Below are 51517 nucleotides of genomic sequence, written 5' to 3' on the forward strand. Positions count from 1 at the left end.
TCTCTCTCTCCCTCTAGTCTCTTGGCTAGGATTGGAGGGTGCACTTCCAAGATGGTTTGCTCACATAGCTGTTGTTGGCAAGAGTTCCCAGATTCTTATCACATGGGTCTCTTTATAGTGTGTCGAGAGAGAGAAAGACAGAGCGAGAGAGAGACAGAGAGAGAGAGAGAGATCTTTTATAGTCCAGCCTCAGAAGTGTTATACCATCACTTCTGCTGTTTTTTCCCCCCACCTTCTAACATTTTTCTCCTTTTACATATAACAAAGTAGAAGAAATAATATAGGATTCAAACTGCAAAAGTAATTAATCAGTAGAATGTATACACACAAAAAAAATCCCCATAAGAAGACAGGCTTATTTACAATGAAGAAACACATGTACATTTGAGATAGTTCTCATATAAAACATTTAAAAAATAAAACATATCCCACAATGGGCACCACTGTTTACAGCAATATTAAAGGGGAGAAAACAACACTCATTTAATACCACAAGGTACAGCATCAGTGGAATAAACTCACAAAACTATATTACAGCTTGTTAATCCATTTAAGAATTGTTCCAAATATATCATATATTTGACCCTCAGAGGTCTATTGCTACAGATTTCAACTACTGTAAATTTCTAGCTACTGAGAGGTAGAGAATGATTATTATCATGATTATAATGATTATTAGAAACACACACACACACACACACACACACACACACACACACACAACTCACCAAGGAGTTACAAAATCTATGGAGACGAGAGGCCAACTATCATCACCTCATGTCTGCTCTCACCAACAGCCTTGCATTTTTCAGACAACTATCTAAAAAAATTGTCAGACACCAGTGTGATCACTATCTCCTATGCCAAACCTATTGGGACTGAAACAAGCAGTATTACCGTAAATAAGAACATTGAGGCTTACCTTTCAAGGCTTATTCTGGTCGAAGAAATTAATTAGAAATGATTATTTTCTATTGAAATGAATTTTGGCTAACATAAAAGACTAGTCCTTTACTAGCTGGTCTTAGAGTAAAGGTCATACACATGAGTCTTAACCTACTCTCTGTCATAGCTAAAGTCAGCTGAAAATCCAAAATTAAAAGTGTACCAAAAATCCTAAGTACAATCTTTTGGAAGTCTGCTGTGAAAAAGCCTTTAAGGATGTACTAACTTGAAGTCTAAGTGCAAGGGCATAAGAGCTCTAACGCTGTTAGATCTTCCTCGTTTGGGAGAAAGGATCAATGTTCCCTACAAAACGCTAAGTTTTGCATAAAGGTGAAACCTACATATACTAGGGTATAGAATTAATTTAATTTTGTTCCATCAGGTTCTTTTTTCCACGGTAAAAAAACAGAATGAGGAACGAAAGAATGAATCTTTTTTTTTTTTTTTGAGACAGAGTCTCACTCTGTCACCCAGGCTGGAGTGCAGTGACACGATCTGGGCTCACCGCAAGCTCTGCCTCCCGGGTTCACGCCATTCTCCTGCCTCAGCCTCCTGAGTAGCTGGGACTACAGGCGCCCGCCACCACGCCCAGCTAATTTTTTTTTGTATTTTTAGTAGAGACAGGGTTTCACCGTGTTAGCCAGGATGGTCTTGATCTCCTAATCTGTGATCCGCCCACCTCGGCCTCCCAAAGTGCTGGGATTACAGGTGTGAACCACTGCGCCCGGCCGAGGAATGAATCTTAATTGGTCTCTTCATCAGAAGAGGTAAACTTGGTCTCTGTATTCATGAAGCTAGACAGTTTTTTAAGCAGGCAGTGGAAGCAGACAGTAGAACAAGATTCCTGTAGCCACAGACCACTACCTGGTATCAAACTAAAGCAAGGACCAACTTAAGCAATGATCCAAAGTCACTTTAACTGTACTAAAGGATAGAATTCACCACTGTATTATTTTAAAGGAAGTTGTTTAATGTAAGAATTCCATTAACCTTGGGTGAGAAAAATCAAAACAAGTCGTACTGTCTAATGAGTTATCCATGTAAGACCACCAATGAAAATGCTTTTAACTATGTTTGACTCGAAGACACTTACTTGGTAAGTGTGAATTTCTTTCTTTTTTTTTTTCTTTTATCCCATTGGATTTAGACTATTGAATAATTAAGGGCAGAGTGAGGGAGAACAAAGAGCTACTTCTTTAACATTTTAGTATCTAGATAGTATAGCAGAAACTGTTCCTAGGGACAATGTATATGTCATTAATCACATTGAATAAAGCAGATGAATTATTCATTTTTCTTTTCTTTTTGTTCGAGAAGCTTGTTTATCTCCCTTTGGCCTTTCCAGTGTGGTTTGAAATGATTCCGTGTTGGTTTAGTTGAGGAAGCAACAGTAAGAAAGTCAGTATCAGGTAGTTGAGAAGCAGGTTGTGGACTTGCTGTCCCATCCAAACAACTGCAGTGAGATAAATGATCATAGCCATGAAACACATTTCAGGCTTTTCTTCCTTCAGTGTGAAGATTTGTTTCCACCAGTCCATAGCTCTGCATTGAGTTTTTAGTAGATTGCTGCAAATTTCATGGAATCTTTGCTGTTGATCGCTGGTGCATTTATTGGAGTCAAAAATGTTAGGTGCTAGAATGGGAACAAGGTAGTCAGCCAAGCACCAAAACATAACAAAAGAGGAAACAGCAGACAGAACAGATGGATCTAGATAGTAGATAACTGAAGCACCAAAGAAACCAAGTCCATGATGGCAGGTGAAAACCAAGCTCTTTCCCATAAGACTTTATCCACCATCAACATCACTCTTCCCCATTCTTGCAGCTAATTGTTCTAAACTTGCAGTCTCTGCAGCCAGCAAATTGGTGCTGTGGTTACCTCCCTCTGCCATCATCCCTGAGGTGCTGTCTCAGCAAGCACAAACCACCCTCCAACTAAGTCTTCCTCCTGAGATCCACAGGGCGATTCTGGCCACTTCGGCTGTATTCTGTTGGTCACACAGACCCACCCTTATACAGTGTAGAATGGGATTGCACAGTGATGTGAATACCAGAGATGATGGAGATCATTGAGGTCATCTTGTTGACTGGCTTCCATTTACCAACTCCTGTCAGCCATTGGTTGAACGATATTAATTTTATTAATTACCAGGGATATTAATTTTCTAGTATTCAGGGTTTACTATGTACATGGGCAAAGAAAGCTCCAGTTGCCAGAAAGATCCCCTCAGGCACAGAGGCACTGACAGTTGAAAGTTGGGCCGTGTGCTAACACATGGAAAATGCAAACGGGTTATGCAGAGGAGGGTATTGATAGTGTCAGTCAACCCTTCCACTGCTTTGATACACTCTTACCCAACATTATATTTGCTTTGTACTGTCATTGATTCCTCAAGGTGGTGGCTGATTACAGTTTCTTAAAAAAAAAAAAGAAAAAAAAAGACCTAAAACAGGGGAGTTAGTCAGATAGTAGAGTCGCTGCTGCAGTTGGTCCCAAGACCATCACTGTTATCTCTTGTCTCCCTATTCTATCACTCATTCTAGGCTCCCTCATTCAGCATTCCTGCTGGTCTCAGTTTCTTGCTCTTTGGTGACTCAGACCTTCATCCCTGAAGGGCCCAAGCCCCTGGTTACTGTACCCTTTTCAGACCTTGGTTGATGCAATTACCTCTTCACTGCTATCACCAAGCATGGAAACACCAAGACATGTTCCAATAAATCTCTGAGTTCCATTCGTACTTCTCTCTATCCCCATTACATAGTAGCAACTCTATATCCTCATGATTATAGTCAATTACCTCTGCCACTATAGTTTTGCCAAATTTGGGGAGTTTTCAGGCATTATTTCTTTGAATACTTTTTCAGTCCCACTTCTTTCCTCTTATTCTAAAACTCCAATGATATGAACTTAGATCTCTTGTTACTATCCCATAGGTCTCTGAAACTCTGCTCATTTTTCTTTCAGTCTATTTTCTCCCTGTTTTTCAAACTGAGTAAATTCTATTGATCAGTTTAAAGTTTACAGATTCTGTTCTCTGGCATCTCCCCTTTATATTAAATCTATCCAGAGAGCTTTTTAATTTCAGTTATTGTATTTTTCAGTTCTCTGGACGCAACTGCTGCCTCAAATTCCTGGGCTTAAGAAATCCGCCTTCCTCAGCCTCCCGAGTAGTTGGAACTACAGGCACTCACCACCACACCCAGCTGATTTTCAATTTTTTGTAGAGATGAGATGTCACTATATTGCCCGGGCTGGTCTCAAACTCCTGGGCTCAAGTGATCCTCCTACCTCAGCCTCCCAAAGTGATGGGATTATAGGCATGAGCCACCACACCTGGCCTCACTCATTGAAGCATTTTTGTGAGAGCTGTTTTAAAGTCCTTTTCTAATAATTTGAGCATCTGATTCGTCTTGGTGTTGATATCAGTTGATTATCTTTTCTCATTTATGTTCTGATTTCCTAATTCTTGGAATGAAAAGTAATTTTTGATTGTAGCCTGGACATTATGGGTTTTTTATTAGGAAACTCTGGATCCTATTTAATCTTCTTTTTAGCAGTAGTTCTCCTGTTGATATGTAGGGTAAAGTTTGGTGGATATATATGTTCAGTTTCCTGCTGGGTGCCACTGGCACCACCCCAGCAAAAAGGGGACCGTTAAGTCACATTGCCTTATTGCCTGTGAATGGAGATGATCAGCTTTCTGCTGGGCCAGCTGGAAGGGGGGAAAGGAGAGGGCCAACTAGACTTACCTCCTGCCTGGTTGGTGTGGCAGGAGTGGAGGCTTAGCTCACCAGTGGGCCTTGTTGACAAGGGGATGGGAACAGGAACTCCGATTAGCCCTGCTTTCCATTGCTTTGTTCAGTTACATGGCCACTGGATGGGTGTGGAGGTTCAGTTCCTCACTGGGCATTGCTGACATTGGGGTGGGGGAAGCTGAGTGTTTACTGTCTCACCTCACAGCACCTCATTCTACCTCATTGTTGCCAGGTAGAGATGGAGGCTCAGCTCATTGTTGGACCTCACTGACAGTATCTTGCTAGGAGACTGGAGCACTACCTGCTGCTGCCATCTGGGGAGTGGAAGATCAGCTCCCTGTTTGGCCTGCTGACACTACCAAGGGGGAAACCAGAGTGCACAGTGGCTTCTATTGGGAAGGAAGGTGGGGTGGAAGAGCAACTTCCCTGCTCACTGACTGAGACCTGAGGGTGTGGTTTATTTGTTGGTGTTTAGCTGGAGCAGGAAGATTTCTGCCTGTTTCCTTGTCCTTTGGCTAGAAGGAATGGGCTTTCCTTGGAGCTTTTTGTTATCTATGCATATTGGTGGCTCCAGGTTGGAGGTTTCTGTAATATCCTGTTCAGAATTTTTTTTGATAAATATTAGGGTGGTATGTTATTTTTCCTTTTTAAAAAATTCTAATGTAGTTATTGATATGATTGGTTTAAATCTACCATTTTGTGATTTGTTTTCTATTTTCCCCATTTCTTCTGTGTTCATTTTCTTTCCTTTTTGGTCTCGATTGAGTTTTTTTGTTTGTTTGTTTCTGGGTTTTATTTTAGTATTTTAATTTTATTTCATCTTCACTATAATCTTATTAGTTATATTACTTTATGTTAGCTGTTGCTCTAGAATTTAGATTATACATCTTTAATACAGTATAACTTCAAATGATATTATATCATTTCCTGTATGATATAAGAAACTTTCAAACTTCTGTTTTTCTCCTCCCAGGCTTTTTGTTATTACTTTAATATACTTTACTTCTACATGTTATAAATTTCACAATATATTTTTGCTTTACATAGTCAAAATATTTAAAAAGAGATTTAAAAACTCATTATAAAACACTTTGATATTTTTGCCTTACTTATAAAGATTGCCTTACCCAGACAATCTGTAAAGTGCGGAGAATATAGATTTATAGATATTACTTTGAACATCTGCCCAAGCATTAGAAGAGGCAAATTAGGAAGTGTTTAGCAAGATACTTCCGGAAGCTAAGTTCGTTCTAGGCTGTATATCAGGCATCCTGGGTACCCACTGACTGGTACCAATTTACTCAGTGTTCATGGGTGAGGTTTCACTTGTTATGGACCTTGAATCCCTGGTGTGTATGCAGTGGTTATTACAGTGGCTGTACAAACTGATGTCATGCTAATTGCCAAAGGTTTGGAACTCTTCCATATTTGAAGGCTTCTGGATTTGTTGTCCACTTATTAAATGGCTAAATGAATGAGACTAATAACAGGAAAGGCATTGGAATGGAAAACTTTTAATAATACCTCCGAGTACTCATTGATGGCAAGTTCAATTATGTCATGTGATGATCACTTCAAAATTCTGTGTCAGATAGATAAAAATTCCAAAGCTTTTGAGCCTAAAGTTTACCCTGTGCAGAATTTTGAGTTTCATGATTTTATATCCTAGGCTTCTATAATAGGGTATCAGAGGAGAATGGAATCATTAGGGGAGATACAGAGTAGATGGTAAGTGTGTGATATATATTGAGAAAATTTATTTTAAACAAATAAGATAGACAGTTTTTATGTATAAACAAATGTTACTGATTATACGTTGAAGAATATTGCTTTGGACTTTAGAAGACAGCTTAAGCTTAATAGAGCTCCTGGGTTGACTGATTTGATTTTATGATGCTGAGTTTTGCTATCCTCTTCCTGCTTCACCTTTATAACGTGATCATGATTATTGTTTCTTATTTAAGGCGGGTGCTGAGGTGAGGAGAGAGGAGATAATAGGCTCTTTAAGAAAAGCTTATCTCCTGAGAGTGATAAATGTACAGTGCTCTTCCTACATATTCCTAAACTTCACCACAGTCCCATCTTGGTGATCATTGCAAAGAAGGTAATTATATTAGTCAGAGTTCTCCAGAGAAGCAGAACCAAAGGTTTTACACACACACACACACACACACACACACGCATGCACACACACACGCATGCACACACACATAAATTAGTCCTTTGGTATACATAGGAGGATTGGTTTCCAGGACGCCCCTACCAATAGCCAAATATGCAGTCATCCCTGCAAAACTGGCATATACTAAGTTGACCCTCCATATACATGGGTTTTGCATCCTGTGAGTGCTGCATTTTCAATCTGCGTTTGGTTGAAAAAAAATCTGCGTACAAGTGGACTCAGTTCAAATCCGTGTTGTTCAAGAGTTAACTGTGTGTATATACATTATATATATAAAATGAGAGAGAGAGAGAGAGAGAGTCAGAGAGAGAGCTTGATTTATTATGAGACTGTGGATTGTGGGTTTGGAAAGTTTAAAGTATTCACAGCAGGCCTGCAGGCTGGAAATTCCAGCAGGAGTTACTGTTGCAGTCTTGAATCTAGAGACAGTCTGGGAATAGAATTCTTTCTTCTTCTTAGGACCTCAGTCATTTTTCTTCAGGCCGTCTACTGATTAGATGAAGCCTCGCCACATTATGGAGGGCAATTTGCTTTACTTGAAGTCTACTGATTTAAATATTAATCACATCTAAAAAATACCTTCAAAGCAACAGCTAGGTCATTGTTGACCAAATAACTGGGTACCATGGCCTAGCCAAGATGACACATAAAATTAACTATTACAGTAATTATAGGGATAAAATTATTACCTGCATTCCATAATGAAAATAAAGTTAAGAGACTTGCCCAAGTATATGCAGAGTAATATATGAATTGGCTAAAGGAGCAAAAAGAAGCAGAATCCAAATTTATATATATATATATATATATAGACTCAGGAAGTATGCTTTCATTTGACAATATTTATTAGTTCTGATGCACAAAAATAGACTAAGACAAATGGCTTTGATTTGACACAGACCCCTTAAAAATTTTTATATTTTCTTACTGGGCACCGTGGCTGGATCCTATAATCCTGGCTATTCAGGAGGCTGAGTGGGGAGGATAGCTTGACACCAAGAATTCGTGACCAACAACATAATGAGATCTTGTCTCTAAAAAAATTCAAAAACCCAAAAAACTAGCCAGGTATGGTGGCACATGCTTGTAGTCCCAGCCACTGGGAATGCTGAAGCGGGAGGATTGCTTGAGTCCAGGAGTTTGAAGCTACAGGGAACTATGATTGCACCACTGTATTACAGCCTGGGTGATAGAGCAAGACTCTGTCCCTAAAAAAAGTTTAAAAAATTTTCTTAATACAAAACTTAAAGCTTAATGTTAGTATCAAGTTATATCCCCCAAAAGTGTGCTTTCTATTAATATGAACTAAAAATGAATACTTTTTTCTATTAAAAAATTTGTTGAATGAATGAATGACCTTCGAGTAACAGATTTTTGGATGTCTTAAAATGCAGTTCTAATGATGTCCATGGTAGTTACTGATTAAAGTGGTAATGGCAAGTAGACTGAGTTCTGTCTTAGTTGGCCTGACAGAAGTCAAAGTATTGTAAAGGAAAAATGCAAAATTTGCAGAAAAGAAAAAGGATTTAAAAAATCCAGGGACCATTATTAAAAAGGTGAAACTGCTGGGCGTGATGGCTCATGCCTGTAAACTCAGCACTTTGGGAGGCTGAGGCAAGAGAATCACTTGAGCCTAGGAATTTGAGACCAACCAGAGCAACATAGTGAAGCCCCTGTCTCTACAAAAAACCAACCAACCAACCAACCAACCAAAAACAAAAAACAAGAAACACAACAACAACACCAAAAAAAAAAGCAATGAACAAAAAAACAAAAAATTAGCTGGACATGGTTGGCGTGTACCTGTAGTCCCAGCTACTTGGGAGGTTGAGATGGGAGAATCGCATAAGCCCACGAAGTTGAGGCTGCAATGAGCTGTGATCACACCCCGGCACTCCAGCCTAGGTGACAGAGTGAGACTCTCTCTCTCTCTCTCTCTCTCTCACACACACACACACACACACAATTTAAAAAGGCGAAACTGTTCAAACAGAAAGCCAGTTACTAATATCCAAATCAGAGTGTATTTTATTTCATGTTTTTTAGGATTTTGCTTTTTCTGTTTCATTTCTAGAAACAATTATGAGAAAAGTGAATGAAATAACATTATAGTAACATTATAACAATTAGCTAAAGCATCCCTGCACAACTGGAGAAAACTGGTAAGTTTTACCACTACCTGCGTTGCTTGTCATTCTTTTTGTGGGTCTGCACGTGTATGCTCAAATGTACATTATGTACATGGTATTGAGCAAGACTGTCTCAGCCACTTGTCTGATATGTCACTTAAGTGTGTATGTTTAGAAGTTTAATAGAATGCCTTTTAATTTATGAGAGTTGTTTTAACCTCTTTTCTGTCTAAGGAATCAGAATACTTTTTTAACATGTTGCTGTCTATGAAGGCACCCACATACACAGACAAAACACACATATGCACACCCTCCAGGATTCCTCAAGATGTCTGGGGTTATGACTTGTCACCTTTAGATTTTGCCACAGCACTGATTTCTTTTTCCTAGTTATCGAACACTCCATAGGTTATGGAGTCTTGAGGTTGTAAGGGATCAAGACCATCACTTCTGTTTGCTTTTTGGATTTGAATACCTAGAACAGTGCCTGGAATATAGCAGACACTCACACATGATTATAGGATGAATGTTGAATGCTGAAAAGATGAAGTCTTTTTTACTGGCAGATGGCCATCCAGTCTTTGTTTGTAAGAGCAAGGAAGTCCTTATGCAGCAAACCTGTGCTCTGAAAGTCAGCGTACAGATTAGTTTTGGGCTGTTCTGGAGCAGATTTGGAGGACTACAGTTGAGCCATGGTAGCTCTGCTCCTCTGGGATTTCCTACCCAGGGTCAGTCTTTGGGACATAACTCACCATGACTACATCATTGTAATGTATGGAGTTGTGATGTTAAATGCTTTCTTTCTTTCTTTCTTTCTTTTCTTTTTTCTTTCCTTTCTTTCTTTCTTTTTCTTTCTTTCTTTCTTTTTCTGTCTTTCTTTCTTTCTTTCTTTCTTTCTTTCTTTCTTTCTTTCTTTCTTTCTTCTTTCTTTCTTTCTTTCTTTCTCTTTCTTTCTTTCTTCCTTCCTTCCTTCCTTCCTTCCTTCCTTTTTTTGACGGAGTTTTGCTCTTGTTGCCCAGGCTGGAGTGCAATGGTGGCACGATCTTGGCTCACTGCAACCCCTACATCCCGGGTTCAAGCGATTCTCCTCCCTCAGCCTCCCGAAAAGCTGGGATTATAGGCATGCGCCACCACACCCAGCTAATTTTGTACTTTTAGTAGAGACGGGGTTTCTCCATGTTGGCCAGGCTGGTCTCAAACTCCCGACCTCAGGTGATCCGCCCCCTCGGCCTCCCAAAGTGCTGGGATTACAGGCATAAGCCACTGCACCCAGCCTCTAAATGCTTTCTATGTATGCAGAAGCAAGGACATCATTTTGTTCTTACCCTAAACAACCTTCAGCTCTAAAACTTTCACAGCAGTTTTTTTTTCTCAGAGATTTCTTTCCCAGTTTTAGTTGGTAACTGAGTAGATGGTCTCCTCATATATGGGGAAGAATCAAATCTTTAAAAAATAAACTAAATTTAATATGCTGCAAAAGATTTAGGAGTTAATCCAACTCAGCTCTCTGCAGCCAACTATTGAGTAATAGAAAGGCCTAGGGACAAGAGAATTGGCGCAGAATTCCAATCTTGCCATGCAAAAGCTGGGAAAGCCACAAAACACCTCTGAAGCTTACCTGCATCCCATTTTATTAGGGAGATGAACCTGTCAAAGGTTACAGCGTGTTCCTATGAACTTCTGCCTTGTCTCTTCTTGAGGGTTTAAGCCCTGGCATTCAATCAATATAGGCAGTTCTCTTATATCAGATCTACCTAAGCAAGACCTTGGAAGCTCTGGATTTTACAAATCCATTTGAGGCTAACACGATAATGGTCTACTGTGATGGAAAATCATGTTCCTCTTGGCAAAAGGAGCCTTATCTAAGTAACACTTCTGTAAGTGTGTCCTTGCCAAGGATTGAGCCTTTAGTGCTGAAACAGAGATCAGGTAGAAACAGAGAGAAGAGGCAGAGAAAGATAGGGTTGGAGGTATCATTGATGAAAAGTAAAGATGAGTAGGCTGAAATTGGGGTTAGGGAGTAGAGGTCACTGATCTCTGGAAAGTCACGATACTCTTCAGAGGTGTGATTTCAAAAAGGGGAAAGTTGTTGCTGTCTACATTGTGGAGCTGCTGTGGGAACTCTAGAGCTCTTGGAAGAAAGGTAAAAAAAGGTAGACAAAGAGCAGAAAGAGATAGATTTCACTGACCTTCAGTTTTTTTTAAATGAAGAATTCTAATATACACAGTACACAATACACAATACTGATGTCTAGTGGGGATTCTGGTGCTTTTTGTTCAATTGCCCCTTTGTAGATAAGATTTCTGCTGATTGCCTTAAAATGGGTAATTATTTTGATGTACAGATCAACTTCCCTCCAAATTTTTGGATTTTTCATAATTCTTACTTGTAGTGTTACTTTAAAAATATCTTTAAAAATTTTATTTTATTTATTTTATTTTTAGACGGGGTCTTGATCTGTTGCCCAGGCTGGCATGCAGTGGTGTGATCATAGCTCACTGCAGCCTCAAACTCGTGGGCTTAAATGTTTCTCCTGCCTCAGTCTCTTGAGTAGCTGGGACTATAGACATGTCCCACCACACTCAGCTAATTTTAAAATTTTTGTAGAGATGCAGTGTCACTATGTTGCCTAGGCTGGTCATGAACTCCTGGCCTCAAGCCATCCTCTTACCTCAGCCTTCCAAAGTGCTGGGAGGCTGAGGCAGGAAGATTGCTTTGTCCTACTTTTAAAACATTAAAAAAATTAATTTGATAAGTATTCAGTGAGTTCTTCCTTTATGCCAGTTACATTGCTCTGTGGATAGAAAAATGAATGAGATATTTCCCTTCCTTCAGGGAGTGCATAGTTGGATCTCATTGCTACTTAAAGCCCACTTTATGTTTTTTTCTTTTAGTTCTTTGGTTAAGAACATAGGCTCTGAAAAATTCAAATTCCATTTTAGCCAGTTGCTGAGTGACCATGAGTGAATTATTTAATCTTGCAAATATTTTGGGAAGCAATTTGATAATAATATATTTTGAGGTATAATCTTTAAGCTAGTAAACTCATTTCTAGTAATCTATTCCTAACAGAATAACATGTTAGAGAAGTTATAATCATTCAAAAATATGTATTGAGCAACTACTATGTTCTATATACTTTCCTAGATAATTTGGGTGATTCATTGAGCGAAACAGATCTCTGTCCTTTTGGAATTTATATTCTAGCAGCAGGAGAAAGAAAATAATAAACAATAGACTAAATAGGTGAATTATATAGTATGTTAGAAAGTGATCAGTGCTTTCAAAAAATAAAAAAGGTAGATCAGGATAAAGGCGATCAGGAGTGCTAGAATTCTGGGTGAGTTTTAGTTTTATCTATGTTTATCAGCATAAACCTTGTTGAGAAGGTGATGTTTGAGCAAAGACATCAAGGGGGTGAGGGAGTTAATTATACCAATGGTCCCCAACCTTTTTGGCACCAGGGACCAGTTTCACGGAAGACAAATTTTTCCGTGGACTTGGGGTGGGGGGGATTGGTTTCAGGATAAAACTGTTTCACCTACACCATCAGGCATTAGATTCTCCCAAGGAGTGCACAGTCTCGATCCCTCACATGTGCAGTTCACAGTAGGGTTTGCGATTGAGAATCTAATGCCAAGGCTGATCTCACAGGAGGGTTTGCGATTGAGAATCTAATGCCAAGGTTGATCTCACAGGAGGTTTGCGATTGAGAATCTAATGCTAAGGCTGATCTCACAGGAGGCAGAGCTCAGGCGGTGATGCTGAAGTGCTCACCTCCTGCTGTGCAGCCTGGTACCCATCTGTGGCCCAGGTGTTGGGGACTCCAGAATTATGGGATATCTGGGGGAAGAGATTCCAAACAGAAGAAGCAGCCAGTGCAATGGCCCCAGAGTGGGACTGTGTTTTGAGTATTTGAGGAATACCAAGGAGGACAACGTGATTGGAGCTGAAAGGAAGAGTCGTAGGAGACAACGTCAGAGAGGAAATGGGAAGTTGTGTCATTGAGGGCTTTGCAGGCCAATGTAAAGACTTCACTTACAATGTGTGAACAGGGAGTCATTGAAAGTCTTTGAATTAGTGAAATAATTTAATCTGATCTTTTTTTTTTTTTTTTTAGAGATGGCATCTCGCTGTGCTGCCTAGGCAGACCTTGAACTCCTGGACTTAAGCGATAGATCCTCCACCTCACCCTCTTGAGTATTTGGGACTACAGGCACTTGTCACTGCACCCAGCTTGACCTATATTTTAATAGGATTTCTCACTGTAATGTTGAGAACAGATTGTACCATTATTTTTAATAGTGAGAAATTAGAAACATCATAAATGGCCACAAAGGATGGACTGGGTACACACATTCGAATACATATATGTGATGAAATGTCACTTGGTTATACACTTATGATATAATACTGAGTGAAAAATAGAATATAAAATTATATGTTTATAATACAATTGGAACAAATTATAACAGCAGTAGGATAAGAACAAGCTGTGGGTATTCTTCTCACTTGCTTTTCCCTATGCATGCTTTTAATACTTTGTTTTAAAACAAAGTAACCCATGCTTATTATACAAACTTGAACAGTTATGAACTATAATGTAAAAATTAATAAAATCCTATCATTTCCTTCAGTTCCATACTTCCAGAGGTAACTAATGTTAAAATTGATGTGTGTTCTTCAACATCTATCTTGTGTCCTTCTAGGAATAAATATATACAAACATATCATGAATATGTATATATGTTTGAATATATATAAATATTAATATGTTGAAGCATATGCACATACATATATGCATACACACACAAATCTTTTTCGATTTCTTTCTTCCTTTGTTCATTCATTCCTTTGTCCCTCCCTTCCTCACTCCCTTCTTTCCTTCAAGGTTCATAGTATACTCATAATAGGTTCTTTTGCTTAACAATATGTTATTGACATTCCATGAATTAGTATATTGTAATCTTGGCTGCACACTGGAATCTCCAAGGAGCATTAATAGTGCTGATGGGTCCACTTCTCAGAAATTCTGAATTGATTGTTTGACATGAGGCCTGGGTATCAAAATTTATAAAACTTCCTTAAGTGGTTCTAATGTGCAGCCACATTGAGAACCACTGCCTTAGGTTATACATATAGATCCAACTCATTATTATTATTATTCTTAATAGTTCATAGTATTCCATATTGTGGCTGTACTAAAATGTGTTTATCTAGTCCTCTATTGAGAAACATTCAGTTTGTTTCCAGTATGTTACTCTACCAAAAAGTCTTTAAACATGTATCTTTAGTTCTTTAGTTACTGGTTTCTTTATTTCTACAAAATACAGTCCTATAAGTAAAGTTCCTGGGTTCAGAGGTATGAGTGTTTAAAATTTTAATTGGCACTGCTAGATTATTTTCCAAAAAATCTCAATAATACCTACTTCTAGTAGCAGTGTTGAGTACTCCTTTCCTTATATCTTTGTTAATCTGATGAATGACAAAAAGTATTTGATTTTCTTTGTAATCTATTACTAATTGAGCATATTTTTATTCATACTTATTTGTCATTTGCACTTCTTTTTCTGTGACTTAAGTATATTCTTTGCTCATTTTTAATTGAGTCGTTTGTCTTTTCTTATTAAGTTTTAAGAGATCTTGGATAACAGGAGTATTCCTTTTTGGTTATCTATGTTACAATATTTTCTTCAAGTCTACTGTTTTTTTTTGATAATTTATATGGCACTATATATTTTGTTATTATTATTATTTTTTTCAGACGGAGTCTTGCTCCGTCGCCCAGGCTGGAGTGCAGTGGCGAGATCTTGGCTCACTGCAGCCTCCCCTCCCTGGTTCAGTTCAAGCAATTCTCCTGCCTCAGCCCCCTAAGTAGCTGGGATTACAGGCATGCACCATCACACCTGGCTAATTTTTGTATTTTTAGTAGAGATGGGGGTTCATCATATTGGTCAGGCTGGTCTTGAACTCCTGACCTCGTGATCCACCTGCCTTGGCCTCCCAAAGTGCTAGGATTACAGGCATGAGCCACCACGCCTGGCTGGCATTATATATTTTAGATTATTGAGAAAGTTTAACATGCTTTATCTCATTTTTATTCATTATGTTTAATATTTTTTCATGTTGGTAGGCCTTTGTCACTATTGTTCCTAATGTAAGCCCCATGACATTGTTCCTGATGTAAGCCCTGTGAACTGTTGTTCCTAATGTAAACCGCTAATGTAAGCCTCACGTTATTTTAAATAATACTATAGTTAATATATCCTTGCATTTAGCTTTTTTCATAGTTTGAATGCTTACAAGTGAAATAATTGGATCAAGAATATAAATTATTTTTGTGGTTTGTGACAATTATTTCCCAACTGTTATAGTTTTTGGCCAGCCATCAGTATAAAAAGTTAGGGTAATATAACTTTAGTATTTATACAATAATGTCATATTACAGAATTTAAAGAAGTAAGTTTCTTAAGTATTTTCTTAGCTCCATTGTGAAGGAAGCCTTGAGTTCTTTTTCAGGCTGCCTAAGAAGTTAGTTTCAGTTCAAGTAAAAATTTGTTTTTGCATACCCATTGTGTACAAGGCACCTACTAAGTGCTGCAAAGGATAAGTCCTGTGTGGTTACTACTCTTAAAAAATTTTAGGCCGGGCGCGGTGGCTCACGCCTGTAATCCCAGCACTTTGGGAGGCCGAGGCCGGCGGATCACGAGGTCAGGAGATCAAGACCATCCTGGCCAACATGGTGAAATCCCGTCTCTAATAAAAATACAAAAAAATTAGCTCGGTATGGTGGCGGGAGCCTGTAGTCCCAGCTACTCGGGAGGCTGAGGTAGGAGAATGGTGTGAACCCAGGAGGCGAGACCGCACCACTGCACTCCAGCCTGGGAGAGAGAGCAAGACGCCATTTCGAAAAAAAAAATTTTTTTGATTTAGTGGAGAGCAAAAATGAACATCTTATTTTACTTTATTTTACAGGTCAAGGACCATAAAAGAAGCCTGAAAGGGAATAGATAGGCTTTGATTGGGTCAGGAAAGTATTCTTAAAGGTAGTGTTCTTTGAAATAGTCAAAGACAAAGTGAAGGATGAATAAAATTTTTTTCTTCAACCTTTAAGTTCATGGATACATGTGCAGGATGTGCAGTTTTGTTACATAGGAAAACATGTGGCATGGTGGTTTACAGCACAGATCATCAGATATTAAGCAAAGAGCTCCACAGGTGTAGCGTGGGTCCATGTGTTCTCATTATTCAGCTCCCACTTATAAATGGGAACATGTGATGTTTGGTTTTCTGTTCCTGCATTAGTTTGCTGAAGATAATGGCTTCCAAGTCTATCCATGTCCCCGCAAAGGACATGATCTTGTTCCTTTTTATGGCTGCATAATATTCCATGGTGTTATGTACCACATTTTCTTTATTCATTCTATTGTTGATGGGCATTTAGGCTGATTCCATGACTTTGCTATTGTAAACAGTGCTGCAATGAACATACATGTATGTGTATCTTTATAAGTGAATGATTTATTTTCCTTTGGGTATATACCCAGTAATGGGATTGCTGGGTCAAGTGGTATTTCTAGTTCTGGATCTTTGAGGAATTGCCACACTGTCTTCCACAATGGTTGAACTAATTTACAGTCCCATCAACAGTGTAAAAGTGTTCCTTTTCCTCCACAACCTCACCAACATCTGTTCTGTTGTTTTTTGACTTTTTCATAATAGCCAATGGTATCTCATTGTGGTTTTGATTTGCGTTTCTCTAATGATCAGTGATTTTGAGCTTTTTTTTCATGTTTGTTGGCCACATGAATGTCTTCTTTTGAGAAGTGTCTGTTCATGTCCTTTGCCCATTTTTAATGGAGTTGTTTGTATATTAATAGTCAACAATGAGGTGAGGAGAGTACACTTGAATAGCGTGTATGTTTTCTGAGCAGAGGGAAAAGAAAAAGTAAAGACAAAGATTTTGGAAAGTAAGTAGGTGGAGGTAGGATGCCTGGAGGACAGTGACTTGCTTGGCTGGAGAGAAGAATTAATAGGGAAAATAAAAGGACACTCAACATTGAAAAAATGAAAATGTGCTGCAGGCATTGAATGTATATGTTGCAGGCTTTGAATGTATATGTAATTTGATAGGAAGAGTCAAATTATTTAGTTGGGAGTTGTATTGGAATATTATCTTAATGTTATCAGTGCTTTAGTTTGAAGTGAAAAGAGCCAAATAACTAATGTGTAAGGGTTTTGGGCATTTATTTATTCTTGTAAAGGCTCACTGACCTCATCTGCAAAGCAGAAACAATTGATTCCTGTGCCATGGGGTGGTTGTGTTTAAATAGAAGTGCCTGGCATGGCTCCTGGTAAGTAGTGGGTATATTGTAACAACTATTGTTAAATTGATTTCATAAGCTATATGCTCTGATGATAAATAAGCAATTCAGATAAGAATACAAAGTCATTTCATTTAGTTCTATTCATATAATAATAAAACTAAATTAGCTTTCATTTTTCTCCCCCTAAGCTCATTGAATGGACAGTCTAAACCAAACAAGAGTGACTGAATTTGTCTTCTTGGGACTCACTGATAAATGGGTGCTGGAGATGCTGTTTTTCATGGCATTCTCAGCCATTTATGTGCTAACGCTTTCGGGGAACATTCTCATCATCATTGCCACAGTCTTTACTCCACGTCTCCATACCCCCATGTATTTCTTCCTGAGCAATCTTTCCTTTATTGACATCTGCCACTCATCTGTCACTGTGCCGAAGATGTTGGAGGGTTTGCTTTTAGAGAGAAAGACCATTTCCTTTGACAACTGCATCACACAGCTCTTCTTCCTACATCTCTTTGCTTGTGCTGAGATCTTTCTGCTGATCATTATGGCGTATGATCGTTACATGGCTATCTGCACTCCACTCCACTACCCCAATGTGATGAACATGAGAGTCTGTATACAGCTTGTCTTTGCTCTCTGGTTGGGCGGTACTGTTCACTCACTAGGGCAGACCTTCTTGACTATTCGTCTACCTTACTGTGGCCCCAACATTATTGACAGCTACTTCTGTGATGTGCCTGTTGTTATCAAGCTGGCCTGCACAGATACATACCTTACAGGAATACTGATTGTGACCAATAGTGGAACCATCTCCCTCTCCTGTTTCTTGGCTGTGGTCACCTCCTATACGGTCATCTTGGTTTCTCTTCGAAAACACTCAGCTGAAGGGCGCCAGAAAGCCCTGTCTACCTGCTCGGCCCACTTCATGGTTGTTGCCCTCTTCTTTGGGCCATGTATCTTCATCTATACTCGGCCAGACACCAGCTTCTCCATTGACAAGGTGGTGTCTGTCTTCTACACAGTGGTCACCCCTTTGCTGAATCCCTTCATTCACACCTTGAGGAATGACGAGGTAAAAAGTGCCATGAAGCAGCTCAGGCAGAGACAAGTTTTTTTCATGAAATCATATACATAATGGTCATTGGGATTGCAGACATAATTTCAGCCACATCCTTAATGAAAAAGCAAAAGTAAAGAGTCAAAATCAACTTATATAACTTCATAAATTAGGTAAAATGGCATGGAGCAGGTCAGATTTCTGCTCATTAAAGATAAGAACTTATTCTGTTCATTAAAGATAAGAACTTATTAACTATTATTTAAATAAAGGAAAAGATCATAGTGGAAGTTATAAGGAAAAATAACCTGGGAAAGTTTAAAGACAGCTTTTGATTTCATCAGTAAAATAATACAATTTGGGGAACTCAGTTCAGTCTCAGTTTCAGGAGCAGGTAGAGTGAGAATTGACTCTCTTGATTTATACTGTTCTGTGGGCTATTGCCTCTGGGAAGCTATACATCACTCCTGTGATTTATACATTATAGTAGTTTCAATCTTGCTTTCCAATATATTTTCAAGTGTATAAATAAGCCTTTACTTATTTCTATTGAATTAAACTTTTGTTGCTTTTGAATGTAATTCTCTCATGTCTAGATCTATTTTGTACTTTTTTTTGAGACAGGAATTTTTTTGTACTATTCCTGCAACTTCCTGTAAGTCTGAAATTAATGTCAAAATAAAAAGTTAAAACAAAACAAAACTATACACCCACGAGAATAGTAAAAATTAAAAAGGTAGAAAATACCAAGTGTTTTTTTTTTTCTTTTTTCTAATTACTCTGTTGCCCAGGCTGGAGTGCAGTGGTGCCATCTCAGCTCACTGCAACCTCCACCTCCAGGTTTAAGTGATTCTCCTGCCTCAGCCTGCTAAATAGCTGGGACTATAGGTGCATGCCATCATGCCTGGCTAATTTTTGTATTTTTAGTAGAGATGAGGTTTTACCACATTGGCCAGGCTGGTCTCAAAACTCCTGAGTTCAAGCCACCTGCCCCTCTCAGCTAATCATTAACTACTATCACTCATTGGGCTGAAGTATATCAGTTTATTGTGGAATGGGCAAGTCCATATAAAGAGGGATCCATGACAAATTTCTTAGGTAATGATGATGATATTCTGTGACTGAAATGAGTAGGATTAGCTGTAAATGAAGATCCTATAGATGGTCAGAGAGCTACCATACAATATCAACTTTAATGGAGCTAATGGAATGAAATGAAATATGGTTAATAATAAAAATATTAAGTATAAATATGTTTCTTTGCTTATTCTGAAAAAAATTTATAATTGATTGGGGTCTTTGTCACTATTTTCCACATGGTCTGTCAACTTACAGAAATAATACTTGAGTATTCTGGAGAACTGGAGAGCAGACAACATAGCCATCCACACATTACAGACATATACAATACAGAGTGAGTGACCCACTAACTCTAACTAAAGGGTAGCACATGATTACCTTTTAGTAATCAAAAGGACAAAGAATCAGAAGCAGTCTATTCATTAAACTGAGAGGTGCTCATGAAAATATCTAAATATCATTACTTCAAGTTGACAAACAAAGGTAGAATATGGTCAGCTCCCTATAATTCTCATATAAAACTTGAGTCATAGTAAGAGTTTTAGATATCTATGATGAAATGAAGCCCAGATATCACTACTATGTACATGTTAAAAACTTAGAAAAATGAACTAATTATGCCTCTAGTTTCTGGACTTTTATGTGCATAGGTATTTATACTCATTAGTATCTTTTATGCAGAAATAAATTCCCACTTTCTTATTTGTTTATTTGTATTATGGCACTATTCATTACTTTACCATATAGAACATGGTTGTAACCTGAAAAATTCAATTGTTGAATACAAAGTTGCTGAGCAGATTTCTATATTAATAAATAATGATTCCTCTCTCCTGTTAAAGTAAGTAAACCACAGAGCCAAGCATCAAGATCTTTTATTTTTGTTCTTTAAGACTCTCTATTTATTTAGTGAGTAATTAAACACATTTTTATCTTGTCTCTGAATCTGAAAAGCTTTTTTCTATAAAATGGAGAGAAAATGTTTTATTTTTACCTCCCCAGAGAGTTGTAAAAATTAGTGTGACTAAAAACGGGTAGTGTCAGAAATTTTGCTTATGAAAAAAATAAGCAAACATCACATCATTGTTCCGTTATAGTTTTACCAGCTACAATCTTAATGACTACCTTGAAGCATTGTCTTGTTGACAGACAATATGACAATTTTGCAAGTGTTCCTCTGTATGGCTGATTCCTGCACAAGCAGTTCTATTTGGGCTCATTGGAAAGACATTTAGATATTTCTCCTTATTGTCTGCCATTGCCTATAATAAAAGGGCATTTATTTTACATAAATTTTATAATTCTTAAATTCAGCTCAATTATTCCACCAAGTTCAAATAAATATCATTTTATACCTTCCAGGGAGTTATCTTTGGGAAAGAAACTATTAATTATCAGATTTGTCTGTTGGAAGTTAACTTATGATACCCAGAAAGCCCTACAGAATGCCTTTAAAATCATGCCTCTGTATAACTGAAATGGCTTCTGTCACTTGAATATCCTTCCTAACACATTTCCTAGCAAATAAAAATTTTCCTCCTAAAAATCATGATGTAGACCTTGTGGCTCAGAGGTTTAGTGATCATACGCTCACTGAGGGCCTAGGAAATCGCAGCTGCATTTAAGCGTGCCTTTCTTAGTGATGGAGTGAGAACACACTGATGATTTACAATGTGTCATGCTCTTTTATAAATATGAATATGAGATGCCATTATCTGGGATATCCTCTTCATATCCCAGTTGACTCACCACATTCCATTCTGCTACACTATGTGCCACCACAATGAGATTTAAGATGTTGGTTTATAGATCATGGTTTATCCAACTTGGTGTTTTCTACCAAGCTGTTTTCTAAGTATTTATTACTAAATACTTAACAGCCATCCATTGCTCTAAGAACAATATTGGATGCCATTGCTTAGTTGAGTGAATTCTCTACGTAATAACTAAAATAATTTTATTAAAACATAAATTATTCATGCCACACCTGTGCTTAAATCATTCTGGTGGCTTCTTATTGTACTGGAAAAGATTCTAAACTTCTTGAGAGAATATGGAAAGATTCTTTTTAGCTCTCTGATATCACTCTTTTGCCACTTTCTGCCTTATAGTCTAAGCTGTAATCACACTGATCATTTACTTCCTTGAACAAGCCAAGGTCTTTCCCAGCATAGATCTTTGCACCAGCCATTTCCCCTGCCTAGAATATCCATCACCTTTCTTTTCTTATGGCTGGCTCCTTTTAATCTTAAATGTAACTTCCTCAGAGAGGCCATCCTTGACCACTTAATCTAAAGCAAGTCTCTTCCATACTCTCTAACAGCACCCTGCTGTTTTATAGCATTTATCACAATCTGTAGTTAAAATTTATTTGTTCATATTTTTGTTTTCTATTTTCACTAGACCCTAAACTCCATGAAGGAAGGACTGTATGTATGTCTTATTTATGGCTCTAAACCTAGTATCTGGTACGTAATAAGTGCTCAGTAATATTTGTCAAATGAATGAATAGTAAGATATCCCCATTTCATTGCTCTGATGGCAGATTTTGCCTGGATACTTGAGAGTGTCAGTAACTTCTCCTGTTCAAAGTCTTCTTTCTCTGTCACAAAAGTCATGTGGAAGCTCACTTCGTCTGCTTCACTAGTGTTTGCTAAGCTGTTTATACAAGCATCTGAGTGAATGATGCAGGCAAGGGCTGCCCAGAAATCTGAAGGTTTGTTTAGACCTTGGTTATCACTCCAACCGAAAAGCAGAAAGAAGCAGCATATGTCATGAAAACAGCTTGAGTTTGTGTTGATACACTTGGGTTCACATGCTGCCTTCATTGTTTTCTAGCTGAGTGACTTTGGGCACGTTATTCACTATCCTAGAGCTTTAATTTCTTCATGTACAAACAAGCATAATTATATCTACCTTTCAAAGTTGTGCGAATTAAGTAAATGAACAGTGCCTAGGATAATTTCCAGCACAGAGAAGATATTAATAACCACAACGATTGCTATGACTGTCAGATATTGGACCAAGGATAATTTTATAAGTCACATAGTCTGATAAATATGGTATGTAACTTATTCTTTGCAAGGCATTTCTTTAATTTGGAGCACCACGTATCCTAAGGATGTAGACATTTTCATTTTTCTTCTTTCCTCTCTTTTCTCCCCACTAACTTGTTCAAGGCACTCTTCATTTCTTCATTCCTAAGGGTATAGATAATGGGGTTCAGCAGGGGGGTGACTGCAGTGAAAAACACAGATACTACCTTGTCCTCTGGGAGGCTGGTGGATGGGCGGGAATAGATGAAGATGCAGTGTCCCAGGAACAGTGTAACTACAGTGAGATGGGCTGCGCAGGTGGACAGGGCCTTCCACTTGCCCTTGGAGATCTGCTGCCTCAGACTCACCAGGATGACTGCGTAGGACACCACCAGGACCACAAAACAGACCACGGAGATCAGTCCACTGTTGGAGACAATGAGGATCTCAATAACATGGGTGTAAGTGCAGGCCAGCTTGATCACCTGAGGTACATCACAGAAGAAGTTGTCAATCTCATCAGGACCACAGTAGGGCAGTTTGATGGTAGGGGAGGTGAGGGCTATGGAGTGGATGGTCCCTCCTGTCCAGAGGGCCACAGCCAGCAGCACACATACCTTCCAGTTCATCACTATCATGTACTGCAGAGGTTTACAAATGGCCACATACCGATCATAGGCCATGACGGTGAGGAGGAAGATCTCTGTGCAGGCAAAGAGGTGCAGGCAGAACATCTGGGTCACACAGGCATCAAAAGAGATGAGCTTTTCCTCTGACCAGGTGTCTCTCAGCATCTTGAGGACAGTGACAGTAGAGTGGCAGACATCAATAAAGGACAGGTTGCTGAGGAAGAAATACATGGGAGTATGGAGCCGGTGGTCATAGATAATAGTTATGACAATGAGAACGTTCCCAATGAGTGTCAGGACATAAAAAATGAGGAACATGGAAAACATAGCTATCTGTGCCTTCTGATTTACAGATAAACCTCTAAGCCGAAAATATGTCACTAAAGAAGTTTGATTGAGTAGAACGGCCTCTTCCATTCTCTTTGTTAGACAACCTGTAAAGAATTAGAAAAAAAAAAGTCTAATATAACGCTTAGTATCTGCATCAATTATTTGGTCATTTAATTTCTTGTGCGTTTATGCCTTTTCTCTCCATCTAGAATTTATGGTAAAATATCTTGCATTTCTTTTAAAAATCCCCATTAACATCTTACGTGATGATACACCCGTAGTAGGTACTTAACATACACATTTGGAATAATAAAATAGAGAATCTTCATTCATTAAGAGATATAAAACAATCTTGAAGAGGGAGAGGAGAGACGGAAAGAGCAAACAAGTTATTTCTCCTTTAATGTAGTAAGATACCAACGCTTAGATTTAGGTTATGGATTTTTACAGGAGAAGAAGTTAAGATTCTCTTTAACTCAAATACATAATTTGTTCAAGGCTACACAAATCTGGTCCCTGAACATAGGTTTTTTTTTTTTAATAGTCCTGTAGACTGCACTTTTCATCAACCCAAACCACTTGCTCAGCTGTTGGCTTTGCCATGGGCTCTGAGACTGTAATTTCCACGATATAACTTCCAGAGGGCAGAAGCTTTGTACCAAGCTACTGGACAATTGGCAATGTGGCTGTGATGTTCTTGAACAATTATTTAGAGAAGGCAGGATAAAACCCTGGAAGCCTTGGAAAATGTGGAAGTTGACCTCTCCTCCACCCCTCAGCTGAGGGCAGACTTATTCTTAAAGTGGGAGTCAAGATCCAAGCCTAATAGCATTACCATCTTGATTAGATTACTCTAGCTCTTTTCAAAGTCACGTTCTGTTGTCTGACTTACTGGCCCACAAGTGAAACGAAAATAGTTATTTTCTTTTAAATTAGCCTATGACTCAAGAACCACAATTTTTTAAAATAACGAGTATATGCATTATAGTCACAGGATTTTAGTCCTTAAAGGGACTTGAGAGTTGACATAATCTATTTTTCTTTTCATTTTACAAATAGAGAAAATGAGGCACAGAGAGGCAAATCAACTGGTCCAAGGTTACATGGAACTGGAGTCACAGCTGGGTCTAGAGCTCAGGTCTCCCGACTCTTGGTTCGGGCTTTCTCCACTCTACCACCACTCTCATCTGAATTTTTGTGGTAGTTGGTAGAATCAGGGAGTGAAGCAGAATGTGTCTTAGTGGCCTCTCTCTTCCTGTCCTTGGTGTCCTGAGTCAGATTGTGGGGCAGGTTTAGGGGGACTATGAGGTATCTCTCTTTTCTAGCTTTCCTCCTCCACGCTGCTGCCCTGACACACACAGCCTTCTGGGGTGGCCCACCCAAGGAAGCTGTCGCTCTTGGTTGCTTGGGCCCCATGATCCTTGCTACTTCCTTCCTATTATGAGTGACTACTGGAGATTTATATCATCCCTCAAGATCAGGCTGTCTGGCAGACTAATGAGTCAACCCCACACTGCTTGTGAAAATAGGCTAGAGAAGGCTCTTTATCTCCTCTTAGCTCTCTCTTTCTCCTCAAATATGTCCTATACCTTATCATGCCGGCCTTCTGAGATAGCAGCCCTTTTTGTTGTCCGTGTCAGAGGAATGACTAATAGTAGTGTCAAACCAAGGAACTGGAAAAGCAGTTCTGTGGCAAAGAAGATATTTTTGGGGCCAGAGAAGTCTTTCAGTTAACACTTAAAAATTAAACTCACTGTGTCCAGTGTTTGGATTAATATTTACAGCAGCATCTAAAGATAACCATAGATTAATTTTACTGTTTAGAAATTTTTCTTTAAGTATTCATTTGAAGCTTTTGCTCCAAGAAGTGATTTTAAGTGTTACTGATTTACACTTGTTTTCATGGTTGCAAAATTCAAAGCTGAAGAGCTGACCAAGAATGGGGCTAGGATTTTATTCAGTATGGGAAATTTCACCTGCACAGACTGAAAAGGGTGTGCAGATCAAGAACTAGGTCTGAAATGAAGACTTCTGTTCTCTCCTCATAGAATATGAATATACATTTTAAACTAAACCTTTTCCATAATTATCACTTTTTTCTATTTCTGTGGAGCCACAGGAAAAAAATGTTTTGAAAAATGGAGCTGTGTTCAACTGCAGTAGAAACAATATGGTGCACAAGAAGCACCATATTGCTTCTTGTTTATTGCATACATTTCAGGGAAATGGGGAAAGATGATTAAGAACAAAAATAAAATCCAACTAAAATATCTAAAAAAGTCACCTGGGTTGTTTCTGATGCTCTTAGTACCTCCAAAAGTAACAGAAGTGTCAGTCCTGCACTTTCAATATCAAGACTTTTATCTTCCAGTAGAAATAACAACTTATTTGAAGTTGGACAAGTCAGATAACCCCATTTACCTTGCTTTTTCCAATAAGAAAGGTGAGAGCCCTTGAAGTTCCCTCCTTAGGTCTTGTTCACAGTTTTGGTGATGTCACAGTAGATGTATTTGGTGATATTTTCTGGTAAAAGGTACTATTTCCCGCTGTCTGTAAAAATCACACCTTTGTAGCTATATTATTATCATATTTTTCAATATGTCAAAATATGTAACCCTGCAGCAAGATTTTCAAGGATTGGTTTCCAATTAACAGAAAATGTAGTACAGAAATAATATATATTTTTTCACTTTTCCAGATTGTAGTGGTGAGTAGAAGAGATTAAAAGCCACAATCAAGCCCGGGCAACATGGCGAAACCCTGTCTCTACAAAAAATACAAAAAATTAGCTGGACATGTTGGCTTACACCTGTGGTTCCAGCTGCTCAGGAGGCTGAGGCAGGAGGATTTCTTGAATCCAGGAGGTCAAGGCTGCAGTGAGCCATGATTTTCCCACTGCACTCCATCCTGAGCAACACAGCGACCCGGTCCAAAAAAAAAAAAAAAAAAAAAAAGTCAGCCACTTTTGCAAGCCCTTCAGGTTTATTAGGACACTTCCGACACAAAACTTGATCTAATTATTCAGAAAACCAGTGTGGCAGAAGCATCCTATTTCCTTTACAGCACACTGTTTAGGTGCAAGTTTTGTATTGCCAGTTTCAGGTGGATTATTCCACCTTCAAGTACTGAAGGGGAATCTGTAGAGAAAGAAGCACCAGCAGCTGTAGTGTTGGTGTTGTTCTACCTGCATTATATAGGCTTTATGTCCTTAGGAACTTTTAAGCAATGACATCAGCTTGCCCTACTCACTAGTTAAGAAAAGTGAATTCTGTGGGGAATGAAGTTACAGACTTTGCAATAATAATGAAGAGAATTTAATGAGAAAAACAGTACTTAAATATCTAAATCTTTAGGATGTATTTATATATGGTTAAATTAACTACTATTTAGTGATTGCCTACTATGTGCTAAGTATTAGGTAATAGGCTTTCATGTTTTCTTATTTAACTCATATAAAAATACAGAGATGAGAGAAGGATAATGAAGTTTTTTTTTTTTTTAGATGGAGTCTTGCTCTGTCACCCAGGCTGGAGTACAGTGGCACAATCTCTGCTCACTGCAGGCTCCGCCCCCAGGGTTTACGCCCTTCTCCTGCCTCAGCCTCCTGTTTAGCTGGGACTACAGGCGCCCACCATCTTGCCCGGCTGATTTTTTGTATTTTTAGTAGAAACGGGGTTTCACCGTGTTAGCCAGGATGGTATTGATCTCCTGACCTCGTGATGCGCCTGCCTCAGCCTCCCAAAGTGCTGGGATTACAGGTGTGAGCCACCGCACCCGGCCGAAGTCAAAATTTTAGTCAGCTCTCTGACAGAGAGATTAAGTGCTTTGACTCTAGAGCAGATTGGGTGCAAATTCCAATGTCCTAGATGTGTTAATTGGAGCAAGTTATTTAGCTTCTCTGGTCCTTAGATTTTCCATCCATAAGCATGAATAATAATAAAACTTTTTAGAACTCTTAAAATCTTTGTAAAGCATGTAGCTCTTAGCATATTAATATAATTATGTTAAATGCAATTCAAACAAACAAACAAACAAAAAAACAGCCGACCATCACTACCAGTCAACATTTTTGGCTTCATTATTTTGGATAACAGTGAAAATTTAGAACCTCTTGTTCCAATTCTCTTTTTGCTTTCTCTCTTTAGATAGATGAGCTTGGTTGTTTAAATTGGTGAAAGAAGACTCCAAATGAGAGGTATGAAGATTATACTTTCAGTTTGAATTTCAAGACTGAATAGTTTTGTGGGATGGTTAGGATATCTTAAATAAAGGGTATGGAGCATAAAATAAATCTTATAGCCAACTCTCCATGTGACAGTGTGTAGAAGAGATGGTAATAAGAATGAACATATCAGAAGTTACAGAAAATGCTTTCTCCTAAGGCCTTGTGGCTTGGGCTTCTTTTCCCTAGTTTTCTTGTTTGATTCATTATCACTGATCAAAGTCCAGACTTGGCTGTAATGAAGAACCTGTAGCTTCCAGAACTTTACAGTTATTGCCACTTGGTTACTGTGGGACTTGTATTGTCACTGTAATAGCCTTGGAAATCAGGGGACACATTAAGAAGAGGGATATGCTGGCTGTACTAATTATCTGTTAAAACAAACAAAATATGGCCTGAGAAGGACTCTGTACTTCTATATTTGAGTCCTTGTGGATGACCTGTAACCTAGCTTAATAGGCAGACAAGACTGAAAACCTAACTTAGGAGTATGCACCTGTAACAATAGCTGAGTTTTGGCCAATCCCAGCGGCCATACTTCAACCACTCATAGACTGCTAAGTGTTCAAACTGTGTTCAAATAAGGCAAATGTCAACCTGGTGCACCAATCCAGCTGTTTCTATACCTCACTTCTGATTTCTGTACTTCATTTCCCCTTTTCTTTTGTCTATAAATCTTCTTCCACCATGTGGCTGTGCTAGAGTCTCTCTGAATCTGCTCTGATTCTGGGGGCTGCCTGATTTGCGAATGATACTTTGCTCAAATAAACTTCTTTCAATTTAATTTGGCTGAAGCTTTTCTTTTAATAAATGGTGTCAGAAGTGGGATCTGAAGTAGACCTTCTAACAACCTCTAAAATTGCTGAGTGAACAAGCAAGGTACCTGATGAATGTATTTGTATCCTTTGATGTCAGAATGGCTGGGTGGCTCAGGCCTGTAATCCCAGCACTTTGGGAGGCCAAGGTGGGCGGATCACGAGGTCAGGAGGAGATCGAGACCATGGTGAAACCCCAACTCTACTAAAAATACAAAAAATTAGCCAGGGGCAGTGGTGGGTGCCTGTAGTCCCAGCTACTCTGGAGACTGAGGCAGGAGAATGGCATGAACCCGGGAGGCGGAGCTTGCAGTGAGCCAAGATTGTGCCACTGCACTCCAGCCTGGGCGACAGAGCGAGACTCTGTCTCAAAAAAAAAAAAAAACAAAACAGAGGGCTCCTCAAAATTAAATCTGCCAACTGTTTTGTTACTATCCTGATCCAAAGGAAACAGACTGCAGCACCAATTGGCTGACTTCGAGTAAGTAGTGGGGTACATTTTACCTGAGTAAAGGATGGGATTGCGTTGGAGGCCCTCCCCTCAGTAAAGTCCCTCTTGGTTAAAAATGGATTAAAGATGACAGGGCTCAACCAGGGGCAAGTTTGAGCCTTGCCAGTTCAATATTGCATGCTAAGCAGAGTGGCTAATGTCTACATTTTGTCACATGTATTTTGCTCCGTCCAGAATGCCAAATGTTAATTTGGTTACCCTACACAACCCCTTGGGCAGCATCCTACAACATTGAGAAAATTTTGCCTGTGGTTCCATGATTTTTTGTGTATGTGCTTGGCCCCCGGGACTACAGTATGTTTCAGGTAAGGGGAACTCAGGAACTTAACATGCTGGCAAAAGGGTAAGAATTTCTTACCAGTCAGACTTCTGGCCTCTGTTTCCCTGTGCCTCTCTTTCCTTGTGCAAACTGGGAAAGTTCTGGCCTCTCTTTCCCTGTGCTAACTGGTTGAATGAATGGTAAAAAATCACTGTTTATCTTCTGTAAAGTTTTGATTAATGGAAAAAAGGATTTATGAGGCTAGTCTTAAGCTGTAGCGAATCTGGTATGCTTTATGTGTCTTCCTGTATCATTCTGTCATAAAGGGGTACTTTAGGATTCAACATGAGCTTTAAAGCCCATAAGCCCACTGCTCAAGATGGCCCAGAAAGCTGGTCAGTAACAAACTTTGCTGCAGGATCCTGAAACAAAAAAACTGGGTAAGGTCTCCAAATTGTTTTGTGTCTTTGGGAGCTTGACCTTGTGACAATGTGGTGGTACTTTCTCTTGCTCTCTGCCTTCCAGGGAAAAGGAATTTTAGGGTTCATGTCATAGTTAGCTCTAAAAATTATCTTGAGTAGTTAAAAGCCTTTGCAAACTCAAAATTAGCTACTCTAGACTCCTTCTGGGATGGGCAATGGAGACTTCCCAGTGCTGTAGCTCAGTAGCTAAGATTTTGTTCTTTCACAATGGTGGCTTGGATTCAATCCTGGCTTAGGAAATGAATACTTTCTGGTTGATATCTGTGTGACCTTTATCATTTGTTAATTCTCTTCCTCTCCATGAACAACTTCTGACTTCCCTTCTTGAATTTTCCTTTCTTTGAGCTACCTTTGAAGAGTCTAGATTTTGTGAAAACTGCATGTTTTTCTAGCCCTCTTTCTTGAAGGGCTCTGCCCTAAGGCCAGAATTAAGAAACTGGCAAATAAAACATCTAACAACTACTGGATCTTCTTCTGTCTGTCTGTGTATTTATGTATGTGTTGTGTGTGTGATGTTTATATAAAAGATCTCTAATTAATTGGCATAAAAATAAGCTCTTAAATCAAATATTTTGAAAGAAAGATAAAAATCCTAATGTCTTTTAGTTCATGTAACTTTAGTAATCTTTGGGAAATAAAAACAGCTTTAAAGATTATTGGTGAAATAAAGACATTTGGTCTAAACTAGGCAGGTCAGATATTAGGTTTATTAAATGCTTTAAGATCATGAACTGTTTTGACTTTTGAAAATTGTTCAATTTACCTACCTTGAAGACATTAGATTCTAGATAAGGCCTGGGGACATATGGAATTAGCAATGCCCCTTAGCCATGCAAAGAAGGTTATAAAGAAAAGAGATTTTTATGTAAGAAAGAATATTGTATGGTAAATTCTTGTCCTAAAGTAAAATAACTGGTTATTTAAAAAGAGAGGTGTTTAGGACAAGTCAGAAAGTCCAAGCATGCTGTAGATGAAAGTCTGTAAGTCATGAAAGGATTCGTGAAAGGAAATCTGTTCACTGAAAGCAAAAGTTGCTGAGTTACCATTATAAGATGTGATTGAAATTACTGAAAAAAATAGTTTTACGTGCAAGGTATGTGAGGATAGTAAAATGTGTTTTTGGCAAAAGATTATAAGAAGGCATGGGAATGTAAATTTTTGCCTAGTTTAGAGGGTTAAAGGATTGTTTTAAATTAAGTTAGAATAAACTAAAAGCTTGAACAAGGTGTAGAAGGGTTGTAAAAATTAATCTTGTAAAAGAAATTCTGTGTGTGAACATATTGACTAAATTTAAAGCAGTATTATTTGTTTTTTTGTAAATTGAACATCAAAATAAAAGCACAAACAGGAGTTTCTTAAAGCACTCATCTGCTCTTTAACAAAAATTTGTAAAGGGTTATAAAAGGTTTATCAGAATCTCACCTTATGGTCACACTGATGAAGTTTGGATAGATTTGTCTATAATTTATCCAAATTATATATAATTTGTTTTATTAAGAATTGGGGTTGACATTAATAATATACTAATGCAAGGGTAAAATTTGGCTTTCTCTCTTGAACAAGATTTTCATGTAATATTAAAGGATAATGAAAGATTTTTCTTTGCCTTTTGAGTAAACTACTGAAAAAAGGGAAAGACGAGACAGATTGATTGGAAAGCTAAGTCTGTCCTTTATCAATGAGTAAAGGTTTTTGTCTTTTGAAAACTTTTGAGTCATCATTTGGCTAAATGAATGACTTATGGTAATCTGGAATACTGGTTCATAATGTTAAGTGTTTTAAACCTTTAACATATTTAATAGGCTTCTCAAAATCAAATTTCAGCTTCAAAATTGTCTTTTCTGACCTCTAATTTTGAGATGATACAGAGGGCTCTTGAAGCATCTAAAAGAGAGATAAACAGGATTACTTGACATGTTCAGTTACATGGGATTGTCAAAATGAAAACAATGTTTAATCTTCTTCAGTTTATATTTTAGTGAATAATAATATATTTCAAAATTTTTTGGATTTCTAAAATTCTGATATGTCTGAGCATATGCTATCAATCATAATTATGGTTATTTTTATTATAGACCACAGAAATAACCACATTTCCTTGTCAGTTCTGTCTTTATGGCTATTTAAAGTCATTTCCAAAGGTAATTGCATAATGCTGATGCAATTTCTAAAAATTTCACAAGCACACAAAATCCTAAAATATGATGTCTTTTAGGAGATGCATGAAAGGATGGAAAGGACCCTGAAAAGCACTCTTGAATACAGGTTTCTAATAACTTTAAAATCACATCATGGGTAAAATTCCCCAATTTCCCCAGAATTGGACTGGGTAAGAATTCCTGAAACTTTAATAAAAAGACTGACTGGTTTATAAAACTGCTTACCCCAGTAGAACAAAAATTAATTAAATACCGAGAAAATACTTTGCCAGATTTTCATGCTAACTCAGCCAATATTAAAATTGTTGAGACATACAATTTGAATGAACTCCATGGTCTAAGTGAAATTACCAATGACAACCCATCAGTTACCAGTGTTATGTACCTAAGTCAAAGAAACAACTGGTATTCAAGAGGACATAAGACTGGTGTTAAGCATGGACTCATGGAGAACCAGGAAGGCTGCCTTGTCCTTCCTGAATCCTTAAAGCTTTTATTAAAGGTTCTGCATTTCATGACCCATCATGGAAAAGATAAAATGATCCAAATTACATGCATACTGGTGTGGTGACTTATACATTGCTAAAATAGTTTGTAACCAGTATTTGGTTTGTTAAATCCATATTCCTGGGAAGACAACCAAAGCTTCAGGTACATTTGGCTACCCGATGGGCCATTTAAACATTTATAAAGGGATTTCATTCAATTGCCATTTTTGATGCATGTTTTCTGTTTGTATAAAAGCTTTCCCATGCAAGAGGGCTGATGTTATAACATTATATTATTATGCTACAGTGTATTTTCACCTGGTAAAGAAAGGTTTTTATGATTTCCTGAGGACAATCAGCCCCTACACAATCTACAACCCAAAGATTGGATCTTCTGAGAACATCAGAGAAAGACTGTCCTTGACATCCACACTATAGCAAAACTTTGGAACTTTGAACTTTGGGTTCATAATCTCACAATTGAGAAGGGTCCCTCCACACTCTTGGAACTGTATATCCATTGGAACCCTTAAAGTAAAGCTAACCAGGGAAATTTCTCCCCAGAAGAAGATGCCATCCTTGATATAAACAGCTTTTCCCAAGATCACAGATCAAGACTTCTACTATTATGAGACTCTTTGAATACTTTTTCCTTGTTTATGCCTCTGTGAACAATAGAAATGAAAAGGGCATCTGTTGTGTGCACTTATATGATATGCTTTTATTCATAAATGATTTTGAAGCCAGCCTTACACATGAATAACTTTATACCTTTACAGATAAAAAAATGAAAGCCCATTGTAGGTGAGAAACTTTAATGGTACATATGCTGCTGCATAGTCAGTCAGAAACAGCACATTGATTCACTCCTCTTAACCCACAACATGGGCTAAAGAGAATGTTGCTAGGAGGTCTTCACTCTTCTAACAGGCATCATTTGTTAGGTCATTTTTCTGTGGTTTGAAGTAAAAGAGGCAATGATTAGAAATGTATCCCTCATGATAGGCACTACAGCAGATTCTACTGCAAAGACTATGCTTACACAACAGACTTTAAAGTTTCTTGTGACAGTTATGCTAAACAGTAGAATTGGCTAAACAGAGAAGAATCTGTGCAGCTGCTGGCACTTGTGGCCTAGGAAGAAATACGTTGAGTATTATAGAGATTCAGTTGTAGGGGATTAACAAAAAGATCACTTAGTTAAGCAAGTGGATTCTTTATCTAGCTCATTCTTTGATCTATTTGATTTTAGGTGGTTTGGTTTATGGGGAACCTGGGTAAGAAGCATACTCCAAACTCTTGGTATTATCCTCCCAACAGTTATCACAGTAGTCTTTCTGGTGCACTATATTCTCTTGAAGGTTTTAAATGTTTGCATGCAGCCATCTCTAGAATGTCAAACGGTCTCTCTTCAATTGGAATGACAAAAGCTGAAGTAAACGTGTGACCATGAGGACACCATAAACTATGAATGACATGCTGATACCAGAAACCCAAAATGATGGTAACTGAGAGTGGCACTAAGGCCTTAAGTTTGGTCACACTCTCACCTAAGTGAGAATCTGGCCAAAAAGGGGGAATTTTTTAGAACAAAATTATGGGAGGCCATGGTATTGGACTAAGCTCACGCACTAGACCCCAACAGACCAAACCAAACCAAAATGGAGTTGCTTATGCTAAATTTGATGTAATGAAACTAAGACTTTAAGGACACACATAAATTCTAGAAAAGACCAGGTTTTGTTTTTCTCCTGCAAACAGAACATTTCAGCATAAGGAGGTACCCACTACTCAGTCCTTGTTCTCTCCTTGGAAAACTCACTGTTCTACTGTTTCCCAGTGTGTTTGAAGACCAAATAAGTACATTTATGATGGTGATCGTGACATCAGTGACTGAAGTTTTGGTCAATCTCTCAAAATTGAGAAAATGACCAAAAGTTGGGAATTGTTAAAGCAACCTAAATATAGCCTGAGAAAGACTACATACTTCTATATGTGAGTTTTTGTGGATGAACTGTAACCTAGCTTAATTGAAAACCTTACTTAGGAGTATGTGCCTGTAACAATAGCTGAGTCTTGGCCAATCCCAGGGCCATACTTCAACCACTCATAGACTGCAAAGTGTTCAAACTCTGTTCAAATAAGGCAAATGCCAACCTGTAACCAATCTAACTGTTTCTATACCTCACTCCTGACTTATGTACTTCATTTTCTTTTTTTTCATCTATAAACCTTCTTCCACCACATGGCTGCACTGGAGTCTGTCTGATTCTGCTGTGATTCTGGGGGCTGCCCAATTTGTGAATAGTTCATTTCTCAATTAAACTCCTTTAAATTTAATTTGGCTGAAATTTTTCTCTTAACACCTCTGTACTTTTGGAATAGAAGTACTTTATCATAGGCATGACATATCAAGGGCAATACAGAAAATGATGTTCAGTTGATTGTAAGGCAATTACTCTCACCACTTTGTTAGTAAAATGCAAGATTGAGAATTAATCTTTGACTGTCTTATATCAGAGTTCTCTGCTTTCCCCCAACCCGTTGGTGGTCTTTCTCCCCAGCCCATGACTTTTTTCTGACTATACACAGATGGCCTCTGAGGTGTCCCACTAAGGCTTTTCTTCCCTGAAAGTAAGTCCCTCTTATTCCAAAATGTATTCCACAGAATAAATGAAAACACTGGTTTACACTTGCATAGCACTTTAGAGTTTACAAAGCTCCTTCTCACTCATTATTTTATTTGCTTTTTGTAACACTCCTGTGAGGTAAGGAGCACTATGAAAAAACTGGATTGGTGTTAAGTGATTTTCACAGAGTTTACATGCCAGGTTAGCTCCCGAACCAGGGCTTAAATTCAGTCTTCTGGTGCCAAATCCAGTGTTTACTCCATTATTTCACTTGGATTCTGCATATTATAAAGGAGAAATAGCTTCGAGGTATGAATGATTGGTTAACCTCACCTTCTATGGAAGATGCATACTTAAAAGAGTTGCTTGTTAAATCATATAGAAATTTTTCATTGGTGTAGGAGAGAGAGCAGTTTTTAAATTATTAACTGACATTTTCCTTCTTCCCATTCTATTCTTTCCATTCCAAAAGATCAGTGATATGGTCTTCACTGCTGAAAGGTCACTGACTCACTACTAAAAGTAATCAATCAGCAGCCAATAACTTAGGATGTGTACAATATCATACTTACTGTAGTATGAGATAAAAAAGCTCATAAGAGTCATGATCCTTTCCTATGAGGAATTTATAATACAGTGAATTAAGATGATGTTTATTTTAGGAGTTGAAGAAAACCCCTTGAAAAAAACTTTGGGGTGATACCAGTAAATGCAATATGAATTAAATGTGTTGTGACCTTCCATCTGAGCCCTTCCATCCCCCACAGAAGAGGACAAGAAATCAACAGAGCTTGCATGCTCCTGGTGGGACCATCATTCTGTTTTTCACAATAAACTGCTGAAACCAGACCTTAAGAGGAAGCTACAATTAGATCTCATCACCTACCCACCTGCTTTCAAAAGAGACCAATCAGGTTAATTCCCTCAAGCTATGTATGCCTGTTTATTCCAGGGTTCACAACATCTTTGAACCTTCAGATCACCCTTATGGAATCTTATCTCCATAAAGCTTGGTATTTTCTGTAGTCTAACTCTTATCCTTTTCTGACCATGCACACACTCTTCAATATGTACTCTGGCTAGCATTTTGCAAGCAGAATCCCTTATGACCTCCACCTTTTTTTTTTTTTTGCACATTATCTTTACATTACTGCAGTCCTGTTAAGCAGTGCAGGGTTTTTCTGCTATGCTGGGTCTTAAGTTTTGGTAAGTGCCATTTTTTTTTTCAAAACCATGCTGATTCAGGTAATTTATCTTTCTTCCTTTGTAGAAATTTCTATGCTTTGAAGAAAATTTTAACAGACTATTCCAACTGCAACCCTTTCTTGTTTTATCTTCAATGATCCTCTCAGCCACTCACCCTCCCTCCTCAAAGGTTTTGCCAATTATAATCATCTGCACAGATGACCATTCAACACTTTGGCCTCAGTTATTTAGCCTCTTCTACGGTAGTTTCACCCTCCAACTCTAACTCAGCCATTCCCATGAACATGCTTCTGAATTTTCATTATCAATAACAGCAACCCGTCCATGCTCTGTTTCAAGTATTCTACTTTCTGATCACCAACTTTTAACCTTTCCTTTTCATTCCTTCTAGTACTCCCAATTATACATTTTTTCAAATCTACCAGAAACACCAGTCCATTGATCCTATCATCCTCTCACTATCCTTTATTCCTCTCAGATTCTTACTCCTTCGTTATCCAACTTAAACTCCAAGGTGTAAGTTTATAATAATTCCTTTGCATACACCTTCTACTCATTTGCTCATCTGCCCCATCCACTGGAGGTTTTTCCGGAAATTATGTTCAATGCAAAGCCCATTTTTTGGTGTATGCCCGAGCTGATGAAGGAAAACACACAACAAGATAGAAAGTCTTACAATTGTGACCACAACCTCAAATAGGCAGTTCTACATTTTCTGTTGTCAATTTACAATTTTACTCTCCATGGTAATTGTTTTATACTGAGTTTACTCAAATCTCTAGTAAATCCTTCTAACTTTTAGATTCAGCTAAAGAACTGCTTATTATTTTAATAAAAAAAGTAATCAGAAGAGAACTTTTACCCCATCCCACTGCTAACTACATCCACTAGTCTGCATCTGAAACTGCAAACTCTGCCTATTCTTATAATGGGCATTCTGCTCTATCTAAGGCCAGCCTCTCCATTTGTACCTGGGATCCCATCCTTTCTTGCCTCTCAAGGACTTTGCTCAAGCAACTCTGTCTCTAGCATCATCACATTTAGGTCACTGTTGAAGCATTCCCATCAACACACAAATATGCTGTAATAATTTTAATACTAAAAAAAATTCCTTGACCTCACATTTTTCTTCAATGGCCACCTATTTTCTCCACTTTTCTTTATAGCCACATTTCTTGACAGAATTACCTATACTAATAGTTTCCACTTCATCTGCTACCATTTATTTATTGAACCTACTCTGATCTGACTTTGTGTCTCAATGACTCCACTAGAATAGCTCTCACCTAGATCACCAGTGACATCCATACTTCCAAATTCAATGGGCAGTTCTTGGTCCTTGTCTCATTTGACCTTTCAGCATCATTTTAACATGGTCAACTACTTTTTTTGTTTAAATTTTTATTTTTTAAATAAATAATTTTTTTTTTTTTTTTTTTTTTTTTTAGGCTGGGCGCAGTGGCTCATGCCTGTAATCCCAGCACTTTGGGAGGCAGAGGCGGGTGGATCACCTGAGGTCAGGAGTTCAAGAACAGCCTAGCCAACATGGTGAAACCCCATCTCTACTAAAAATACAAAAATTAGCCAGGCATAGTAGTGCATGCCTGTAGTCCCAGCTACTTGGGAGGCTGAGGCAGAAGAATCGCTTGAACCTGGGAGGCAGAAGTTGCAGTGAGCTGAGGTAGTGTCATTGCACTCCAGCTAGGGTGACAGAGTGAGACTCTGTCTCAAAAAAAAAGAAAACAAATTTTTTTTTAGAGTCAGGGTCTTGCTCTATTGCCTAAGTTGGAGTGGTGCGCTGCCTTTGCCTCCCTAGAAGGTAGGACTACAGTTGCGCATGACCACGCCCAGCTGATTAATTTTTTTTTTTTTTTGGTAGAGATAAGGGTCGCACTAGGGACTACTGGAGATAGCCACCATGCCTGGCTCTTTCTCTTTTTTGAAAGAGGACACTTCACTCTCCTATTCCCCCTGCCCCAATTTCCTGGTTGTCCCCTTTAACTCTCCTTTATAGTAACCCTCTTTCTCTTCATGACCTCTAAATGAAATGCCTCAAGGATCAGTCCTCAGATTTTTCTTTTCTCTGTTTATGCTTTCTAAGTGAACCCATCCAAGCTAATTATTTTAATGCCATCTTTGTGCTGATAACCGGAATTTTTATCTATAGCCCTAACTTCTCTGAGCTATAGTTTTGTATATTCTTCTGTGGCCTACTTAATATCTCTACTTGGATTTCTAAAGAACACCCAAAATTTAAAAGCAATCTAAAACAAAACTCTTAATTGCATGCTATCTGAAAGTGATACCTCCATTGTCCTCCCTATTTTTGTAACAGCATTACCATTCATCCAGCTACTAAACAAGACATTCTGAATTCATCTTTGTCTTCTCTCTCATATCCCACAGTCAACCATTCATCAGCAAATACAAATAGCTCTGCACTTAAAGTATATTCTGAACCTCACCACTTCTCAGCCATAATCAAATGCACCATTATCGCTCTTTGACTACTGCAACAGCTTCTTATCTATTTCTCTATTTCAACTCTTGCCTTCCTCTCATAGCCTGCTCTCCAATCAGCAATCTGATTCATTCTTCAGAATGAATCATGTGCCTGTTTGTACTCAAAAGTAATCACTTCCCTTTATCCTTTATTGTTCATTAAACTCTAACCACACTGAATTCCTTGTGTTTTTTGAGCACACTAAACATCCTCTTCTCGCATGGCCTTTGGACTAGCTATTCCCTTTGTCTAGAATAGTTTTTCACATTATAGAACCTGGGTCTCTGCTTCATTTTCATCAGGTCTCTGATGGAATATCACCACTTGAGAGAGGACTTCTCTGAGAGAGGTTGCCAAAAAGAACACTCCAAATCTATTCTGCTGTCAATGACCTCCAGCCAATCACAATTAGAAGCAAACCTGTAGTCAAACTAGGTTGGGTTTGTTGACTTCTTGTAATGAGGGAGACTATGGAAGTTCCAGTAAGTAAGAGGATTTTAGAAAGAACATATAGGGTTTGTGTTTTTGTTAGGTGATAACGGGAAAGGTTCAAGGAAGCAGGCTTTTCTTTCAAATGACTGTTGTTAGGAAGTAAGAGTAAATCTATAGTTGGATATCTTGGTAATTCTCCTCTAGAAGGCAGTAAGAATGGAGAAAATGAAAATTTTAATGGGTTAAAAAAGCAATGATCACTCATATAACCAGGATAGGGAACTATTTGGTTATTTTTATGGTTTGGACATGGTCTTCTTTTGTCTGTGTTAAGAGATGAATATGGAATAGTCTTATTTTTGAATATGGAACAGTCTTCCTCCATTATGGTACTGAGTAGTCTTGTCAGATATTGGTGTTCAGAGAAGCTGTTTAATAGGAGATCATCAAGTCCTAACTATGAGTGCTGGACTAGCTGCTAGCCACACCAAGGCCTATGTGATAGTGCCAGGCCATTTTCTAGTTATCAGGGGTAGCTTTTCTCTTTCATAGTCCTCCCTTTTGGCTGAAAGCAGACTAGGTCAGGCCACAGGACATTAATCTATAATATCCATACAGTGTTTTCATCATTGTCAAAATTATGTTGGTTAGGAGGTTGTCTAGAGAATGTTGTCTGTAGTTGGACTAGGTTTGGTCTCTCCTTCTCTTTTTGTTGCATAACAAATTGTTGAATCCTTTGACATGACAATAAATTTGAGGTAGCATTTAAGAATATGGAAAGTGTACGTTAGCTATATTAACTGCAGTGCAGGCAATTACCAGTAACACAATGGTTATTAGTTCTTTTTTTTTTTGACTATACTTTAAGTTCTGGGATACATGTGCGGAACGTGCAGGTTTGTTACATAGGTATACCATGGTGATTTGCTGCACCCATCAACCCGTCATCTACATTAGGTATTTCTCCTAATGCTATCCCTCCCCTAGCCACCCACCCCATGACAGGCCCCAGTGTGTGATGTTTCCCTCCCTGCATCCATGTGTTTTCATTGTTCAGCTCCTATGTATGAGTGAGAATATGCAGTGTTTGGTTTCTGTTCCTGTGTTAGTTTGCTGAGAATGATGGTTTCCAGCTTCATCCATATCCCTGCAAAGGACATGAACTCATCCTTTTTTATGGCTGCATAGTATTCCATGGTGTATATGTACCACATTTTCCTTATCCAGTTTATCACTGATGGGCATTTGTGTTGGTTCCAAGTCTTTGCTATTGTGAACAGTGCTGCAATAAACATATGTGTGCATGTGTCTTTATAGTAGAATGATTTATAATCCTTTGCATATATACCCAGTAGTGGGATTGCTGGGTCAAATGGTATTTCTGGTTCTAGATCCTTGAGGAATTGCCACACTGTCTTCCCCAATGGTTGAACTAATTTACACTCCCACCAACAGTGTAAAAGCATTTCTGTTTCTCCACATCCTCTCCAGCATCTGTTGTTTCCTGACTTTTTAATGGTTGCCATTCTAACTGGCATGAGATGGTATCTCATTGCGGTTTTGATTTGCATTGCTCTAATGACCAGTGATGATGAGCTTTTTTTCATATGTTTCTTGGCTGTATAAATATCTTCTTTTGAGAAGTGTCTGTTCATATCCTTTGCCTGCTTTTTGATGGGGTTGCTTTTTTTTCTTGTAAATTTGTTGAAGTTCTTTGTAGATTTATTAGCCCTTTGTCAGATGAATAGATTGAAAAATTTTTCTCCCATTCTGTAGGTTGCCTGTTCATTCTGATGATTGTTTCTTTAGCTGTGTAGAAGCTCTTTAATTAGATTCCATTTGTCAATTTTGGCTTTTGTTGCCATTGCTTTTGGTGTTTTAGTCAAGAAGTCTTTGCCCATGCCTGTGTCCTGAATGGTATTGCCTAGGTTTTCTTCTAGGGTTTTTATGTTTTTAAGTCTTACATTTAAGTCATTAACCCATCTTGAGTTAATTTTTGTATAAGGTGCAAGGAAGGGGTCCAGTTTCACATCCCTGCACATGCCAGTTTTCCCAACACCATTTATTAAAAAGGGAGTCCTTTCCCCATTGCTTGTTTTTGTCAGGTTTGTCAAAGATCAGATGGTTGTAGCTGTGTGCTGTTATTTCTGAGGCCTCTGTTCTGTTCCATTGGTCTATATCTCCATTTTGGAGTGAGGACTATGCTGTTTTGGTTACTGTAGCCTTGTATGTAGTTTGAAGTCAGGTAGCATGATGCCTCCAGCTTTGTTCTTTTTGCTTAGGATTGTCTTGGCTATAGGGGTTCTTTTTTTGGTTCCATATGAAATTTAAAGTAGTTTTTCCTAATTCCGTGAAGAAAGTCAATGGTAGCTTGGTGGGGAGAGCATTGAATCTGTAAATTACTTTGGGCAGTATGGCCATTTTCAGGATATTGATTCTTCCTACTTCCTATCCATGAGCATGGAATGTTTTTCCATTTGTTTGTGTCCTCTTTTATTTTGTTGAGCAGTGGTTTGTAGTTCTCCTTGAAGAGGCCCTTCACATCCCTTGTAAGTTCCTAGGTATTTCTTCTCTTTGTAGCAGTTGTGAATGGGAGTTCACTCATGATGTGGCTATTATTGGTGTATAGGAATCCCTGTGATTTTTGCACTTTGATTTTGTATCCTGAGACTTTGCTGAAGTTGCTTATCAGCTTAAGGAAATTTTGGGGTGAGACGATGGGGTTTTATTTTTTTTTATTGTACTTTAAGTTCTAGGGTACATATAAACAATGTGCAGGTTTGTTACATATGTATACACGTGCCATGTTGGTGTGCTGCACCCATTAAATGCGGGCTGTTTTTTGGTTCCATATGAACTTTAAAGTAGTTTTTTCCAATTCTGTGAAGAAAGTCATTGGTAGCTTGATGCGGATGGCATTAAATCTATAAATTACCTTGGGCAGTATGGCCATTTTCATGATGTTGATTCTTCCTATCCATGAGCATGGAATGTTCTTCCATTTGTTTGTGTCCTCTTTTACTTAATGGAGCAGTGGTTTGTAGTTCTCCTTGAAGAGGTCCTTCACATCCCTTGTAAGTTGGATTCCTAGGTATTTTGTTTTCTTTGAAGCAATTGTGAATGGGAGTACACTCATGATTTGGCTCTCTGTTTGTCTGTTATTGGTGTATAAGAATGCTTGTGATTTTTGCACATTGATTTTGTATCCTGAGACTTTGCTAAAGTTGCTTATCAGCTTAAGGAGATTTTGGGCTGAGACGATGGGGTTTTCTAAGTATACAATCATGTCATCTGCGAACAGGGACAATTTGACTTCCTCTTCTCCTAATTGAATACCCTTTATTTCTTTCTCCTGCCTGATTTCCCTGGCCAGAACTTCCAACACTATGTTGAATAGGAGTGGTGAGAGAGGGCATCCCTCTCTTGTGCCAGTTTTCAAAGGGAATGCTTCCAGTTTTTGCCCATTCAGTATGATATTGGCTGTGGGTTTGTCATAAATAGCTCTTATTATTTTGAGATACGTCCCATCAATACCTAATTTATTGAGAGTTTTTAGCATGAAGGGCTGTTGAATTTTGTCGAAGGCTTTTTCTGCATCTATTGAGATAATCATGTGGTTTTTGTCTTTGGTTCTGTTTATATGCTGGATTACGTTTATTGATTTGTGTATGTTAAACCAGCCTTGCATCCCAGGGATGAAGCCCACTTGATCATGGTGGATAAATTTTTTGATGTGCTGCTGGATTTGATTTGCCAGTATTTTATTGAGGATTTTTGCATTGATGTTCATCAGGGATATTGGTCTAAAATTCTCTTTTTTTGTTGTGTCTCTGCCAGGCTTTGGTATCAGGATGATGCTGGCCTCATAAAATGAGTTAGGGAGGATTCCCTCTTTTTCTATTGACTGGAATAGTTTCAGAAGGAATGGTACCAGTTCCTCCTTGTACCTCTGGTAGAATTCAGCTGTGAATCTGTCTGGTCCTGGACTTTTTTTGGTTGGTAAGCTATTACTTATTGCCTCAATTTCAGAGCTTGGTATTGGTCTATTCAGGGATTCAACTTCTTCCTGGTTTAGTCTTGGGAGGGTGTATGTGTCCAGGAATTTATCCATTTCTTCTAGATTTTCTAGTTTATTTGCATAGAGGTGTTCATAGTATGCTCTGATAATGGGGTTTTCTAATTATACAATCATGTCATTTGCAAAAAGAGACAATTTGACTTCCTCTATTCCCATTTGGATATGCTTTATGTCTTTCTCTTGCCTAATTTCCCAGGACAGAACTTCCAGTACTGTGTTGAATGGGAGTAGTGAGAGAGGGCATCCTTGTCTTGTGCCAGTTTTCAAAGGGAACGCTTCCAGTTTTTGCCCATTCAGTATGATATTGGCTGTGGGTTTGTCATAAATAGCTCCTATTATTTTGAGATACATTCCATCAATACCTAGTTTATTGAGAGTTTTTAGCATGAAGGGTTGTTGAATTTTATCAAAGGCTGTTTTCCGCATCTATCGAGATAATCATGTGGTTTTTGTCATTGGTTCTGTTTATGTGATGGATTATGTTTATTGATTTGCATATGTTGAACCAGCCTTGCATCCAGATTGCAAATAATCTAGATTTTCTAGTTTATTTGAGCAGAGGTGTTTATAGTATTCTCTGATGGTAGTTTGTATTTCTGTGGGATCAGTGGTATATCCCCTTTATCATTTTTTATTGTGTCTATTTGATTCTTCTCTCTTTTCTTCTTTATCGGTCTGGCTAGCAGTCTATTTTGTTGATCTTAAAAAAAAAACAAAAAACCAGCTCCTGGATTCATTGATTTTTTTGAAGGTTTTTTCATGTCTCTATCTCCTTCAGTTCTACTCTTATCTTGGTTATTTCTTGTCTTTTGCTGGCTTTTGAATTTGTTTGCTCTTGCCTCAGCAATGGCAGACGCCCCTCCCCCCACCAAACTCGAGCCTCCAGCTTGACTTCAGACTGTTGTGCTGGCAGCGAGAATTTCAAGCCTGTGGATCTTAGCTTGCTGGGCTCCATGGGGGTGGGATCTGCCGAGCTAGACCACTTGGCTCCCTGGCTTCAGCCCCGCTTTCCACAGGAGTGAACGGTTCTGTCTCATTGGCGTTCCAGGTACCACTGGGATATGAAAAAAAACTCCTGCAGCTAGCTCAGTGTTTGCCCAAATGGCTGCCCAGTTTTGTGCTTGAAAGCCAGGGCCTTGGTGGTGTAGGCACCCAAGGAGAATCTCCTGGTCTGCGGGTTGTGAAGACCGTGGGAAAAGCCTAGTATCTGTGCCAGAACACACCGTTCCTCTCGGCACAGTCCCTTGTGGCTTTCCTTGGCTAGGGGAGGGAGTTCCCTGACCCTTTGTGCTTCCTGGGAGAGGCGACACCCCCCACCCTGCTTCAGCTTGCCCTCTGTGGGCTGCCCCCACTGTCTAACCAATCCCAAGGAGATGAGCCGGGTACCTCAGCTGGAAATGCAGAAATAACTCGCCTCCTGCGCTGATCTCGCTGGGAGCTGTTCCTATTCGGCCATCTTGCCAGCCACCCTGGCACACACCTGCAAACCCTGGCGGGACGCTGGAGCTGATGGTGGGAGGACTGTGCTCCACTCTGCTCTTGTTCCTGCTTTCATTTCTCCCAGGAAACTATTGGTTATTAGTTCTTATAACAAATCCTGAAGACAGGAGCTTACATGGTCAAACTCAGGCAATAAAACATAATCTAAAGTTTGGCTGATCTTTTATAGAGGACCAAGTGACTCTTTTGGCTTAGTCACAGATTATTTTAATTGGTCTGCAATAGTTTTATTGGTGCATCAAGAAATTTTTGCTATAGCATAAAATTTCTCTGTGTAGTGAATAGGAAATTAAGAGTTACATGCTAATTCTTGAAAACTCTGGCTAATGAATGTAAATCGAAACTGCTTTTTGGGATTCCAGAGCAAAGCTGCATTTTCATAAACAGTAGTGACTTAGAGGGATACGTTTTATTGGGAATGTAAGTGTTGTCTAACTTAATAGGAGAGAGACAATCATTGGTCTGATCTTAAGGTTAGGAAGATTTTTAAAATCGAAGTTAAACAGTTCCTGCAAAGTAGCAAGGTCTCTAAAGAGAACAAACTGAATGAGTACTGAAGCAAAGATAGCCCCAATATCAGTTTCCATTTTTGATAGGCTGGGTTTTGTTGTTAGGATTATAATGACTTTAGAGACAGCGTTTTGTTGATATGGTGTCAAAATTCAATTTTTTTTTTTTTTGAGACAGAATTTTGCTCTTTTTGCCCAGGCTGGAGGGCAATGGCACAATCTTGGCTCACCACAACCACTGCCTCCTGGGTTCAAGCGATTCCCCTACCTCAGCCTTCTGAGTAGCTGGGATTACAGGCATGCACCACCATGCCCGGCTAATTTTGTATTTTTAGTAGAGACGGGGTTTCTCCATGCTGGTCAGGCTGGTCTCGAACTCCTGACCTCAGGTGATCTGCCTGCCTCGGCCTCCCAAAGTGCTGGGATTACAGGCGTGAGCCAAAGTGCCCGGCCCAAAATCCAATTTTTATAAGACTGAAATTCTGGATTAATTATATGATAAAAGTAAGTACCAGAGCAGATATGTATAAGGAAATTTACTTTCTGGGATATTTAAAGGAACAACAATTACATTTTCACCAGCAGGATTAGGTGGGGCATTACAAATCTGGCAGTCAGTTGATACAGAATAGTAGCTATGGTCTAAGAAAGACACACCTGAAAATTTTTTTTTTCCCTAAGTGGTAGAAGACCAAAGTGTGTCAAAATCAGCAGGATGAAGACAGGGAAGATTATCTTGATGCATCTTTTAGTTAGGTAATAAAGGAGGTTAGATTAGCGGCAGATCAAAATGAAAGAAAGAGGGCTGAGAAATCAGAAAATTAATCTTGTTTTGTGGCCTTGGGTGAAAGCTATCCACTTCTGCAGTCATCAGCTTGTGAAGAATTTTTAAGAATCCTTAACTCGGGGTCTTCCAAGTGAATGGATTTCCAAGGCTTTGTAAGAAATGGGTGTATCTTTTTAGTTAGAAAGCTTAACTCCCATTACTGGGTATATACACACCCAAAGAAAAATAAATCATTCTGTCAACGGACACCTGCATTTGCATGTTTATCGCAGCATACTCAAAATAGCAAAGACACGGAATCAACCTAGGTGTCCAACAATTGTGGGCTGGATAGAGAAAATGTGGTACATACACCGGAATACTACATAGCCATAAAATTGCATAAAATTATATTCTTGCAGCAACAAAGGATGCAGATGGAGACCATTATTTTAAGCAAATTAACACAGAAACAAAAAACCAAATACTGCATGTTCTCATTTATAAATGGGAGCTAAACTTTGAGTACACACCGAAGATGAGAACAACAAATACTGGGGAATCTAAAAGTCAGGAGGGAGGAAAGGGGGAAAGGGCTGAAAAAAACCTATTGGATACTATGTTCACTATCTGAATGATGATATCAATAGAAGCCCAAACCCCAGCATCATGGAATATACCCTTGTAATAAACCTGCACATGTATCCCTGAATGTAAAATAAAAATAAAAACAAAAAAGCATGACTCCAGCGATCAACACCTTGAAGTTTTACTGTTGTGTCAGTTGTTAATAATCCCTGCCAAGGTTCTTTTCACTGGGGCTCAAGGGCAGTTTCTCTCTGATGTATTTTTTAGAAGACTAGATCTCCCTATTTCAGATCAGACAGTGGGTGTTTTGAAAATGTAGTTTGAACTTATTTGTGTTAAAGCTGGAAGCATCATATGTGTCTCATGTGATATTTGGTCACATTAACCTGTAGTAAGGCATAATCTAGGTTTAGAAGTAAAATTTTCAAATGAACTGGGTAGCTTATTATTAGCTCATACGGAGATCACCTGTGGGTCCCAGAGAAGGTAGATCTCATTGTCATCAAGGCTAATAGAAGTCTGAGTATTTTTGAGAACTATGCCAATTTTAGTTTTAGAATTTCATTAGTTCTTTTTACTTTTCTTGATGTTTGTAGACGGTAAAGATAGTGAAATCTTAAGTAAAAGATACAGGTTTACAGAGTTATTTGGTAATAGTATAAGTGAAATATATGCCCCATTACTAGAAAGATAAGTTAAAATTTCCCATATTAGAGAAAAAGAAATTAAACATTCTGGTCACAACTGGGCCATAGCTCTTTGTCAAGGACAAGCATCAACTCATCACAAGAGTAAATAATAACCAGAACATATTTATAGTCCATTGCTAGGGCATTTATATAAAATCCATTCAGAGGTGATCAAAGTGGCCTTGAGCCTTTGGTTCCTGTCAATATCCTACTTTTGCAATCCTCCCAGAATAATCTCATCAGAAGGTAGGGCATGCATAGAAAATGTCTTTGGCAATATTCCTAAAATTATTCCACCATGTTGGTTAAATATTATTGTCAATGCATCTTTATTATTTTGGATAATATTGTGAAGCATTTTTGTTAAATGCACTTTTATTATGGCTATATCCTTAGATAATATCAAATTGTCTAAAAGTTTATTAATTCTCCTTTCATTTTATAGGGATTCCTAAAGAGATGAGGAAATTTGCTTGTTTTCAAAGCATTTTAAAATAATAGACTAACTCAAAATTATATCTACTATCAATATAAATGTTTGTTTCTTTACTGTTTTTCCTCTGGCAGGTCCAGGCAAGAGCAATGAATTTAACTATCCAAGCTGATTTAATTTCTGGGAGAAGCTTAATTTTCAAGAGTAAATTCAAGCTCTTGAATTAAAGCTCTTGAGATAGCTTAACCTGCTTTGCAATTTTCAGTTTTTAAAAAATAATAAACTATTATGTAATATTGAATCAAGAATATCCAAGGGAGTCTCTAGGTCTGTGCAAGGTATGAGTTGTTGTCTAATTTAAGTAAGCAGTCATAGGCTTCTCTTTTGGGTCACGTAAGGAAGGTGACAGGGGTTACAGCGTTAAATAGACAGTGATGTGTAAGTGTTAAAGTAATGGACAAGTGACATGTAAAGGCAAAGAGATGATAATTCATAAGAAGTTTGGCTAATAGCTGAGAAGCTTGAGAGATTTTTGTCATTTGCAGGGTCTGTAAAGTGTAAGGAATCATTAAGGTCAATGTAAATCCTAGAACTAAATTAACTGAAGATTTTCACTGCTGATAGGCAATGTGATGTATCTTGACTATTGTACCATAAAAAAGACTGAAATTAGCAATAAACTTCTGAGGATTCCTCTGTATTTGAGTCAGTATTCCTAGTGCTTGTCCAGCCCTCTCATAAACAGAAGGAAAAACGGGTTTGTGGATTTAGAAAACTGGATGCAAGGTTTTTTTTTTTTTTTTTTTTTTTCCAGATAGTTGTCATATCACTCTTTGGGCCTAAATAAAAATATTCTGCCTTTAACTGGAAAAGAAGAGTTTTAGATGGAGAAGAACCAATTAGCTTCCTCCTATGAGGAGTGTCTTATGTGAAACAGGAATAAGACTATAATAATCTCCAATAAGAAAAGATAATGGGACTGGAAGCTAAAGTTTTAAAACAATGTAATTTTTTTTTTTTTACTAGTTAGAGGTATTCAAAGATGGAACAATTTCTTCATTAGAAATGAGGAAGAATAGGATCGGGCGTGGTGGTTCATGCCTGTAATCCTAGCACTTTGGGAGGCTGAGGTGAGCGGATCACCTGAGGTCGGGAGTTTGAGACCAGCCTGACTAACATGGAGAAACCCCATGTCTACTAGAAATACAAAATTAGCCTGGCATGGTGGCGCATGCCTGTAATCCTAACTAGTCGGGAGGCTGAGGCAGGAGAATTGCTTGAACATGGGAGGTAGAGGTTGCAGTGAGCCGATATCGCGCCATTGCACTCCAGCCTGGGCAACAAGAGGCAGATTCTGTCTCAAAAAAAAAAAAAAAAAAAAAAAGAAATGAGGAAGACTAGTAAAAATTTCAATCAAAGCCTGGACTATCATTTGTTTGAAATAAGAATTCAAATATTATTTGGATGGCTAGAATAAATTATTCAGGCTATTTAGACCAAAACATTATATGAATGCACAAAAGGCTCCAGTTGTAAGGAACAGGTGAATATTCTGAAAAGAAGGGCAATTCCTGTGCTTCAAAAGACAATCATGTATATTTATGGTTTTGTTTTGTTATAAACTTAAGAGAAAGAGATGAACAAAAGTGGTTGGTGGCTTTCCAATAGGGTTAAGAGGAAAAGAGGGAACTAATATTTATTGCATGTTTACAATGTGCCAGTAAAATAAAAGGGAGATGCTAGAATTTTTTTTTAAATTCCAAATTTCTATACAGCAGTATATAGTTTATCAACAGCAAAGAAAGACAATTTGAAAAAGTAATGGTTATCGTTAAACCTGCTTTATTTTCCACCAAGTCTTGGCAGGATGAGATTCAGGATTAGAACAGAAGGTTTACCTTGTTCATAAGATACATCTAAATGAAGGTGTGGGAGGGGAGGGCTAGAACTGCATGTTAAGAAGTATGTAAGTGTACGGAAACCCATAAAGTTAAGAGTTGAAGTGTATGGGAGTGAATTTGGATGAGATTTCTTTACAGCAAAATAAATATTTTTTCTTAATAAATACTACAGGTTGCTTAATCAGAATGACAAAACAGGTGAAGAGGCAAGGTGGTCATGATGGTGTCATGACCTTTATTAATCATGGTGTCATGATAGCTTTATTAATTTCATAAAGCTATCTGTTGCTTTGGAGGCAACAGATTCTAAGACTGGGCCGCAGTCTTAGAATACCTGAGCTTGAGTTCTAGTATTTGCATTTTACCCTTTTCATTATTGACAAAATGAGAATTAATCATACTTATTTTAATTATTCAAAGTAATGAAATGTATGTGAAAAGCCTTGGTAAGGTGTAAGACACTATGAAGTGTTTGTTTTGGTAACAATGACGTTATCCAGTAAGAGTCTTATTCTGCTAGGCATGGATACGCATGGGCAACAATGGCTGCCTCCCCAGATTCCAGTCACTCCTCTCTATTGTGTTGCATCATGAAGCTTGAGAGGAATGGATTGATTGATTGGTCCCATTCCCTAACCCATATCTCAATAGAGTCATTGGACTCTAACCCATGTCTCAATAGAGTCATTGAGATATATTGCATTAAGCCTTGCCTGAAGCCCTATTTTCTCTCTGGGCATTCTAGTTTTATGAGCCAATAAATCCCCTTCAGCCTGAGTTGAAATTTTTGTTTCTTGCAATTGAAACAATCTTGATTGATAAAACATTTAATAAATTGTGACTCACTGACAGTTTTATGGAAAAGAATGTAATGGAGACAATGAAGAATACTGTTACTCTGAATTTAATTCTGATTGATAGGAAAGAACTTGTTAATGACATGTATGGTAGGTTAAATGAAAGTAGCTTTGGAGTCAGATGTATGTGGGTCTAAGCCCTGATTCCAGCATTTGTTATCAGTGTTACTTTAAGCAAATAACTTCATGCCTTTCAGCTTTAGTTTCCTCATCTGTAAGTTGGGTGTAATAATAATGTCTATATCATTGGGGTGGTAATTAGGATTAATAGATAATTAATAGATAATGCACATAAAATATGCCATAGCACATATTAAGGATTCAACAGGGATTAGGTTTGAAAAACTAGAAATGGAAGATGCAGAAGAAAGGCTTAACTGCCCATTATTGCCCTATCTCTAAAACAAACTGAAGACAATAAGGAAAATGAATGAGAAGGGGAGAAACATCATCTTTTTAAATTAAAAGGCAACACTTTAAGTGTGAAAATACACTCATTAGAAGACCTAACGAGTGCATCTGAAATTAGATCAGGGTAAAGGAAGATGCCAGGAGAGGATGACTACATTACAGAGTTTGGACAGAGTCAGCACAGCATAGATTTCTCCATAGGGGCCAATGGTTAGCTGTACTTTGGAACATAATCATGAAAGGCTGTAAGTCTCTGTAACCTTCTTGGTATTACAGTGTAACAGAAGAGGCAAGGTTGAATGAGGAAACCTTAAACATACTATCTTTGGAACAACACTAACTATGAAGAAGAATCTGTGCATGATAAGAAACTCTACAGCTATTTACCTTTGTTAACCAATGAAGAGAGCAGGTCAAATCACCTTGCAATCTCACAGACACAAAATACATACTATCTAGGGCTTCACTGTGAGCCAGGGAATATCCTTATTGGCCTAGAACATTCTTCTGAAGCCTTACCCACACTATCTTCCTAAAAATAACTTAACCAAGAAGAAATCACTTAATTTAAAGAGAAATATTATTTAAAAAGCAATGGAGGATT

At 38.2% G+C, this 51517-nt stretch overlaps 2 protein-coding genes and 1 pseudogene across 2 annotated transcripts; 1 reads left to right on the forward strand and 2 right to left on the reverse strand.

The window, feature by feature from the left end:
• Positions 1 to 2229: 2229 nt before the first annotated feature.
• On the reverse strand, positions 2230 to 2840 carry LOC134759964 (ADP-ribosylation factor-like protein 6-interacting protein 1; annotated as a pseudogene).
• A 3486-nt stretch (positions 2841 to 6326) lies between these two features.
• Positions 6327 to 20096, forward strand: LOC134759967 (olfactory receptor 4E2). The gene is made up of 4 exons (XM_063715327.1): positions 6327 to 6429; positions 8958 to 9045; positions 13136 to 13229; positions 17529 to 20096. Exon 4 carries the CDS (start codon positions 17537 to 17539, stop codon positions 18476 to 18478), a length of 942 nt encoding a protein of 313 aa, XP_063571397.1. The 5' UTR covers positions 6327 to 6429; positions 8958 to 9045; positions 13136 to 13229; positions 17529 to 17536; the 3' UTR covers positions 18479 to 20096.
• A 2507-nt stretch (positions 20097 to 22603) lies between these two features.
• On the reverse strand, positions 22604 to 23561 carry LOC134759965 (olfactory receptor 4E1). The gene has a single exon (XM_063715326.1). The coding sequence runs from the start codon at positions 23559 to 23561 to the stop codon at positions 22614 to 22616; it is 948 nt and encodes a 315-aa protein (XP_063571396.1). The 3' UTR covers positions 22604 to 22613.
• Positions 23562 to 51517: the final 27956 nt, after the last annotated feature.

The sequence above is a fragment of the Pongo abelii genome, chromosome 15, assembly GCF_028885655.2.
Source record: "Pongo abelii isolate AG06213 chromosome 15, NHGRI_mPonAbe1-v2.0_pri, whole genome shotgun sequence".
Taxonomy (NCBI): domain Eukaryota; kingdom Metazoa; phylum Chordata; class Mammalia; order Primates; family Hominidae; genus Pongo; species Pongo abelii.

Bases quoted from the DNA above. Each gene is read 5' to 3' on its own strand.
- LOC134759967 (XM_063715327.1), top strand. From the start codon at position 17,537: ATGGACAGTCTAAACCAAACAAGAGTGACTGAATTTGTCTTCTTGGGA.
- LOC134759965 (XM_063715326.1), bottom strand. From the start codon at position 23,561: ATGGAAGAGGCCGTTCTACTCAATCAAACTTCTTTAGTGACATATTTT.